General features: G+C 55.2%; 3 protein-coding genes across 5 annotated transcripts; 2 read left to right on the forward strand and 1 right to left on the reverse strand.

Moving 5' to 3' along the window:
- The first annotated feature begins 1,800 nt into the window (after positions 1–1,800).
- L3MBTL1 (L3MBTL histone methyl-lysine binding protein 1) lies at positions 1,801–30,165 on the forward strand. Of its 3 annotated transcripts, XM_036395957.2 has the most exons (23): positions 1,801–1,880; positions 9,144–9,325; positions 9,542–9,704; positions 11,732–11,955; positions 12,636–12,780; positions 12,917–13,046; positions 13,670–13,793; positions 14,373–14,460; positions 16,505–16,596; positions 17,188–17,292; positions 18,049–18,184; positions 18,651–18,751; positions 19,837–19,988; positions 20,064–20,140; positions 20,523–20,608; positions 21,149–21,259; positions 21,500–21,614; positions 21,874–21,973; positions 22,868–23,065; positions 23,305–23,351; positions 24,032–24,189; positions 24,816–24,878; positions 25,761–30,165. In XM_036395957.2, exons 3-23 carry the CDS (start codon positions 9,569–9,571, stop codon positions 25,893–25,895), a joined length of 2,523 nt encoding a protein of 840 aa, XP_036251850.1. In that variant the 5' UTR covers positions 1,801–1,880; positions 9,144–9,325; positions 9,542–9,568; the 3' UTR covers positions 25,896–30,165. The 3 variants fall into 3 exon arrangements, with proteins under 3 accessions (XP_036251850.1, XP_054372615.1, XP_036251849.1); XM_054516640.1 differs by lacking the exon at positions 9,144–9,325 and having other exon boundaries at positions 1,860–1,880; XM_036395956.1 differs by lacking the exon at positions 1,801–1,880 and having other exon boundaries at positions 9,246–9,325; positions 18,660–18,751.
- A 116-nt stretch (positions 30,166–30,281) lies between these two features.
- Positions 30,282–32,716, reverse strand: LOC118694674 (leukocyte immunoglobulin-like receptor subfamily A member 1). The gene is made up of 6 exons (XM_036395857.1): positions 32,684–32,716; positions 32,555–32,590; positions 32,090–32,359; positions 31,578–31,859; positions 30,838–30,939; positions 30,282–30,352 (listed from the first exon to the last, which is right to left on the reverse strand). Exons 1-6 carry the CDS (start codon positions 32,712–32,714, stop codon positions 30,282–30,284), a joined length of 792 nt encoding a protein of 263 aa, XP_036251750.1. The 5' UTR covers positions 32,715–32,716.
- Positions 32,717–37,858: 5,142 nt separating this feature from the next.
- On the forward strand, positions 37,859–54,704 carry LOC118694722 (sacsin-like). The gene is given in 8 exon segments (XM_036395907.1): positions 37,859–37,881; positions 41,138–41,225; positions 41,408–41,510; positions 41,768–41,914; positions 42,276–43,602; positions 43,852–43,940; positions 44,427–51,440; positions 51,443–54,704. Coding segments are annotated over 8 exon segments (11,826 nt in total). The 3' UTR covers positions 54,478–54,704.
- Positions 54,705–68,335: the final 13,631 nt, after the last annotated feature.

The following is a 68,335-nucleotide window of genomic DNA, read 5'->3' on the forward strand; positions in this document are numbered from 1 at the left end:
CCCCTGAGCCCCTTCCCCAGGAGAGCTCCCTGAGGCGTCAGTTCAGATCCCTTCCAACACAGGTCACAGAAATGGATGTTGAGGCACAGAGAGGGAAATGGCCTGATGTTTCATCAGCCAGAGGGTTCACTGGGAAGCCAAAGTTGTTTCCTTTTTTTTACCTAATGTAGCTGTTCCCTAGGAATTCATCATTCTCAATTCCTGATTGTTTTTTTGCAGCAAGCTTAGCCAGGAACAGGGAACTGATGGGCTGCTTTTCAACTGAGTTTCACTCTGCTCCTGATTCAAATCTGTTTGACCTTCCCTCTGCAGCATAAAAGGGTTGATATGGGAAAATCTTTTTCTACACTGTGCCACTGGAGTTTTATTTGAAAATGGGAAAGAAGGCAGTAGCAGCAGAGGAAATATATTGTTACTTCCCTCCTGATTTGCAGGATCTGTTGCTTCATCAGTCTGACTTAATATTTTTAATGTGGTAAAAATTTTGGAGTACAAAACTCAAGGTGGCAAGGAACTAAAGCTGTGAGGCTGTTCCTACAGTCTCCAAAGTGAGCAGGAACACTCAGTGCCCTGGGTTTGGAGCAGCCAGAGCTGGCTGTCAGGGTGAGCAGGCAGACACCCCTCCCCAGCCCATCCAAAACACAGCAATGGCTCTTCTCAGAAGCTTTTAGTACATTTGGTCCTTGTGCTTCCAGCCTTGGTTCCTTCCACTCCTGCTTTCTGCAGGTAAGTGGGATAGACCTTGTGTAAGTGTCTGAAGACACTTCTTGTGTGGCCACAGAATACTGAAGGGTGGCAGGTGAGCAGCCCTGGGTTTGAGCAGAGCTGTTTGTTTGGAAGTGCTACTGCAGTGTGTCCATCCTGCGCTTCCACCTCAGGACCAGTCAGAGTGATCCTTTCACTTCCCAGGGATCTTGGGGATGTCACCTTAACATCCCCCTGGTCCCTCTCTGGGGCTGTGGTTGGAGTGCTGGGGAGGGGATTCTGCCCTGGCACCAGAGCCAGACAAAGCCTGGGGAGTTGCTGTGGAGGACATGTCCCCACTGGTCTTGTGTGATTCCTCTCAGAGGGGTGCTTGGTTAATCACACAGTCTTAGAACGGCTTGGATTGGGAGGGACCTTAAAGCTCATCTCATTCCACCCCCTGCCATGGCAGGGACACCTTCCACTGTCCCAGGTGCTCCAGCCCCAATGTCCAGCCTGGCCTTGGGCATTGCCAGGGATCCAGGGGCAGCCCCAGCTGCTCTGGGCACTCTGTGCCAGGGCCTGCCCACCCTCATTCCTTCCCAAAATCCCATCTAACCCTGCCTGCGGTAGTGGGAAGCCACTCTCTGTGTCCTGTCCCTCCATCCCATGTCCCCAGTCCCTCTGCAGCTCTCCTGGAGCCCCTTAGGCCTTGGCACGGGCTCTGAGCTCTCCCTGGAGCCCTCTCCTCTCCGGGTGAGCACCCGCAGCTCCCAGCCTGTCCCGGAGCAGAGGGCTCCGTCCCACCCACAGCACCGGTGCCTCAGCGGAGCATCACCCGTGCCTCTGCGCCCCCGTCCCGTCCAACCGCGGCCCGGGGCTGCCCGGCCGGGCGGGAAGGGGATGGGGGGGGGGGGGGGGGGGGGGGGGGGGGCTCCGCTGTTGCCATGACGACGCCCCCCTTTCCCGCATCCCCCCGAAAGCTGCGGCGGGGCTGAGCGCGGCCCTGCGGATGCGGCCCCGCGCGTTTCCACGGCGACGCCGCGGCTGAGCCGCCCCCTCCCCGCGCTCCCCGCGCACACTCGGACCGGCCCCGCGCCCCTCCCGCTCCGCGCCCCCCGCACCCCGGGCCGGGCCGGGCCGGGCCGGGCCGGGCAGCGCCGCCGGGGCTCGCAGCAGCGCCCGCCCGGGTGCAGGTAAGGAGCGCGGCCGGGCAGCGCCGCGTCCCCGCCCGGCCCCGCCGCAGCCCGGTGCCCGCACGGGCGAGGCCCCGGCCGGGCCAGCGGGGCCGGGCCCGGCGCTGGGGGGGAAAGCGCCGACATCCCCCGAGCTGGAGCCGCGCCGAGGGGCCGGGGGGCCGGGGCTGCCCCGGAGGGGAGCGGCGGGGCCGGGAGGGCGGGAGCGGCTCCCTGGCTCCGGCCGGGCCCCCGCCGTCCCCCGGACACCGCCGCGCTGAGGGCCCGGGCCGGGCTCGCGTCCCGCCGGCGCTGCGAGGTGCGAGGCGCTGCCCAGCCCTGCCCAGCCCAGCCCTGCCCAGCCCAGCCCTGCCCTGCCCTGCCCTGCCCTGCCCTGCCCGCGGGGACCGCGCTGCCCCGGGGGAGCCTCGCCGGGCCGGGCCGGGCTGGGAGCGCCTCGCACGGGGGACGCCCGGCCGCGCTTCTTCGGGTGTTTGTGAAACAGCGGGTGAGCAGCGCTGTCCCGGAGCCTGCAGTGACAGCGCTGCAGCCCTGGACAGGGCCCTGCGGCGTGCACAGCTTTGGTCCAGCCTAGCAGCGCACAAACAGCCCAGGCTGTGCACAGGTCCAGGACAGGTCCTGGATTGATTTTATTAGTTTTTACGTGGATTTCTTTACTAGTTATAAAAGAAAATAAAACACTGGACTGTTAGAAATATTTTGAGGTCAGGTATCCATCCTGTTTAGATGTTTCCATCTGTGTGTGGAAAAACATCCAAAGTGTGCAGGTGTGCGTGGTGAGCGGGGCTGGTGCACTCAGGGGCAGTGGGAGGTGGGTGTGACAGTTCCCATTTTGCCTCTCAGAAGTGCCCGGACTTCAGGCTGCCTGCTGGCCTTGGACAGTGTCACCTCGACCCCTTTGGGCTGGCACGTGGGATTGCTGGTGACTTCTCATCCTCCCCACCTGTGGGTCTGAGCATATCCACAAGGCTGAAAGCTGGTCCTGGTGACAGCGAAACTCCTGGCGACAGCAGGTGACAGCCAGCCTGAGTGTCTCTGCTTTGTCCTCGGTGTCTGAACCTAAAGCTGAAGGCGGCTTGCTACTTTATTGCCCTTCTCCCTCTGATCTCCATTTCCACAGAATCTATTTGCTCTTTTGAAATGTGTAACATGAACAGCCTCTTACTGCACAGAGGGACATTTCATCTGGTTTTGAGATGTTGATAAATACTGTGGCCTGCTCCAAACCTCCCCATGCTGCTCAAGAACCCAGGAGCAGAACTTTCTGGCCCATGGTTTGTTCCAGAGCAGGCATTTGCTCCTGGCTTTGGAGCAGCAGTCATATTTGGAAGGGAAGAAGTGTGTGATTGTCTTTCTCCACTGGGCCACCTGCCTGTGCCAAGTGTGTTCCTGAGTGCTCCTGTGTGTATACAAAGCAAATATTTTCTGCAGTGCCATTAGTCTCCTAAACACCTGCCCTGGGCAATGCCAGAAGTCAGGGGAAGGTCCAAGGGAGCAGCTCTCAGCCCCACAGGTCTCTGTAGTGCTTTGGTGTGCCACTTGCAGTTTTAGCATGATCCCAGCTGCTGGTCTTTCTTAAAGGCTCAATTTTGCCACTGGAGATAATTAAAAATCCATATCTCAGCTCATGGCAAGGATGGGGAAGTTCTCTGTTATGGCTGAGGAAATTCCTGAAAAAAGTAATTTACAGAATCTCAGGCAGGGGGAGGCTGGAGGCACCTCTGGAGGTCACCTGGCCCAGCCCCTGCTCCATCAGGGCCACCCAGAGCCGGCTGCCCAGGATGTGTCCAGGGGGCTTTTGAGTCTCTGCAGGGTTGGAGACTCCCCCAGCTCCCCGGGCACCTGCGGCAGTGCTCGGCCACCCTCCCAGTGCAGAAGTGTCTCCTGAGCTCGCAGGGCCCCTCCTGTGGGTCACTTTGTGCCCGAGGCCCCCGGGGCTGTCCCTGGCCCTGTCCCCTCTGCAGCCTCCCCCTGGCTTTTCATCCACAGGGATGAGATGCCCTGAGCCTGCTCTGCTCCAGGCTGGGCAGGGCCAGCTCTCTCAGCCTCTGCTCATGGCAGAGACACTCCAGTCCCTCCATCAGCTTCATGGCCCTGTGCTGGACTCTGTCCAGTCTGTCCCTGTGTCCCGTCCTGGGCAGCCCAGCTCTGGGCCCAGCACTCCAGGGCTGGCCTCACTGGTGTGGAGCAGAGGGAAAGGATCCCCTCCCTCTGCCAGCTGTGACACAGCTCCCAGTGCAGCCCAGGACGCTGTTCTGCATTGCTGCAGGAGCACATTGCTGGCCCATGGGCATCCTGGTGTCCAGCAGGACCTTTCCTCCCAGCTGGGCAGCCCCCAGCATGTACCAGTGCAGGATTTAGGAATATTTAAAATTCTGAAAAGCCACTAAGTGAATACCTGTCAATATTGTTTGAACCAGAGTACTTCAAGCCAATTTTGTGATGAACAGGAGCACCTCTCTGGAGCAGATCATGCTTTCTAAGCACTGTCAGGGCTGTGCAGCAGCTCCGTGCCGGGAGCTGCTCTCTCCATGTCCTCTGTGCCCTGTTGCACACAGCATGTCCCTCCTCTTCCCAAGGAATGGATTGCTCCCTGGTTCTGCCGTGGTATGAGAGGGTGAGTGTGAGGGTGAGTGTGAGGCTGTGCCAGGGCTGGAGGCTCGTGTGTACAGCAGCCCTGGAGATGCTCTGCCAGCCCCAGGGTCGCTGCTCTGCAACGTGGCTGTGCCAACACCCAGCGATCCCTGCTGGATGAGCTAAAGCTCTGTGAGCAACAGGGCCAGTGATCCTGGTAGCCTTTAAGTGTGTGTTTTGTGACCTGTGTCCCTGGTTTGTGTGACTGTGTGCACAGGCTGATGTCCCCAGCTCTCAGGTGCTCAGGGTGCTCAGACTCAGGGGCCTTGTGCTGATGCCCTTCCCTGCTGGGCCATGCAGGGACCCCTTTTCTCTGCTGGTGCTTTGTCTCCTGAACCTGAGAGTTTGTGTCTGACAGAGACAAACTGTTCAGAAGCACTGATCCTGCTGTCAGAACTGGTAGGAATAGGCTGGTGGGGTCTGGCTGCAGACAGGCTCCATGTGCACAGCCCTACCCTTACATGGAGCACGGAATTCCAGGAGCAAAGCAGGAAGGAGCAAAGCACTCCCAGATGAGAAGTGTCTTGAAAAATTCCACCCTCCAACAGCACATTGTGGTGTTCTCTGGAGGGACCATGTGTCTGTGTGTGGGGGTTTCTTGGGGTGGCTTTCCTCCTCCCTGGCTTTTCCAGCCAGGGATCCTTGGCTGTCCCTCAGCAGAAGGCAGAAGTGAGGAGTGGATGTGAGGAGTCCTTGAGGATTGGATGGGCAGCTGGCTGAGGAGTGGGGCTCACCTGCACCCTCTGTAAGATGTGGAGTTACACCCAATACCAGGAAAAATGGAGAGCTCAGGGCCTCACTGTTTGGGCCAAAACAGCTGCAGCTCCACTGTTGCTCTTTTAAAAGCTGGTTTGGGGAGTGGGGAATTTCAAGGCTGCTGAGCAGCCTGATTCTGGTTTGTCTGGGTGGGCAGAGCTTTATCAGATGCCACTGGGACATGTGTAGGCCAAAAGCTTTTTAAGACAACAGCTAAAAAAAAGATAAATAAAGCTTTTGTTGAATAGCTAGGGCAATCAGCAGAAAAAATCATAGAATATCCTGAGCACAAGGATCCTGGTCCAACTCCTGGCCCTGCACAGACACCCCAGCAATCCCACCCCATGCCTGAGAGCTTTGTCCAAATGCTCCTGGAGCTCTCCTGGGGAGCCTGTTCAATGCCTGACCACCCTCTGGGGTTAAAACCCTTTCCTAACACCCAAGGAAAAGTGTGAGTTTGGCTTGCTAATTGTTGTGCTAATTTGCAGATTTGCATTCTGGTAGACTGGATAAAGACCAGGCTGGATAAAGACCAGGCTGGGTAAAGACCAGGCTGGGTAAAGCCCTGAGCAGCCTGGTGTGATCCCACCCTGCTGGGAGCAGAAGGTTGAATTACAAACCCTCCGGGTTCCTGAATTACCCTGTGATGATCTGGGTCGCTCCAGGGCTTGCAGGATCCCCTGAAGGGATCTCTGGGGCAGTGGTTCCTGCCTGGGCTCTGGCTCCAGGGGCTGAGCCCACCAGAGCTGTCTGAGCTCTGGGCACCCCCTCCATGACCTCTTCTCTGCTCCCAGAAGGAGCAGGGTTATCAAAGTGCCTTTCTCCTGCTGTGGCAGTGGTGCTTGGGCAAGTCACAGCTTTTCCTTGTGTAGCACTCCTGACCTGGGATACTTCACAGCAGGTTGTTTTTATGACAAAAATTAGTGAATTTACATTATATAAGTAATATATTAGTAGTAAGTGTTTGAAGGGGTTAATATTTTTTAAACATTTATGTAATATTAACAATAGCTATGATTTATTGGTATTACTTATAGAAAGCAGAAACAACAGTTATGAGTTTATTACTAACAATTTCTAAAACTTTGAATCATTGGGGAATCAGCTGATGACTTTGTAGATAGAATTTGATTGACATTTTTAAATGTTTTGTTTTTAGAGAGATTTTTGGTAGTTGAATTATTACTAATACTTGTATCTTTATATGGTGGTTTCACTCATTGGGAAACACTTTTTACAGTAAAATATTTGTGTTTATATTTGGGATAGTACTTATTAGTATAGTGTCCTTCCAAGGGGTTTTATACCAGAATTTAAAAAACTGTGAGCTGCAAACAACATCTCCAATCCTGATTCTCAGTCCTCCAGGTGGGGATGGAGCTCTGCAGCCCAGGTATTGTGCCATGCCCACACATGTGAGGGTTACCCCAGGAATGCTGAGTTAAAACTTTACCAGTGTGTGCTATGGCTGATGGGAGCAGTGTTGGTGGGAAATTCCTGTCTGACACCATGGAAGCCCCTGGCAAGAGGTGGGAGAGCCCTGGGAGCTGCTGAGTTTCAGCTGTGGCAAGAGTGTGCTTACAAGTTCACACCAACATTGTTCTTGCTGCTTATGTGTGGCCTTGGAACAGTTTTGGGCTTGGAATAGAATTTGTGCTCCACGTGTGCTCAGAGGGCAGGAGTTGGGACAAGGAGTTAGGGAGAGGTTTCCACCAGCACCACAGAAGTTGCTCCAGCCAGGGGTGCTGGGGAATGCACTCACACTTCTGCTGAGGGAGCAGGAGGCACAGTTGGTGGGAGAATGGTGGCATTGTTCAGGTTGTAGAGGACCTGTAAGATCACTGAGTCCAACAGCAGGGCAGGGCCGTGGGCTGGATGGGCTCCTCTGCCTCTTGGAGGGCACCCAACCCTCTGAGCTGGGCTGCCCCAGTGCTGGGACATGCCCTTGGCTGCAGAGAGGCCTTTCCCAGGAGGCTGCTGGAGGAGGGCTTGTCTGGAGGTTAAGGTCTAAATCTCAGTTGTTTAGCTTTTCCAGTTTAAAGAGCAGCACCACAATCTCTAATCCAAATTCATTCTGTTCACCCTGAGCTCACAGTGTCCACAGCATCAGCCTAGTCCTGTAAGGATTTGGAGAGTGAATCACAACCACAGAATATCTCAAGCTGGAAAGGACACCTAAGGACCATCAAGTCCAACTCTCTGCTCCTGGCACCCAAAATGAAACCATAATGTTGACTACTGCTTCACATTTCCTGTGCAAGTATTTGCTTTTGTGTTCACATCAGAGACTGTGAGAAACTCAGGTGGAGCATCATGAACCTGAACACTGGATCTAGTTCTCTTCCTTTCTAGGCATTTCCAGTCCCAAGTTCTGTTTGAATTTAAAAAAAAGGCAAAAGTTCCCACAAAATGAAGAGTTGTCCTTGAAATATTTGACCCAATGATGAATCAAGGATTGACTGGATTTAAGTGCCAAAAAAAGCAGATAGATTCCTACTGGGTATTAGGAAGCACTGAAACAGGCTGGGTGCTAAATCCATTTTGACTTTCACTTGGAGTCTGTGGTCCAGATTAGTTTTTCAGTTCCTTCAGCTGTTTTGACACTTAACAGTGCTTTTCTGCACCTGGAGAGCCTGAAAGGTCTGTGCTGTTTGCCAGTTGAGCATCGGGTGTTTCTGGTCACAAACCTGACAAAACTGGGAGAAGTAGATCCCCCCCTCAATGTGATCACACTTTCCCACTCTGTGCCCTCTGATTGTAACACCTTTATGTGAATGCCTCAAGTTTTAAAATTCCAGACTTTGTCCTTTGTAGCCCAATTCTTAGCTAACCCTGCTTCACTGAAATGAGTATCCTGTTTTCCACATGGATGTCTTTCCTTTCAAATGCAAATTGCATCAGGAGGGGCCAGGACATGGCTGTGGTCCTCTCTGTGGCCCTGCCTCCATCCTGGCAGCCCGTGCTTTGGAGAGGGGGCTGCTGACACGTGGAGCCCCTGGGCCCATGGCTGGGGGCTGCTCACAGCCAGCCAGGGCCAGTGGTGCCCTCGAGGCCCTGACACTTTGTTTCCTCCTTGAGATTCATGGCTAGACAGTGTCTTGGTTTGGAAAGGCAGGTGCCTGCTAAGGAAGGCAAAAGCCTCCCCTGAAATGGAGAATGTGAATCCCCCCACCACCAGCTCCGAATTGTTGTCATTTTTAAATTAAGGGGCTCTCGGGCAAAACATATGGGAGCAGAAAATAACAGTTCTTTAATAGGGAAGAAAATAAAAGCATAAAATAAACAATGCACTAAACTAAAACAATACTGACAGGGTCAGAACACCCTGTGGGTCAGGGTGTTGGTGGCAGTCCAATTGGAAATGTGGCTGCAGCCCTCCTGCAGTGTCAGGTGTGGTTCTGTTGGAGCAAGGGGGTCCTGTAGAGAAGGATGTATTCTGCCTCTGAAGATCCAGTGGAAGAAGAGGCAGCTGCTGTTCCTCTGGGAAATCCAGTGGAGAAGCTGTGCTGGTGTTCCAGAATCTCCAGATTGTATCTGTGTAGCAATGCTTGGCTCCTCCCTCTGGGCGGAGCATCTCCCACTGGGGTGCTGTAGTTCTTCTCAGCCGTGCAGTGACTTTCAGTAGCTGTTATCAGCAGATGTTCCTCCCCCCCTCCCAGAGGGAGGAGTGGGTGTGGAAGAGAAGGAAAACTACAAGGAAAACTATAAGGAAAACTACAACTGCCCAGTTAACAGAAGACAACTGCCATCCAGATGGCAAATAGAATACATCACCAGTCCCATGAGAAACTCAGGTGGGGTACAGGGACATCAAGTTCCCCCCAGTAAGTCACACCCCCAGTAACTGCTGTCACTTGTGAAATTCTCTTGCAGCCAGTTGCAAGATCAAGGGTGACACTCGGACGGGAGAACGGGAAGGGGATCTGCAGGGAGCTCTGCCTGCTCCAGGGTGGGATTTGGCAGCCCTCAGTCACAGTCTGTCATTGTGGGCCCCTGTGGGAGCCAGGAGCAGCTTGTGGTGGACCTGTGCTCGTGCCATCTTATGGTGGTGCCAGGTGAGAAAAAACCCTCAGCGTTTGCAGGCTCTGAGCTGGGACCTCACAACAGGGGCTTGCATGGGGCATGCTGTGACCTTCATGTGGGTTCAGTGGACCTTGAATGCATCTTCCAGGGGTTTCTGCTGGGAGAGACCATCCTGTGCAGTCACTTTCTCGCTCCTTTGTTGTGTTTATACTGGTACCCAACTTGATTTCTTCCCTGCTGCCCTGCAGGGCCTCGCTGTGTGCCCAGGCAAGGTGATGGACAGCAGGGGGGAGATGGAGGTGGTGAGGAGCTCCAAGGGCAGTGCTGCTGGGGAGGTCAGTGTCCACGTGGTCACCACCGAGAGCACGGTGCAGAGCACCCACCTGCCCACCACTGCCTTCATCATACCAGGTATGTGGAGCTGTGCTCCTCCCAAACCTTGGGAGGCAAAGACAAGCTGCTGTTGCCATCTTGGATGTTCTCTGTGGCTATCCCACATCACTTGGACTGTTTGTGGTCAATCAAATCTTCCTGAGCTTTAAACTGAGGCCCTGATGGGAGGGGTCCTGAGCCAGGGCAGTACAGTGTGCTGGTGCCTGCTCTGCAGGGCTGTGGGCTCCTGGGCTGCTGCATTAGCAGGGAATCCCAGAATAGCTCAAGCTGGAGGGAATCCTTAAGGATCATTGAGTCCAAAACCCTGCTCCTGGCAGGAGCACCTACAATGAAACCATAGGGACTGAGTGTTGTCCACACACTCCCTGAACTTGGTGCTTCCCTGGGGAGCCTCTTCCAGGCACTGGGCAGCCTCTGGGTGAGGAACCTTTCCCTAATGTCCCACCTGAAGCTGCCCTGAGGCAGCTTTGTTCCATCTCCTCGGGTCCATTGCTGGTCCCAGGAGGGGGAGATCAGCACTGCCCCCGGGAGGAAGGTGCAGACAGCAATGGGGTCACCCGTCAGCTTCTCTCCTCCCGGCTGAACGGGCCAGGTGGCCTCAGCTGCTCCTCCCAAGTCCTGCCCTTGGACCTTTCACCATCCTGGTCCCCTCCTCTAGACACAGCTCCAGCTCTCAGCTGTCCTTGGTGTGTTGAGGGGCCCAAACTGTCCCCAGGACTGGAGGTGAGGCTGCCCCAGAGCAGATCAGAGCAGGACAGTCACCACCCCCTGATGTCCCCTTGGAGCTGCCAGGGCACTGCTGGCTCCTGTTCCACTTGCCCTCAGCCCAAAGCCCCTGAGCCCCTTCCCCACAATAGCTCCCCAGTCTTGCTCCCCAACCATACAATTTTTCAGGATTATCCCATCCTAGGTACAGAATAAAGGTGTTACTCTGGTTTCATGCACATGGTGGTTGGATTGCCCAGCTGTCTGGTCTATCCAGATCTCTGTGTAAGGCCTCTCTACCCTCAAGGGTGTCCACAGCTCCTCCTAATTTAGTGTCATCTATAAAATTACTTTATGGAGATTCTGCATCCAGATTATTTATAAAAAATCCATAAAAAATTTCGGAGCACTGGCCCTAAACCCTGAGGAGCCCCACTGGTGATGGCCACCAGCCTGATGTGCACCCAGTTCCTGTAAGGCTTTGAGCCCAGCTGCAGGAGAGCCATCATCCAGTTGTTCACCCAATGGACAGTGGACTGGATGAGCTCTGTACTGGACACTTTGTCCAGAAGGCCACTGTGAGAGGCAGCATCAAGGTTTTGCTAAAATCCTAAAACTCACATCTATTGCCTTTCTTGGTCAGCTTAGTGGGGTGACCTTTCCATAAAGGGAAATTCAGCTGGTTAACCAGGTCTTCCCCTTGTGAACCTGTATTGGCTGTGACCAAGGACTGCCTTGTCTCTCCAGTGTTTTTCAGTAACTCCCAGAATAACCTTCTCCCTAATTTTACCAAGCACTGTAGTGAGACTGACAGGCCTGTAATTATCAGGGTCATCCTTCTTACCCTTCTTGAAAATTTGGACAATTTTGAGCAGCTGACCAATGTCTTTGAGGAGGTGTTTGAGCAAAGCATGGTTGTGTGTTGGGTGAGATCAGGGCTGTTCTCTAGAAGCAGATCTCCCAATTTTTCCTGGTGCCTCAGTTCTCATTGCAGAGAGGCCCTGGGTTGCACAGTGTGTTCCTTTGAAATGTAACTAAACTGGAAGCTGCAGTGCAGGAGCAAACTGCTGTCACATCAGGCACAGAAACAGTCTGAGATCAGGCTGAAGTGGAAACCCTTGAATGGGGATTGTGTTGGGTGCCTCCCCCCCAGCATGAGCCATCACTGGCTACAGATTTTTTTGCGTCTCTCTGCTTCCTTTGTGCTTTGGCCCACAGCAGAGCCCTCACCTGGGAGGCCATGTCCTCTGGGATCCTGGGCTGCTTTTGAGCCTTGTTTGCATCAGTGAAGTGTTCTGTGTATGCCTCTGGTTGTTTGTCTCCTTTCTTCCCTTCTCAAGCAAACGCCACTGCCATCAACCTTCCCACGAGCACCTTAGAAATCCAGCGATTCCCCCGGGAGCCCCAGAGGAGCACAGGGGCCGAGAGGCCAGACAGGGGAGCAGGGAATGAGCCCATCACTGCTGCTGTCATTCCCCAGATCAGCGGGGTGCAGACCTGCAGCACAGTCCGTGTGCTGGAGTGGAAAGATGGGGTGGCAACTTTGCCTGGGAGTAACCTGCGGGTAAGTGTAGCCCTGGGCCGCTGGGTTTGAGCCCTCTGCCTCTCCCCACAGCTGCTTGTGCTCATAAATCCTTCAGCCTGTGCCAGGCAGGGAGCACCAGGATGTGCCCTGGCCCCCCTGCACCCCAGCTGGAGGATCCCTCAGCTGCCCCAGCTCTTCTCCTGCCCCATCCCTGTGGCCCTGCCATCCTGGCAGCTTAGCACAGAGCTCACAGAGGTGCCTGGGGGCTGCAGCAGCTCTGTCCTGCACAAGGAGGCACAGGGGTGCTACGTGCTGTGCAGGACATCTTCTCTTCCAATCTATACTGTGGGCTTGGCTCTGCCCCAGCTCCTGCCCTCACCCTGGGAGCAGCAGCCTTGTGCTCATCTGGCAGCAGGTGCCTCAGGGGTACCCTCAGTGCATGACAGCTTGCGGAAAATGCACCCATTTCTCAGCTGTGGCTCAGCCTCAGGACACCTCATCCTCCAGTCCCCCACCTGCCAGCTCCAGCTGAGTGCCCAGCACAGGCTGCAGGCAGGGCACCTTCACAGGGCCTGGGGTGCTGTGCTCACGTCTGTGCTCAGAAGAGTTGTCCTCTAGTCAGACACACTGATGACCATCCCTGTCCCTCATTTGCAGAACAACCACCAGTTGCATGTCTGTCCTGCTGAACTCTTTCCTTGCTTTTTGTTCGTTGCCAGTTCCGGATAAATGAGTACGGCACGCTGAAGGTGGTGAGTGCTGATAAGCTGCCTCCTGTGGAAGCTGTGAAGGAGGCTCACACAGACAAAGATGGGGACTCCGAGGTGGCACCGCCCAGCAGAGACAATCCTACTGTGGCTCAGGGTAAGGGCACCGTGGTGGCACTTGTGGGGTGGGTACCAGCATCCAGCAGATGCTGCCTGGTGTCTCCGTGGGCGAGGCAGATGTCTGTCTGTCTGCTGTCCCTCGGGGTGGCTCACTGCTGCTCCTGCTGTTGCAGACGTGCCCGAGCAGCCCGCGGCAGAAGGGCTGTGCCACTGCGATACCTGCGGCCGCAGACACGTGTGGGACGGCGCCCGCGAGGGCAGGGGCTTCTGCAGCGAGCACTGCCACCAGCAGTTCAAAGAGAGGTAAAGGAAGGGGGCGCTGTGCCCTGTCCATCCCTCTGCCCTGCCCCACATGCTCCAGCGAGGGATGGGAGCGCCTCTGGCAGGTGCTGGGGGTCCTGCGTGTTCCACTTAATCCTGGAGGCAGGCTGGGGGAGGAAAACTTCCCGAGGGAGCCAGATTTTCTCCTGCCCAATGTGTGGCCTTGTAAACATATATCTGCTGGAGCTGGAGGTTGCTGCAGTGGCTTCCAGGCTGAGCAGCAGTGGAAGGTCACAAGTCACAGGGGCATTTCCAGCCCTACTCCTGACCAGCGTGTGACTCTCAGGACTTGTTTTCCAGGATCTCTGGTGCAGCTTAGAGCCCTGCTACTAAACTAGATCCTTGCTACTAAACTAGATCCCTTTTGATTCATCCCTGGGTTCAGGTTTCTAACAGCCAAGTGTGTGAGGGTGACTCTGGCCTGTCCCTGGCTCTAACTCTTGGCAACTTGTGTGCGTACATCCCCCCACAGCAGGGGTGGGGGCATGTATGAGTAAGAAATGGGGGGACAGTGATTGTCCAGCAGCCCCTCCCTTGCTGACACCCCAGGCAGTGTCACCGTGCTGCACTGCCTGCAGTGCTTGGCCCTCCCTCCCTCTGTGCAGGTCTGTCATTGTGGAAAACTCTGCCAGCAGCACCAATGCCACTGAAATCCTCAAGCCTGTGAAGAAACGAAAGAGGAAGGACTATCAGAGCCCCTCAGAGGAAGAATATGAGTCTGAGCAAATGGTAGGACAAAGACAGGGAGGGGGTGGGTGCAGCCAGTGTTCAGGGGGCTGGAGGCCAGCCCTGTGTGCACAGATCTCATCATGCTGCTCAGGGCTCTGGCAGCTGCAGGTCAAAAGGGAAACAGGTTGGCCAAAATGCCAAAAAGACTTGAATGTGTGGAGATGAGGGCTGGTTGTTTGGCATGTGGAGCACTGAGGCCTGGGCAGTGCCAGACTCTCCAGGCTGGGCTGTAGGCACTGACCCCTCTCAGCTGCTCTCTTGACTCCAGGCCACCACAGTAAGGGTTGCAGTAGGAGAGTGTCTGTCTGTGTGCTGGGTGTCCTGAGGAGGGGAGAGACTTTGACAAGGTAAGGAAGCTCTGCTTGCCAGCCCTGACTGTAGCAGGTCCAGTCCAGGTGTGATTGCTGCCAGTGAGCCCTGCAAGCTCCCATCACCAGATTCTCTGGCAGTCCATCTCTGGGCCAGGCATTGGTCACACTGTGGACCTCATGGGGGTGCACTATGGCCCTGGGCACCAGTGTGAGGATACAGCACACAGCCAAAAACCTCTGGGTTCTGTTCTGTCTGTTCTCATGTCAGGAGGAAAAGCAGGAAGAGAGGAAAAGCTCGGTGGAAGACTCTGCCATGAGCAATGTGGAGGCTGAGGCGTGGAACGGGAGCCAGCACGGTACGGAGGGCGGGGTGGCTGTGGGGTGAGCACTGCTGCTGGGGCTGGGGGTCCCCCTGCAGGGTTGGACCCCTTTGGTGCTCCTGCAGGGTCAAACACCCACTGCAATGCGCTGGCACGTGGTCCTGAAGGCTTGTGAGCTCCTCTGCTTGCTTGATCCTGCTCTCTCTGTCTCTTTCCGTTTCTCTCCTTTCCTCTCTCTCTCTCTCCATGGGAAGGGGGCACCCCTACAGACACGGCACTGGCCCCTGCTGGACAGAGCTTCCTGTCCCTCCCCTCGGGAGCTCAGTTTGTTACTGGCTCCTGGGCACTGTGTTTGCTCCCAGGGACACTGTCCTGAGCACAAACAGGACTGCACCACGAGTGGCTTTGCCCTCCTTTGGGATTGGCTCACAGGGAACTTCCCTCCTGGCATCAGGAGCTCACAAGTTTGCTCATGTAGGTGCAGTGCCACTGAGGCCATGTTATTTGGGGTTGTCTCATCCTGTGGGATTTATTCTGTATCAGAGATCTCAAAAGCAGAGCTGTCAGCATGGAAGGAAAGGAGACAAGCTGAGGGATGCAGTGTTTGCTTGGCTGTTTTTTTTCCCTGCAGTGTGAAGGAAAACTTTGGGAAACATGAAAATAAACATTTATGGAAAATAGACATTTATTTGTCTTTGAATACTGAAAGTCATACTCAAAGTAATATTAAAATTAAACCGTTCCAACTTCATAGTCCTTGCCATAACCAAGTGCAGGGACAGTGGCAGGGGCCAGGTATCATTAACCCCTGATGTTACAGTGAGTTAACCACCATTACAAAGGAATCTCAGATATCATACCTGCTTCTCACTGATCCCTGAGTATATAACCTTCCCTGCTGCATACAAGTAAGCAGTGATGAGCTTTGTTACTTCAGCATTTTATTTTCTCTTATTTTAGAAGTACTTCAGCAAACAAAATACACACCTGGATGCCTCAGTGCAGCAGTCAGTGTATGCTCTTACTCTTGGCGTATTTGTCATTCCCCAGAAGTGCAGAACTTGTACTCACAGATTCCCCAGCCATGCCTGGCATTTTTTCTGTGTCCTAAGGAATAGTAAAAGTGTTTTTCACTCTGAACATGTCAGCAAAGCAAGGTCAGTCACCTTGCTTACTTAAGTCCACCTTTAATTTCTTCCTTAAGTTTCTATTTTTTTTTTCCATTTCCTCTTCCCCTAAGCCCAAGGGAGGAAGGAGTTGGTCTGTTTTTCCCCTGCATTTCTAGCCTGCCCTACCTGAGGCTGTCTGCCATGGCTTATCTGTATCTGGGAATTCCTCAGCACTGGAATAGACACAGCACCCCTGGAGTCCCTTCAACTGCTGCAAATTAGGGAGACAAAGAAGCTGGAGAGCAAGAGACTTGGGTTGTGTTTCACAGGTCTTGGGCAAAGCCTTTGTGGCCTTCTCAAAGGCATGAAGGGTCACCTCCCTGCCTATGAAGAGACAATGCTGTCTTCTTTGTCACATGGGCAAGCTCACCTCTAGGGCATCAGGGTGGCCTTGCTGTGCCACGAGGCTCAGGTGGCTGTCTCAGAGCAGAGGATGGCAGAGCTAGGATGTGAACCTGCTGCTGCTTTGACTGTCTAGGAGCCCCTTGCAGCTGGGAACGATTCCCAGACCTGTATATGGATCCTGCTGGCTGCCACAAATCCATCCTGTGTGGACATAGCAGATGTTCTGGCTGGAAGAGGGTCTGGTCAGGTTCTGATGGCTCGTCCTCATGCTGCCTGGAGTCCCAGGCTCATTGGAAGGGACCTTAAAGCCCATCTGGTCCCACCCCCTGTCATGGGCAGGGACACCTTCCAGTAGCCCAGGTGCCTTACTAGGACACGGTTCAGGACATTTGGGTCACGGGGGGCTCCTGGCTCTGCCCCTCGTGGTGAGGCCAGCCAGGTTCGCTGGAGAAGGGGCTCTGGCAGGATGGTGCTCAGCTGTGCAGGGATGCAGGACCCTGTGTGAGAGTGGGGCAGGGCTGGAGCAGCCCCTCAGCAGCGTTTGTGTGCGTTTGTGCTGCGCTCAGGTGCCAGTGAGGAGAAGAAAGAAGGCTGGTCTTGGGCGTCCTACTTGGAGGAGCAGAAAGCTGTCGCTGCCCCTTTAGATCTCTTCCAGGATGTGAGTTGGGATTTTCCTGTCTTTTTCCCTCTTTCATCTTCTCTTTTCTTTCCCTTTTTTTTCCCACCCCTCCTCCTTCTCCTCTCTTCCTTGCTTCCCTGTTTTGCGGGACTCTGAGCAATAGCCAAGCTCCCGTTGTCAGCTGGAAGTGCCAGGGCAGCCTCCAGTTTTGATTTGCCCAGAGTCCCACTCCCCAGCAGGTGCTGGCCCCATCCCAAACACCCCACCTTTGCCTAGGACACTGCTGTGACTCTGGCAGGGTGGTGGAGCCTTTCCAGCCCTTCCTGGAGCAAGGTGGGCTCTCCTGAGGCTGTGCTGCAAACAAGTCAGGCCTGTGTCCTGCTCCCCCTCCTGCAGCTTTTACCCCAGGGACACCTTGCCCTGCCAAAAGCAAGAGATGTAAATCCATAAGGAGGTGTAACACTGTTTTTTTTTGCTATGGGAAAAAATAAAATTTGGATAACAACATAATCTGTGGCCCACAGTCTCTTGGTCCCAGCAGCTCCCATTGCCTGGTAGATGCTCCCCTGGTGGGTTCTAGACCCAACTCCCTGTATTGGTTTTACATTGTAGTTTAATTTTTGTTTCCAGTACCAAGTAGCTTCCCAGCACAAGAATGGCTTTAAAGTGGGGATGAAGCTGGAGGGGATCGACCCACAGCACCCATCCATGTACTTCATCCTGACAGTGGCTGAGGTAAGGAGCCTCCAGTGCCCCTGTTCCTTGGTTCCTCCTGGCTCAGCCACAGGCTCTGGGGCAGGGGAGGTGCTGCCAGCTGGCCCGTGGAGGAGACAGGGCCTGTCACTGCAGGAGATGAGCTGCTGCTCCAGCAGCTCAGGCAAAAAAGCAGGGAGTTCCCTGCCAGCTTGGAGGGACAGGACACAGCACTGTGGAGCTGTGTTGGTCTCTGTCACCCTGACACAGCACAGGAGGAGGGATTATGATGGCAGCAGTTGATGTCCCTAAGACAGGTCTGAGCACTTGAGATGGAGGGTGTGGAGGAATCCCACTGCTCTTCTTGTGTCCATGCAGATCCACTTTCCACTCAGCCACCTGGCAGCTGGACCAGCCTTGCCTTGCAGAGCTCCCTGGGCAGCCAGTGTGGCATTTAGCCAAAATCCCTGCATCAGCAGTTTGCCAGGCTGCAGAAAAGGGAGTTTTTGTGCTTGCTGCGTCCAGCAAGGTTCTCCACCATGGCATTTAAAGCACCAGCCTGAACATCCCTCCTCTGGGCTGGCTTGTGGTGCCTTTGCACTGACCTTGTTCCATGCTGGTCACCCTTTTAGTCTGGTTTGTGCCTCCCAGTTTGGGCACCAGTCTGTGATTGACTTTTGGCTTCCCAAAGTGACCCGTGCTGAGCTGGTGTGTTGGAGGGGGTGTGATGCTCAGCCAGGGACAGCAGCAGGTCTCCATGGCCCTTTCCTTCTCCTCCCTCCCCCTTCCTGCTGGCAGGTGTGTGGCTACCGCATGCGTCTCCACTTCGATGGCTACTCCGAGTGCCACGACTTCTGGCTGAATGCTGACTCCCCTGACATCCACCCTGCTGGCTGGTTTGAGGAGACAGGGCACAAACTCCAGCCCCCCAAAGGTAAGAGTTCATTCAGCTCAGGTGGTGGGTCCTGCTGAAGGAGGGGGATGAAGAGTGGGCCAAATGTAGAGCTTGAGGTGGGGACAGGGTGGCTCCATGGGGCCATCCCACGGAGGGATGCTGCTGTATTGGTGGAGTTCCACAGGACAACATTTCAGGCACCCATCTCTGCTTGCTCCCATTTTGTGGCAAAGCCCTGTTGCTCTGGACCAGCTGTGCCCCAGGGCAGGCAGGACTGGAGGAGGAGCTGTGCTCTGGATTTCCACTCCACTGCTCTTGTTTCCTAACACCCCTTCAAAAGCACCCATCAGCCCTTAGCCATGGGCTTTGGGCATCCCAGGGCTGCTGCAGATCCTGTCTGCCCACAGCAGGATATGCTGGCAGGGTGACAGTGGCTCAGGGATGGCCAGGTTCACCCTCACATCCTCCTGGCTGTGAGCTCACTACTCTCATTTCTCTTCCTGAGGGGTTGTAGGTTATAAGGAAGAGGAATTCAGCTGGACAAACTACCTGAAGTTAACAAAAGCTCAGGCAGCTCCTAAGCACCTCTTCATGGTCCGAAACACTGTGAGTAGCAGCATCTCCTTCCTGCCAGAGCCTACAGGTTCAGGTGTGATTCTTCCCCTCCAGCTGAGCAAAATGCTTCCACCAGCACTGGGCTTTGCTTGGTCCATCCCACACCCCTCAAGCCCACAGTGCTCAAGAGCCAGGAGTATGTGGCACACTTTGTTGCTCAGGATCTGTAGCTTGGGCACTCATTTGATATGCCCAGAATTGGTGCTGATCTGATTCTATTTCCTCCAGGTTGATCTCATGGACAATTAAATGTGAAGTATTGATGAGAAGTAACTACTATTCTCAACAATTATTTAGCTAAAATATATCACCTAATGTTTCATAAGTATAGTTCCTTTGTCTCTTTGTCCCTTTGTTGGTTCTGTGTCTGCCCATTTTTTTTCACATGGAAGCTTGGGTAAGGAAAGTGGGAATATAGGAGAATGAAAATGCTGATTATTCCTTTGTCAGCTGCAGAGGAAACTCACCCTACTGGCAAATCAGCCTCTCCAAGTTATTTATTGTGTCTGAACCCTGCTGTTCATTGCTGCAGCAACCCCACCAGTGTGTGTGATTGTCCTAGGGTGACGTGTGGGTTTACTTTCTGGAGGGGCCCCTTTTTGGAGGTTTTCTCTCAAATTTGCCCTAAACCAGGACAGTGATGCAGTGTTTTGTACAGAATCTGGATCTAAGAAATAAAGGCAAGGAAGGGAGAAGTGCCCCATCCCATCTCCTCCTGCCGTGCCTGAGGCATTGGTCACTGCTGACTGTGACCACAAACAATTGTTTTGGGACAAAGCAGAACTAGTGTCAGTTTTCTTGGAATTTTCTGGTTATAGAACATCCTGAGGGTCTGAAGATCACTTTTCCTCTTTCTTTGTGTGGCCCAGCTGAGTTACTCACCCACTTCCTCTTTCCTTGCAGGGCAGCACATTGCCCATCCGGGAGCCTGAGTGGCCCCAGGCCTGTGTGGAGGCCAGACAGGGTCTGGTTTTGGGAGGGTTTGGGCAGGTGCCTCCTTGCAGCAGGCGTGGGCAGTGGTGAGGAAGGAGCTGGGGCTGCAGCTCTGAGAAAGCCCTGCCCCTCTCTCCTGCCAGCACGAGGCTTCTCCAGGCTTCAAGGTGGGCATGAAGCTCGAGGCCGTGGACCGCATGAACCCCTCCCTGATCTGTGTGGCCACAGTGACTGACGTGGTGGACAATCGCTTCCTGGTGCACTTTGACAACTGGGATGATACTTACGACTACTGGTAAGGCCTTGGGGGGCCAGTGCTGGAGAGACACCCACAGAGGGCCCTGTGTAAGAGCTTGGGTATGTTTTCTAGGTGTGATCCCAGCAGTCCATACATCCACCCAGTTGGATGGTGTCATGAGCATGGCAAACCCCTCACACCTCCTCAAGGTGAGTCAATGATCAGTCAGGTGCAGCCTGGGAGTGCATCCCCTTGGGAACAGGCTTCCCACCGTGACATGGGGGTCCTGGGGACACAAACTTCCTGCCAAGGCTCCTGTACACATGTTCAGGTGCAGCATGGTGCTTGTGTTAGGCCAAGTCTCCACTCAGAGATATGAGGGGACCCCAGCTGTCTGTGCACACCCAGCTGTTTCTGCTTCCTTGCACTTTGGGTTTCATGGGCCATGAGAAAATAGCAGCACTTCTTGGTGTCTCTCAGGTTCCTGTGTGCCCAGCAGACTTGGGTGGCCCTCAAAGGCAGTGGGGCATTCTGGGGTACTTTCTGACTTCCTGCAGGCCTGTCTCACCTCCTGCATCTTCCCCCTCCCAGACTATCCTGATCCTGACAACTTCACCTGGGAAAAGTACTTGAAAGAAACTGGAGCATCTGCTGTCCCAGCTTGGGCCTTTAAAGTGGTGAGTGTCACATCATCTGCTCCACCCCACCTGGGCAGGAATTTGGGTTTTCTTCATTGTCAGATCTTTGCTTTTGTGACAAGTCCCGTGATGTTGTGTATTCTCCTGCCACAGGCCTAGGCCAGGGTTCAGAAGTCAGGCCTATCCTGGGCAAAGAGTTCAAAATTGGGAAGAATGAGGAGTATGACTGTGCTCTCAGCTAAACAGGAGCTGAGTGATGGAAAATAATTTAGGTTTGCTTGATTAGTTTTTGTCTCAAACTGCACCACCAGCAGCCGTGTCCAGCCAAGCGTGGTTGCAATACAGATCCCCAAAATGTGTCTCTTAGAGACCTTCTTCCCTAGGGCACATGTTGTTAAAGACAGCTCAAATGCAGAGGGGGCTGTTTCTGGTTTCTCCTGTTGCCACTGTGAGCTGGGATGGCTCTTCCCTGGCCAGGCCAGGTCTGGGAGCTGGGCTTGAGGAGGACACAGTGCTGGGAAAGCTGCCGAGGGGGCAGGAGCCTGAAGCTCCCTGCTCCCCCTGACTGGGCTCTTCCAGCGCCCGCCCCACGGTTTCCTGGTCAACATGAAGCTGGAGGCAGTGGACAGGAGGACTCCTTCCTTCATCCGAGTGGCCAGTGTGGAGGACGTGGAAGATCACAGGATAAAGGTGGGTGCTGGAGCACAGTGAGCCTGTGTCCAGGCACTGTGCTGGCTCACTCCTGCCCTTCCCCTCACTGGGAGTGTGCAAATGGGGGCAGGTCCCAGTGCCTGGCTCCAGGAGTGCCTTGTGAGCCTTGTGCTGCACTCCAGCTCTACCCTGCTGCTTGCACTCAACTAGGAGGGCTCCAGAGCTCCTCAAAGATGTGTGCTGGCCTTTGAAGGGTGACCTCTCTAGTTGCTTCCCCAGGTCCATTTTGATGGCTGGAGCCACGTGTATGATTTCTGGATTGATGCGGATCATCCGGACATCCATCCCATGGGCTGGTGCTCAAAAACAGGACACCCATTGCAGCCTCCTCTCAGTAAGTGCTGCTCCTGTGTCAGCTCCTCCCCACAGGGCACAAGCACGCCAGACACTGTGTCACTGCCACCTGCCCATGCACAGAAACGGGAGGGCAGGTTCTGGCTGAGAATGGGCAGGGAGGAGAGGCCACTCCATGGATTTGTCAGTAGGAAAAGCCCTCCCTGTTTGCTGCAGGCAGGGAGCCCAGAGCCCTAGCTCTGCCTGCCTCTGCTTGCAGCCTTAACAGCCTTTCTCCTGTTCCTCTCCTCTGCCTGCAGGGCCAAAGGAACCAGCCTCCTCTGCCCACGGGGGCTGCCCAAGCCTGGGCTGCAAGAGCATCCCTCACTCCAAGAGCTCCAAGTACAGCTTTCACCACAGGTGAGCTCCCTGGCAAAGCCTGCAGGGGCACAGCTTCTTCCCTGCCAGGCTTGGCCAGCTCTTCCTCTGCTCCTCCTCACCTGCCCCCCCACCAGCACCCAGCCTTTCCATGCACTCACCCACACCTGGCTCTGCCCCCTGCTCCCCTGGACCCCAGCTGGAGTAACCCCTGTGAGCCCCTCCTGTGCCTGTCCTGCAGCCCCAGAGCCCCTGAACGTGTCCTGTGTGCCCATCTACCACAGGCACCTCTGGGCTGTGCAGAGGACAGTGCAGATGCTGTTCACTGACACCAGCTATGAGAATGCTGCTCCCTCCACCCCTCCTGGATGCCTTTCCCTGTCAGGCTTTGAGCAGGCAAGTCCCAAGAAGGAGCAGTGCATGGTTCCAACTCAGGCAGTCACTTGAGGGACCCTTTCCAAGGGAAGCCAGGCTGGGTCTAGTGCCAACCCCAGCACTAGGCTGGTGTCAGGAAGAGCCAGTGTGGTGGAGTATCTGTGAGGATGGGGAGGGCAGGTGTGCTTCCTGGGGGTTTCTCTGCTGGCCACACTCCTGGCACACACTTACTGCTTGCTCTGAGGCTGGTCTGGATGCCTGTGGGGGCCAGGGAAGATGGAGACTCTGGGAGCCCCAGTGAGCTGCTCAATCAGCACACAGGGTCCTTGCGCAGGGTTGCAGGGATGGCAGAGGGCCAAGGTTTGTAGCTGGAGGGACTGGCTGTGCCCTGCTCCTGCCCCCAGCAGCCTGGCCACGGGAATTGGCTCAGCACATCTTTCTCTGCCTTCCATGGCCAGGGCAGTGGCTGCCCGTGCTCAGGGGCAGAGGGGTGGCCCCGCTGGCTCGTCCCCAGCGCTGCTCCAAGCTGGGCCCAACGCTTGTGTCCCCTCTGTTCTCCAGGAAGTGCCCCACGCCGGGCTGCGATGGCTCAGGCCATGTGACGGGGAGGTTCACAGCCCATTACTGCCTCTCAGGGTGCCCGCTGGCAGAGAAGAACCAGGGCAGGCTGAAGGCCGACTTGTCTGACACCGAGGCCTCGACGCGCAAGAGGAGCCCCATGGGTTTCCCTCAGAGAAAGAAATCTCGGCACCACGGGAGGTAGGGGCACAGCCAGCGTGCAGGGAGGGCCCCTGTGCCACCACTGCCTGCCCTGCAGGGGCCACCAGCCCCCAGAGGCTCCTTGGCCTCGCTCCTGCCAGCTCTGCCGGGCACCTCTGTCGCTTTGGCTGTCAGCCCTTTGGGTCAGGGCCCTTTGGGTCTCAGGTGTGCTCTGGGCACTGGGGAGGAGGGCCCTGGGCCAGTCCCAGCCCAGGACATCAGTGTTCCTGTCTCTTTAGAGGGAGACCTCCAAAGTACCGGAAGATCCAGCAGGAAGACTTCCAGAGTAAGTGCCATCCTCTGCCATGGTGTCACTGCAGGGCAGGGCTACAGGAGCTGGGGTAGGTGGGGGTACTGGGCGTGGGTCTCCCTTGGCTCCCACAGGTCTGCCCCAGTGAGGGGCTTGTGGTCAGCTGCCATGGATAAGGGACGTCCCTGCCTGTGCCATGGCTCACAAAGCTCCCTTGATTTGGCTCTGGGGTTATGCCTGGGAGTCTTTGAGTGCTTTAGGGCATGGAATTAGGATCCTCTCTATGGCATGTATTTTCTGTGGTGCTTTGTCCTGTTCAGACAGGGATAGTGGGAAGTTGTGCCCCAAAATTTCAGTGTGGTTGAGAACTGCCAAATTATTGCTGCCACACAGAAACTGATGCTGGACAGTTGGCTTGGCTCTGATTTGGTTCTGATGCAGACAAGCAGATGCCTGATGTATATTCCATCCAGGATCCCTTTCACCATGGGCTGTCCTGCCACCTACCCCACCACTGGGGGTGAGATTAAAAGTCATAAGAACAAGGCAAAGCCAAGCTTGTCTCAGCTGCTTTTTCCAGGCTCCCTAATCCCATCTAAGCGAGCACTTGGATACACTGACACCCTGTTAACTCAAGGGACAGCGACTAGCTCTTGATACCCTCATGGGATGTTCTCATCTCTTGCCCCGTGTCACACGTTGTGCTTTATCCCCAGCTATTTCCTCAGACAACGTGCACCAGTCGCTCTTCATGTCCGCCCTGTCCGCCCACCCCGACCGCTCCCTGTCCCTGTGCTGGGAGCAGCACTGCAAGCTGCTGCCCGGGGTGGCTGGCATCACAGCAGCCACGGTGGCCAAGTGGACCATTGATGAGGTGAGGTGCTTTGGACGGCTCTGTGCTGGCCCCTGATGTGCCAGCGTGGCTGAGAGTGCCCTGCCTGGCTGCAGCACCGTGGCACAGGCACCAGGCACTTCAGTGGCCATGTCCCCTGAGTTAGCAAGGAGGGGTCTGCTGGAGACATTGTTACCTTTGTTCACTTTGTTAGACAGCCATGGTGACCCCTGTTAAGGCCTGAGTAGGTGGAGGAGCTCAGGCACCAGCCCCAGCAGCCCCTGCCTGCTCTCAGGCACTGGCACAGCTGCCCAGGGCAGTGATGGAGTCACCATCCCTGGAGGTGTTCAAAAGCTGTATGGATGTGACACGTGGGGACATGGTTTAGTGGTGGCCTTGGCAGTGCTGGTCAGTGGTGGCCTCGATGATCACAGAGGGCTCAGCCAATCTTAATGATCCCCTGATGTCCCCATGACCCCTCTGGGTGCCCCTCTCAGGCCAGTGCCTGTGCCTGGGGCCAGGGGTGGGCTCTGGAATGAGAGGGCAGAACAACTGCAGCCTCTGCCCCTGTGGCACCCTGCAGGGCTCAGAATGTGAGGATGTGGGCTCAGGGGGGTCTCCAGCCAGAATCATTGCTCTGTCTTGACATTTCTCTCATTTATTCCAAGGTTTTTAGCTTTGTGCAGACTCTGACGGGTTGTGAGGACCAAGCCAAGCTCTTCAAGGATGAGGTGAGAAGGGCTGGCACATGAGAGCAGGTGGTCAAGGACAGCTGGTTGCCACCAGGGCTGGGAGGAATTGGCCACTGGCCTTCCTGCTGTGGCTTGCTGCTGGATGCTGATGGTACATCCAGCACCTGGCAGTGGTCCTGCCCTGCAGCCCCACTGCGTGGGAGGGTGCAGCTGTCTGGCTGTGTCCCTACAGGGCAGGAGGGAGCTGTGCTGCCCCGTTCTCCCAGCATGCGGGGCATCCCCTCTGAGGGGATGTGGATGGGGGACAGGAGGAGGATGGTGCTGCAGCCTGAAGAGCACCATCACCTCCTGCAGGGAGCTGCTCCTCCTCACCCTTTCATCCTTCCCCCTCTGCCCCTCTCACCAGCACTGCTGCCTGTCAGGGTCGACGTTTTTGGGCCCTCTGTGGGCAGATGTGGTGAGGGTGGCTCTGACACCCAGGGCTGATCCTGGGCACCCTGGCTACAGCCACTGTCACAGCCTGTCTGGGAATGGCCCCTGTGCTTTAAGGGTGCTCAGGCAGGCAAAGCTGAACCGGGACAGTGTCCACAAGTGCTGGTCCCTGGAGCAGGGAATGGATGGCTGCTTGCCCAGAGCAGGTTGTGGTGGCTCTGTGCTGTGCCCATGGGGCTCCAGCACAGAATCCCAACCTGGCTACAGTGTGGGCTCCTGGGATGGCCCCTGATGAGCTTCTCCCCCTCTGCCCTGTCCCTGGGCACATCAGCTGCCAGCTGGGGTTTCCCTGAGGAGTGCTGTGGATGGGCTCTGCCCTGGGCTCTGGGGTCACCTGTGGCTTCTGCCCAGGTCATGCTGGTTCTGGCTGTCCCCAGGAGTGCCAGCCCGGGTTTGCAGTAGTGCCTTTGTCCCTGCTCTCCTTCCCAGATGATCGATGGCGAGGCGTTCCTCCTGCTGACGCAGGCTGACATCGTCAAGATTATGAGTGTCAAGCTGGGCCCGGCACTCAAGATCTACAATGCCATCCTCATGTTCAAGAATGCTGATGACACCTTAAAGTGACTTCTCTTGGCCCAGCCGGGACCCTCCCTCATCACTGGTGCTACCAAACTGTCCGCTCAGGACAGAGATTTCCCAGCCGACCGCAGCTTGTCCCGTCCTGCTCGTGTCCTCCCAGTGCCACACGTCCCCTCCCCAGCCTCCCTCTCCCATCCTGTTCCCTGCCCGCTGCCCTTCTGCAGCACTGGGCCCAGCCCTCGGGGGCGGTGGCAGGGAAGGAGGGTGGAGGTGGCACTGGCCCATCTTGGTGCCACAGCTGCCCCCACTGTGTCCTGCTGTGCCTGGGTCCCTGTGCCCCTGTGCCCGGGTCAGGGGTGCTGAGGGCTGGGGGAGCCCTGTGGAGGTGTCACAGCAGGGGCTGGCACCCACTGGAGTCACCCAGGCAGGGAAGGGACTGCCTGCCTGCAGCCATGCTCACACCCACTTAAAGGCTGCTCTCGCCTTTGCTCAGCAGCTGAGAGAGATTTGGGGTTTTTCCCTCTGTGTGATCCTCTGGGGCTACTTGTGCTAACACCGTTTCCAAGGAACATTATTGAAGAGCTTCTGCTCATTTTGCCTTTTTCTCTGAATTCTTTTGACTTTTCCTTTTTGAGGCCAGTTGATGACTGCTTTGCCCCTACACTGCACTGCAAACCAGTGGCCACCTCTTGCCCCTTCAGGGAGCAGCTGTCCTGGCAGCTGCTCTGCCCATGACCAGCACCTGTGCTTTCTTCCTCTTTCCTGGAATTCAGCAGCCTCAGGGCCCTGCCAGGCCAGGGCTGGCTGGGTGCAGAAAAGGCTCCACTTCTTCTTGCACTTCAGACTGTTTTGTCCAGCTCTTCTCTGGGAGAAAGGATGCTTGGATAACTTGTTCCCCCTGCACCTATTAATGAGTCCTCTACAAAGGAAGTTGGGCCCTCTTTGGTCCTTGTAATAGGAGCAAGGTCCTCTCTAGGGTGGGGACAGCTGCCAAGGACAAAAAGCATCCATTGCTCCAATAGGCAGATCCAGAGTCACTTCTGAAGGCATTCCTGAGTTGGCTGAGTCAATTCTGCCAAGCTGCCTTCTCCCCACTCTTTACCCCCACAAGGCACCCAGGTTTTGCTGCCCGAAGAGCGGGATCTTCTGCTGTCCCTGGATCCCTTACCTGCAGAGCTGAAAGAAGTCCAGCACTTAGCTGGTTTGTTTCTGTCCTTTTCAGAACATAGCACCTTTCCAACAGGGCCACAGGCAGTTTGGGAATGCTATGTAACACCATCCTTTGTGATGGAGGAGGGACTAAAGGGCTGCAGAGCCAGAAAAGCCAACATTCCTGGGGTTCCTGGCAGAGTCCCAGCAGCTTTTGAGAAGCCCCTGTGCCTCCTGGCAGGCCCCACACTGCTCTCCATGGTCCATCACCCTGGCACACCTGTGGGAGCTGTGGGAGCAGGGGCTGGCCATGCAGTGCTGGAGGATGGCCACCTGCCCAGATGGCCACATGCCCAGGGGCCCAGCCCAGGTCCGCTTCATTTTCCTTTCCCAACAATGACATTCCAGTAATAAAACAACTTCCCCCCCTTTCCCAGTGCCCAAAGACAGGGATGCAGAGGTGTGAGCAAGTGCACCAGCAATGTGTCCTGGAGCTGTGCTGCCTTGGGAGCTGCTGTCACATCTGGGTCAACCTGTTTGAGGCTTCCCATGGAAATGTAGCATTTTGTCTCTGTTATTGAATATTTGGGGTCATGTTTGACCTGCTCTTGAAACGTCTGCTGCTTGCTCTTCCACAGGACTTGCAACTTGTCCATGCCTTTGTTTTGTCATTGCTTGGGTTTGATTTAGGCAGCTTTCCTTCTCCTTTCTTTTTTTATGTCCTTGCATCTTTTCAAGCACTGCAGTGTGGCCAGCTGTGGAGAGAGGGAGTGGGAAGGAAGAGCTGTGTCCCTAGTCCCAGAGTCACTCCCCCAGCCACCCTTCCTCTGCAGGAAGTGGTGTGGAGGTTGGTCTCTTCAGCTGATGGAGAGTCTCTTTCTGGGCAACTGTGTGCTGGGGCAGAAGAGGAGGAGGCCTGGGACCTTCAGCCCAGGCTCTGAATGGTGCTGAGACTTTTCCAGGTGTGATCTGGAATGAAAAAGCTCCCTCACACTGGACACAGCCCTTGAGCTTGCAAGGACCCATCTTAGGAAAGCATCCTGTTCTCATCTGCTGTATTCCCATGTGTGAAGTCATTCCTCCTGCTGGGGAAGGGACTGAGCACCATCCCAGGGTGCTGGGGGAGGAGCTGCTACCCAGGCATCAGATCTGAAACTGCTGTGAAGGAGGGAGAGCCCTGTGTCTCACAGGGCTGCCTGGGAGAGCAGAGGTGGTGAGGAGCTCAGAATATCCTGCTGAAGGGAAGAGGAGCCTTGAGCCAAGCCCTGGCTGCCCTCCAGGGCTGGCTACAACCAGCACCACTGGCTCTTGCTCTGCTGCTGGGTGCAGCCAAGCCCTGCTCTGCCTGGGCACCAGCCATGCTGGCAGAGGTGCATCCCCACACTGTGCCAGCACAGCACTGCCTGCCCTGGGCTCTGCTCACCTCCCTCTTAAAAACAGACATGACCTGGACCGGACTGCAGGGTGCTGCCCCTCATCTGGCTGCAGAGCTGGAGCCCAGGTGTGAGCTCTGTGCTGGGAGCAGCTGTCAGGAGCACCAGTCCCATTGGAAGGGTGGGGGGAGCTGTGTCACACTCCTGCTGGATTGAGCATCCTCAGCCTCTCAGGCTGATGTACCTGTTGGGGTACAGAGCTGCTGGATTTGTCTGGGTGAGGGAGTTACAGGGTTTGTAGGTGGTCAAGGGCTATTTACTGTTAAAACTTAAAACCTTCTGTGTCCTTTAAACCAAACCCAAAGCATTGTGTACATGTGGATGGGTGATTGTGGGAGTACCATGACGCCATTCCCCTGCTGTTGGTGTGTTGCTGTTTTAGGGTGGGGGTCTCTGGGGATGTGGAGGCAGCAGACACCCATCCCAGGGTCTCATGTGATGTGTCCTCTGTGAGCAGTTGTCCCTGGTCCCAGCAAGGAGGAAGGTTTGCTGCACCCCTGGCCTTGGTAGGTCCTTCAACCCCACAGAGCATTGAGTGGGAGTCCCCCCTCAGGGACTGTTAAGGACAGCTGTGACCAAGGCAGAAGCACCAAAGTTTTCTGTCCTTCCCCTGCTGCCTGACCAGATTCCTCATAGGGACATTTACTGCCATGTCACTAAGAAGCCAGAGAGGACAGTGGGCTGTCCTGACCCACAGGTTTTCCTCTGGGGCCTTTCTGAGAGTTGTGACTGCAGCCAGCATTTCTAAGTCAATGAAGAATTCTTTAAGTCGAATGTTTTTCTGAGTGGAGGTCCCCAAGTCTCTGTTTCTGCCATTCCTGCCCCTGCAGCTGGTGTTGGCAGGGCTCAGCTGGAGCCATGGGAGAAGTCCCACTGCGTGCTCCAGCCTCAGCTGCGGGTGTCTCCTGGGGGCCTGGTCTGACTCTGGGTGCAGGGGGAGCAGTTGGAACCTCTTGGGAAACTTTTCCTCCTCCCAGTGGAAATGGGCAGCACTGGGGCAGTGCGAGCCAAGGTCTCCATTTCCATGAGAGCAGCCAGCCTGGAGCTCAGCAGGGAGGGCGGCCATGCCTGCCCCACCAGAGCACAGCTGCCTGCCCTTGCCTTCCTCTGCTGCTCTCCATGGCGATCACAAGCACTTTCAGAAGAGAAAAGCACCCTGTAATGGTCTGGGAGGGCTGGGGGCTTCGGGCAGCTGCTGCCTGCAGGGGCACATCTGGGCCGGTGGGAGTGATGAGGTTGTTGGAAGAGGGAGCCAGGAGAGGGGTGTGATTTTGCCACTCGGGTTCCTCACTCCTCATCCTCCAGGAGAGCTCCTCGATGCAGAGAGGGAAAGACAGATGGGCTGCAGCCAGGCTCCCTTCTTGCAGCCTAGCCCTTCCCTCTGGGGCCTGAGGCTCGCTTGTACTTGGAGGGGGGAATGGGGACCATATTGTGGAGGGAGTGTGATTATGACAACAAAAGCTTTTTTGCACTTTCATTCATTTTGCACTCTTTCTTAATTTCTTTTTTTCTGTGTTTTTGATATTGGCGCCTCCTCTCTGTGTTTTCATAATGAAAATCCTTCTGTTGTAGCCAGTGCAGCTATTCTGGAACTGTGTGTCCTGAATGTACAGAGATTTAAAGGCTCTATATATATAAATTTATAGTGGTACAAAGGTAAATTTATATATATAGATGATGGTGTGATGTGTTTTGTCAGTGTTTTAAAATAATAAACGAATGTGAGCAACAGAGGCCTGTGAAGCAGGAGTGGTCACTGTGCTGCGGGAGCGGTCACTGCAGGGCTGGAGCAGCCACTGTGCTGCAGGGCAGTGGGAACAGTCACTGTGCAGTGGGGTAGCAGGAGCAGTCACTGCGTGGTGGGAGAGGTCAGGGCGCTGGTCACTGCGTGGGTGCCACTCTGCATGGCCAGCAGGGCCACTGTGCAGCACGGGAGGTCAGTGCAGTGATCACTGTGTGCCCGGGGGATCAGAGCAGGGGGCACTGCAGTGGTCAATGCAGGGGTCGGTGCAGGGGCAGTGCAGGGGTCAGAGCAGGGGGCAGTGCAGGGGTCAGAGCAGGGGTCACTGCAGTGGTCGGTACAGGGGCAGTGCAGGGACAGTGCAGGGGTCATACAGGGGCAGTGCAGTGGTCGGTACAGGGGCAGTGTAGGGGTCAGTGCTGCGGTCCCCGCTCCGCCCGGGGGCGAGACCCCCGCCCCTCTCCGTGTTCCCGGGTGTTCCAGCGCCCGCCCGCCCCGCGGGACCCCCGAGGCACCCGAGACAGGGACCGGGACAGGGACCGCGGGTGGGACAGGAAGCAGGACGAGGACGGCGGCAGGGACGGCCCGGTTTATTCATCCCAGCGCGGTTTCTGCAGGGCAATGAGCGCGGCGGGGCCCGGCGGGGGCGGGCGGCTCCCCCAGCCCCGGCAGCAGCGGCTCCGCGCCGCCTCGGCCGCGATCAGCCCCAGCAGGAGCAGCAGCCCGGCCCCCAGCGCCAGGCGCACGGCGTTGCACAGCGTGTAATCTGCAGGGACAGAAGGGACCGTCACTGCGGAGGAACCCACTGGGACATCCCAGTCCTCCCACGGGGGCAGCAGGGGATCCAAGGGGACTCACAGGGCAAGGGGACACCTCGGGGAGGTCCTCGGCTAAAGAGACACAAAGGGAAGTTCCTAAGGAGCAAAGAGAGCCCCAAGGGGGCCCCCTATGCACCTCCCACATCCCTGTCCCCTGGGACACCCTCTACTCACAGCCTCTCACCTGTGACCCCACCAAGTGGCACCAAAGATGGAAAGAAGGGAAGAAGCCTGGAGCTGGCCCTCAGATGCCACTGCCAGTGAGATGGTGACACTGAGCTGTGACAAGATGTATGACTGTCCCTTGGACTGGGAAGTGCAGGGAGAGCTGTCCTTTGAATCTTATCCCCACCTATCAGCCCATCAACCCTGGTCTCTAGGTCATATATAGGGTCCCTGAGGAGCTGGCCAGGCTCAAACACAGGTGAAACACCCTCTGCTTGGTGCAGAGGCTCAAACATCCCCTGCTTGGTGCCCTCATACAGCTGCTTTCCTGCCCTAAATCCTCTTTTCTAGTTCCCCCAGGATGTGACAGATTGCACAGGGCGGAAGAGTGGAGCAGGATGTGGCTGGGGGGATGTCTCACCTCTCACCACCAGGTCCAGGGTGTTGCTGACAGCAGACCATTCTCTCAAAGCATTCCAGGTGTAGCACTGGCAGCTGTAGCGGCCGCTCTCACCTTTCTGCACGAGCGAGAAGTTGTGGTCCCCTTGTTCCCTGAGGAACACCTGGGCTCGGATCTGGCCCTCCAGGTACAGGTAACAGCCGGTGCTGGGCTGTGTGGTGGTGCAGAGGAACATCACCTCAGCTCCCGCAGCCACCTCGTGCCCAGGCAGGACAGAGAGGTTGGGTCGGGGCAGACGGAGCTCTGGGGGGACAGGAGAGGGAATGAGAAGGTGCAGAGGGCTTTGACGTGGTGCCAGGAGCACCAGGATCTCTGTGGAGCCACCAATGGCTCAGGCAGAGGTGAAGATGGTCCCCACCTCTCCAAGCCAGGGAAGAGGAGAAAAACCTTGTCCATCATGGAAATGGTCACAGGCATCTTGGTGTGCCCTGGGGCGTGTGACCCCACAAGAGGGGAAACAGCACATCCCTCACCTTCCACAAAAACTTCCAGTTCAGTGCTTCGAGCCAGTACAGCGTCTCCCTCCAGGTAATGGCAGATGTAGCTACCTCTGTCCTCGTAGGTGGCATTAGAGATGGAGAACTCGGCCCTGCCACCACTCTGCTCCAGGGTGGGGACCCGGTGGCTGCCCTTGTACATCATAAACTTCCCATTGCTGCACTGGCAAATGCAGCAGATGGTGGTGGAGCCTCCAGGTGGGATCACCCCTGGTGGCTTCTGGAAGATGGAGATTGTGGGGGCACCTGCACAGGGAGAGAGATGCTGCCAGCCAGACAGGGAGCCCCAAGTAGCTGCCCTGCTGTGAGCCCGGGGCTGCCACCAGGCCCCATCTCTACACAAGGGTGAGTTTTGTTCCAGGGGGCTGTGGAAGAGCCCTGGGAAATGGGTAGGCCCAGAAATGTGTCCAAACTCCCCATCTACCTGCTCAAGATACTCACTCGGTGTAGCCTCGCCCTGTGACACCAGCCAAGCCCCTGCAAGAGAAGCAGCTGTGTAACACCTCCATGGAGTGTCTGGGCAACACCTCCTGTCACCCTCTGGGAATCCCCACAGCCTCTGGCACTCACCCAAGGCCAGCACACGGGTCACAGGCAGCATCATGTCCCTCTTGGCTCCCTCAGTATTCGGCTCAAGCAGGACTTCTTCAGAGGAAAGCGTTGGCCAGAGGCACCGAGCAGCTGCGTGGCTCCTTGTGGCTCCTGATACAAGTTCGTTGTCACAAGCCACCTCCTGTCCCACGGCTTGGCTTTCTGCAGCACGACTGCAGGGCTGGGGCGCTTGAACTGGAACCACAATGTCCAGTCACATGCCAGGGCTGGGCCCCTGTGACAACTTAGGTCTTAGGATCCGTCAGACCTTGGGGGAAAGGCTATCGGGACTTTTTGTTTCTCTTTCTTAGATCCGGTCACTTGATGGTGAAATGGTTTCTTCCCTGCCTTATGAAATAGGGGGTTGTTTTGCAACCACAAACCCACAAGTTTGGTGGCTCAGCAGATTGAAATAGGAGGGAAGGAACTTGACTTCCTTTTTGGTCCTTTCCTGGGCTACAGGGTCCGTCTTTGCAGGAGGGACAGCAACACCTCCCACCCGTAGGTCTGGGTGCATCCCACAGCATTGGTCCCACTCTTCATCCATCCAAACCCCCTCAGTCCCACACTGGAGCAACCCATGGTCCTTACTGCAGACAGCTGTTCCCTTCCACCCACACCTGGAGCCAGGTGCACCTCAGCTGCATCTTCTCTGGGTTGCCAGTGATGAATACAGAGCTCCCTTTGACAATAACGAAGGGCTAATGAAGCAGGGACAGTGGCTTGCACCCCTGGATGTGGGAGAAGGGAAGGGATGAGTTCTGGCACTGGGGCTGTGTGGGACACGTGCAGCTTGGCCAGGAGTCCTGCTCTGAAGGTGGCAGTGTCTGCAGCTCCCTGTCCTCCTGTGAGCTGCAGGCAGCACATCCTGTCCCCTCTGCATCTGCAGCCTCTGCCACAAATGGCCCCTGCAGGAAAAACAGGGAAGGCTCAGGGCTGGGTGGGTGGGGGTTATATGGGTGTAAACCAGGGGGAAAAGGCAAAGCTGTACTTCTTCCAGACCCTTTTCTACCCTTTTCCTTCTTCCTCCTTCAGCCCTTTTGGTCTCCCTTGGAGATTCCATGGCCAAGGAGAAGTTTTGGCAGCAGGGTGCCCTATGGCCTCTTCCTGTTCTGGGCACCTCCTCTGGCCCTCTCTTCTGTCTAACCACCCTTTGCCTTCCCCAGCCTCAGCTGATTCTTGGCATTGATGACTTAGTATTTGAGCTTTTATATTTTTCATATATTTGCAATCCTGCCATTCTTTAGTGTATAACTCTAAACTCCATATTCAGTGTGAGCTGCTGCTTTCCCATTTTGGTCAGACACAACAATTCCTCTCCAGGCCTGGGAATCAAGGACTCCTCACTGTCTCAGGCCCCAAGAAATGCAAACAAGTGAGTTGGGGGGAGCAAAGTGGGGGTAAATGATTTCATTACCTGAAGCTGTAATTGGAAGATTAACCCTCAACAGGCAAATGGACCAATCTTATAAAAGTCATAAAACTATGAAAACCTGTGAACCATTGTCCATTTAGGGTGTAGCCCCTGAGGGGCTTCGTCTATCTGAAATAGACAAAGCCTGAAGGCCCTTCAATAAATAGAACTGCTTATTATTTCCTTAATTTTATCTGGCCTCTGTTTTTAGGTAGCCCCAAAAAGGCATCAGTATCTCCTTGGAGAGCCTCCTTTCAGCCCCACAGCCCCCAGTGGAAAAGAGATTTCCCCCTCCATCCCCACTGCTGGGAATTGCCTGATCCAGCAGCCTGAGACAGAGGAGGCTGGCACAGCTCCAAGGCCCCGGGTCCAAGCAGTTGTGAGTCCCTAGAGGACAGGTGGGGTCACACAGGTCTGGACAGGCACACAGGGCCTCCCACAAACAGCACCAACAGGATGTGCCCCTCATTGTATCCCTGCAAGCACATTTGAGCTTAAATTTCAAAAGCTTTAATGAACAATGTACTGTCAGGGTCCCACCACCATAAACGGTTCTACAGGCAGTATTGAAAGATGTGGCTGGAGGCAATTCCTCATATCCACTTCAGCAACTCCAAAGAACTGCCCTGTGATCTGGGCTTCACCCTCAGCTACAGCTACACCTCCCTCTACTGCCCAAAGGTTGCTCCTCAGCAACTGCATTGCCTACAAGACGAGGATGTCACCCTCTGACAGGAGTCAATGTCCCCAGCATTCCTGATCCCAGCCAGTTTAGCCCTTTCTACATTCTCACCTCAGAATCACAGAATATGCTGGCTTGGAAGGGAGCCATCAGGATCATAGAGGCAAACTCCTGGCTACAGTGCAAAAATGTGAATCAGTAGATTCTTCTTTTTTTGGCCCTGAAGGAAACCATTATCACTTGACATTTTCCTTTCAGTCATCTACCTTCCCCAGTTTAATTCTGCAGCCTCAAGTCACTGGCGAGAGCAGATGTCCATAATAAAAAAAAACAAAAACAAACAGGGAAGGATAAAGAAATACAAGCTGTTTCCAAACCATGCAAATATCACAAGAAACCACCCCTGCTGCCAAAATCCAGCAACTGCAGCAGTGCTCCGGCTCAGCAAAGCAGACTCCAGCAATGATTTGGTGGGACCATCATGTTTGTAACCCCTGAGCCATGTCTCCCCATAGCCCCGCTGGCCTTGGCTGTCTCTTCCCACCTGGATTCTCCCTGGCTCTTGGTGGAGGCCTTAATCACACAAACTCTCCACAATGCAGAAGCATCTTCAGACAAACTAATCATGAAACAAACTCTGTCTGCCTGTTCACACAGCACCAGGTGAGCGTGCAGCCGCACTCCCAGCGTGCAGCCAGAACCAGCCTGCAGCAGACTTCCCAGGAAAGGGCTTCACAAATGTCAGGGCAGACTGCACAGCCTTCTAACCTGCCTCTGCTGAAGAGAGGCAGCACACTCGGGCTCTCAAGGCAAGCAGCAGCAACCCACAGTTCACTGAAGTACACCCTAAATTCTACATGGTGCAATATTGACTACAATTTGTGCCACAGACATTTTTAGATTTTAACCATTAAGCTAAGCCACAAATGGTTTTTTACCTGTCACAGAAATTTTAGAACTGTGATTAAAAAAAGCCAAAAAACTTGTTCAAGATAATGCTGCTCAAGAAGACAAATGAAAAGACATTCCTAAGATTAAATTACAAAAATATTTTATGTAAATGATATTTTTATATTTTTTTTTTGTTAATTTTTCACACTTTACACTATGCATTAATTCAAATACTGCGATAAAAGCGTCATCTTGAATTATAAAATATTCTTCTTGAAAATATCAACAGGAAAATGTTTTTTCCACCTGAGTTGTTTCAGATTAGTTCAGAATAATAAAAACTGATTCTTACAAGCAGGTTGTATTGGTTTTTCAGTGAACCTGCATTTTCCAAAAGAGAAAAAAAAATATTATGTCAGACTTGTTTTGGGTTCTACTTTCTTTTCTTATTATCTACCTATTTTTGCCTTTAACTTTCAGTTTCAATTCTGAGAGCCAAGATGCTGGAGAATAAATGTCTCATTAGATCACTCCCTGTCCCTCCTCTCTGAATGTCAGTGTTTGTCCTGGCTGTGCTATATCCAGAGAGAACTACAAAGAAGACTTTGCTCCAGACATGCAAAACTGCTCCAAACAGCCCAGGAGGTACCTCAGCTTGCTCTGTCCACCTCTCAGCCCAGCAAATGAGAAAAAGCAGGGAAGAGAAGGGTTAGTTTTATTGCACCTATCAAGGGAAGGACTCATTTTACTTACCTTCTGTCATGGTATAATCCCAGACTACAACTGAGCTTCACACATGATCCTTGGTGGGGCAGTGGAGAGAATCAAGTGGTCAAAGTGAAAAAAACCCCAGTGGTTTGAGGTAAAGGTGTTTAATAAGGGAAGGAAAAGCTGCACATGGAAGAAAAGCAAACCAAGGGATTCATTCCCCACTTCCCACTGGCATCCCCTGAAATTTGTCCTACATTTGCCCCAAGTCACTGTGTCCTGCAGGTTCCTTCTTCACACATTCCAAGTGGTCTCATGTCTCCGTGGTCTTTCTGCCTGCACTCTGCAGTCCAAGTAGCCTCAATGTGGTGTCGTGTGGTCCCCACATGGTCTGTAACAGTCCATGGGGCTGAAATTTGTCTTATGTGATCTCTGCAGTACAAATTATCTCCATATGGCCCCATGATCCATTAGACAGAGCCCCTTCACCCAGGACAGTTTGGGTGTTTCTGCAGGCCAGTCTGAGGCAGGAGACCAGGCCCTGATGGCCCTGGGCCCACAGCAGTGTCCCCACATAGTCACACACCACATCTCTGCAGCCATATCCCCATGTACGCCCACATCACATCCCTGTAGGTGCATCCCTACATTTTCCATATCCCTGTAGCCATATCCACACGTGTGGGAAATGGATTTGTAGAGAGTTCTCAGGGCCTGACAGAAGGCTCACACAGTATACATCCATATGCAAACTTTGAGATAAGAAATGCTGACTTAGAAAAGCCATGGAATAGGACAGATATTGGTGAGAGACAAATGGAGCTAGAAACAAGTTTCAAAAGATGGCCTTGCAAATAAGACTAAATACTTTAGAGAAATAGAACCATGAAAGATGCATTGTAGTGAGACCCACAAGAAATCGTTTTAGATGATTGGCTTTAAGGCATCTACAACATGGTGTGGCTAAACCTGATAGGCCAAGAAACAGTTAATAGTGTATTGTAATTAGGAAATAGTTAACTCCTGATTATGATGATGTGAATTATAACAGCTGTATTGTCTCACCCTTCTCATGAGACTGAAAATAGAATAAAAGTTTTTAAAACACCTCTCAGTTACCCCATCTCTAAATCAGAAGCACATATCATCCAACACCCACGTATTCCCATACCCCATCCAGGTATCCACATTCCCATATCCCTGCCCCATAGGCAAGTTCCCGCCCTGGTCCCGCGCACCGCCTTTCATGTCTCCTTGCTCCCCGCCGCTATTTTAGAAAAAAACCTAGCAAAAGCACATTTCCCCGAATGCGCATCTGCAACGGAGAAACGAAACTTTCGGTCTGGGAGGCGGGACCAGGGAGGCGGAGCAGGGGGCGGACCGGAGCTCCGAGCGGCGGCGCCGGGCAGGCAGCGGCAGCAGCTCCGGGAGTGGGCAGGGGTCCCCTGCAGTGCCCACCATGGCCCTCAAGCAGCCAAAGGCGTGAGTGGGTCTGGGGGCATCACTGGGGGTTTGTGGGGGGACACAGGGCATGGCTGGAGCGTTCTGGGGGTCACAGGGGGCTGTTGGTGGGGCAGGGGGCTCAAGGGGTGCTGGGGAGAACTGAAGGGTGACTGAGGGAGGTGGGGACTGCAGCGGTCAGGGCTCACAGGGAGGGGTTTTCAGGCGCTGCTGGATGTCTTGGTTTTGACTGGGAGAGAGAGAATTTTCTCCCCAGAAGCTGCTCCAGCGCTGTTTTTGGTATTCAAAGTGAGAACAGCGCTGGTAACACGTTGAGTGGGAGCCCTGTCGCGCTCACTCCAAGGCAAGGACTTTTCAATGTCCCATGCTCTGCCAGCAAGGGGGAGCATGGCCAGGAGACCCAACCCCAGCTGGCCAGGGGGATATTCCAGACCACAGAACCTCCTGCCCAGTGCAGAAACTGGGAGGGGGTTGGGAGCCACCGATTGCTACTGGGGAAGAGGCTGGGCATTGGTCAGTGGGTGATGAGCAACTACTGGGCACTGCTGGTTTCTATTGCGTTTTACTCTGTTCTCTCTCCTTCCCATTACTATTCTTAATAGTAGTAGCAGCAGTAATATCAATTTATTTAGTCTTGTTTCAGTTATTTAACTATACTTATCTCCACTAATGGGTTTTACCTTTTCTGGATTCTCTCCTCCATCTCACCAGAGCAGCGAGTGCCTGTGTGGGACTGAGTTGCTGGCTGGGGTTAAACCACAACAGTCCTCTCTTTAGGGCACAAAGAGCTGAGATCTGAGCAGAGTGTGGTAAAACACAGTTGTAAGCATCTCTCATATTTATTTAATAGCTGTGAGTCACAGTTTGCTCGTGTGGTTCCTGCCCGTGCGCTCACAGGTGCATTTTATAAAATCCTTCCTGGTATGTGTGATCCCGTGGGAATGTTCATCCTCCCTGGCTCTGGGCTAAGGTTATCACTCTGTTGTGGTTGGTAACACGGGGCTGTGGTACGAGAGGACGGCTGGAGCTGAATGGAAGCTGCCGGCTTGCTCAGCATTGCCGTCCCCGCTGGGCTTCGGGAGCCATCCAGTGGGAACTGCCAATAATTACACCCTTAGGCTTCTCTCCTGCGACAGCCAAGCCATGAGAGAAATCTTCCAGCTCAGCCTTTCCTTTCCCCTTCCCTTCTGTCATGGCTTGACACTGGCACAATGCCAGTGCCCCCATGAGTATACTCTCTCCCTGGTTTCTGCTGTGAGATGTGACCAGGAATAAGCAAAGCAGGCTCCCACTTAGGAAAAAAAAAAAAATATTAACTAAACTACAAGGGAAAGGAAAAAAAAAAGAAACACACAAGGAAAATGAAAACTTCACAAATACATCTCCTCCTCCTCCTCCCCAAATTCCCAATACAATACATCCCCCAAATCATCGACTCTCGGTCCAGCACCACCCTTCAGAATACTCAATCCTCAGTTCATCAAGAGGAGAAGGAGTCCTTCTTGTGCCAATGGTGACCTCTTCCTTTCATGTCCAGCCCTCTCACCACTGAACACGGACCAGGGCTGCTTCTAGGGTCAACTTTTAAGGATGCTTCGTCCCACTCCAAAAAGGCACAGTCTCAACTTTGGGACATCTGTCCCCTCCATATTTCACCTCTTGGGTCCGAGGGGCACCAATACTGAACCCTCTTGGTTCTGAGGCATTGCCTCCCCCTAGATGCAGTCTCTGTATCACAAGGAACATGGTTCTGTCCATGGCTGTACAAAAAGAGTCCAGCAAAAGCCACTCCATCATCTCTTCCCACCAAGATTCTTCTCTATTCTTCCACCATCTCTCACTTGCCCAGACCTCTCTCACACTTGCCCATTTCCTTCTTCATCTTCCACTCTATCTCTCTTCTAGGAAAGGTTAATGTTCTGTAAAGTCTTCATTGTCTGAAAAGAGGTTAAAAGCTCTTACAAGCGGCCGGCTGCACCCCCCCTTCTTCTCCTTCCCAGCCATGCTGCCGGCACAGGCACGCGTTTATCAAGTCTCAAGGTTACAGTCCCAGGCACCGGCTCTCTCTCTCTTTCTCTCTCTCTCTGTCTCCCGGGGGTGGGGAGGGGGGCTGCCCGATGGCTCCCGGTGTCTCTCTCTCTCTCTTCCACCCTTCCACCCCCGGGCTCAGGCCTACCTCTCCCGGCCACATGGCTTTCCCCTCTGCCCGCCCAGCCAGCAGCTGGGCCAGGGGAGAGACCCAAACTCTTTCCTGCCGGAAACCCAAGAGAGGCTCCCAGGGGAGAGCCCTGCTTTTAACCCTGTGTTCTCAGAGGCGGATCCAATGTCCCAATGGCCACATTAGGTGCCAATATTAAAATCTGAGCACCAATTGGCCTGACCACAGCATCCCAGAAAACATATTTCCTGTCAAACCACCTTCCCTTCCCTTCCCTTCCCTTCCCTTCCCTTCCCTTCCCTTCCCTTCCCTTCCCTTCCCTTCCCTTCCCTTCCCTTCCCTTCCCTTCCCTTCCCTTCCCTTCCCTTCCCTTCCCTTCCCTTCCCATACTCTCTGGTTACCCAAACCCTCAGGACAGTTTAACCCTTGCCCAGCTGTTCCCAGTGGGGGAGAATCAAAAAGAAAAGGTAAAACCTCTGAACTGACACAAGAACAGTTCAATAATTGAAACAAAGCTAAATGTATTGATGTTACTGCTGCTACTAATAGTAATGAAAAGGAGAGAGAATGGAATAAAACCCAAGAGAAACCAGCAATGCCCAATAGTTGCTCATGCCCCACTGCCCAATGCCCCACCCATCCCACAGCAGTGATTGGTGACTCCTGGCCAGCCCCCTCCCAGTTTCTGCACTGGGCAGGAGGTTCTGGGGTCCGGAATATCTCCCTGGCCAGTTGGGGTCGGGTCTCCTGGCTGTGCCTCCCCTTTCTGGCAGAGCGTGGGAGACTGAAAAGTCCTTTACTGAGCTCCAACTCAAACATCTGTGTGCAACTGACACTGTTCTCATGCTAAATCCTGAACTTAGCCCTGGACACACTTCTGGGAAGAAAATTAACTCTATCCCAGTCAAAACCAGTGCTCTGGAGCATCCCAGGAAGAGATGGGGGTTTGGGGAAGTGTAGTTGTTGTCCTTGCAGGTGGTTGTTTCAGTGGATCCTGGAAGGAGATGGGGTCCTTGACCCTTTTCAAGCAGAGGCACATCCTGTGGGATCCAAGGAGGATGTGGGTGTCATGGTTACAGAGCCTCCCCCACACCTTCTCTCCCTCTCTCTGCTTTACAGGGAGACCTTCTGCCAGCGGGCACCCACCTTCCTTGACTACCTGCACAGCATCCTGCAGAAGTACCCGGATGGAGGGCAGATCCTCAAGGTCAGACCCCCAGGGAACCCCATCTGGGATCTCCTGCCCAGTGGGGCAGGCACTGCAGGCAGTGAGGCCGGTCCCTGTCCAGCACCAGCCCCAGGACCTTGGTGCCCAGCTGGGAGAGGGGGTCGGTGCTCTTCTCAGGGCCTGGAGGGCCCAGGTCACCGGGCACTGATCTGTAATTCCAGGAGCTGGTGCAGAACGCGGATGATGCCGGCGCTAATGAGGTCGTGTTTGTGTCTGACGAGCGGGAGTTCGACATCACCAGAGGGGGACTGGAGGGCACCCAGGGTGAGAGGCACTGTGGGCACTGGGAGAAAAATCAGATGAAGCCCTGGGGTGGCACTGGCTGGTGCTGGGAGGGACTGGGGGAACTGGAACTGGTGAGGGGTTCTGGGATGTGCTGGGAGCACTGAGGGTACTGGGAGGACTCAGTGCTGCTGAGGGGGGTTTTGTGGGACTGGAGCTTGTGGGGACACTGAGTGTGAATGACAATTCCCACTCCATGTCCCAATTGCCCCCAACCCATGGATGGTGCTGACCGCCAGGCCCAGCTCTCTTGGCCTACAACGATGCCGTGATGTCACCCCGGGACTGGACAGGGATTCAGCACCCAGGGGTGTCACACAAGCGGGAGGATCCCCGCAGTGTGGGGCGCTTCGGCTTGGGCTTCACTTCTGTCTACCACCTCACCGGTAAGTGGCACTGGGAGCCTCAGCTGGGACTGAACTGGGCATGTGGGTTTTACTGGAGGCACTGAAATACAGGTGCTGGGGAGAACTGGGGGCACTGGGGGTGTGCAAAATGGAGGGCTGTGTCCAAAGTGAGGAAACTTGAAGCATCGGGAGGCTTGGAGGGAGGCTGGCTGGCAACGGAGAGCAGGGCTAGGGAGACAAACTGAGGAAGGACTGGTGAATTGGGATTAAGCTTTGGATCATGGGAGGCACCATGGGGTTAAACTTGAGGCCATTGTGTGGGCATTGATGGGTTGGGATGATCTGGGAAGGCAGTGGTGTCCATGTCATCTCTGTGGCCTCATGGTTCCCATGTCTCCAGACCTGCCAGGTGTGCTGAGCCCCCCGTACTTGGGGGTGCTGGACCCCGAATGCCAGGTGCTGCCTGGTGGTGGCAAGCGCTGGGACATCTCTGAGGCCCAGGACCTTCCTGGCCTTTTCGAGCCCTTCTGGGCTGGGCTAGAAGCTGTAGGACAACACCGTGCCTCAGCCCAGGGCACCCTCTTCCGCTTTCCCCTTCGACGGCAACCCTCAGAAATCGCCCCAGGGGTCTCCGATCCTGAGCGCATCTGCAACCTCATCCAGACCTTCCTCACAGAGGCCCCTCTTGCCCTCCTCTTCCTCCGCCATGTCCGCCGTGTGGCCCTGCACCGTGTGGCCCCTGACGGGGTCCAGACACTCATGGGAACACTTGTGGCATCCCCTCAGCCTCTCCCTGTCCCGGTGCCATCAGGGGCTGAGGGGCTGAGTCTAGAGTGGTGCCTGGTGGCCCTGCACGGGGATGAGGTGGGTGCAGGGAGCGAGTGGCTGGTGGCCACAGGCAGAGCCACTGAGGGGCCAGCCGTGGCTCTGGGCACACAGCTGAGGTGCTGCCCTGAGCTGAGCCTGGCACACCCCCTCCACGGGGCCTGCCAAGGGCGGCTCTGCTGCTTCCTGCCACTGCCAGCCACTGACGAGACGGCCACAGGGCTGCCTGTCCATGCCAGTGCTCCCTTTGCCCTCTCTGATGATCGCCGCCACCTGCGCTGGCCCCAGGAGGGTGAGGAGGGTGAGGAGGACGCCCACTGGAATGCTCTTCTACTGCTCGACCTCCTGCCCCGGGTCTACAGCCACTTGGCCGCCGTGGCCGTGGCTCTGCCCGGTGCAGATGCCTACAGCCTGTGGCCAGACCCCGAGCGCACGCCGAGCTCCGGCCGGATCCACAGCCTGGTGAGCCGCGTGTGCCGGGAGCTGGTGGCCGCCCCCGTCCTGCTGCCAGCCGGGGGGCAGGGGAGGCTGCGGGCCCTTGAGGCTGTGCTGCTGCCGGTGGCTGCAGGCGATGAGGCCACACGGCGGGCGGTACAGGCCTTGCTGGTGGCAGCTGGGGAGCCAGTGGCCGAGGTCCCACCCCATGTGTGGAGGGCGCTGAACTTGGGGATGCCGAAGGGTCTGCGGGAGGCCACGATGGGACACGTGCGGGAGGTGCTGCAGCGCCACAGGGCCGCAGAGCTCCCGGCTGCCAGCCGCCTCTCCCTGCTGCGCTTCGTGGCCGGGGATGGGTGCCATGCTGAGCTCCGCGGCCTCCCCCTCCTGCCCCGCGCCGATGGAACCTTTGTGGCCTTTGGAACTGCATCGGCCGTGGTCTACGTGGACACATCCGACTGCCCCAGGTGAGCCCGCGACCCCTGGCAGCTCCGCTCCTTGCAGAGTGGGCAGGACAGCCAGCTGGCCACAGTCACAGCTCTCGGTCTTGAATTGGGAAGGGGAGGCATGGCCAAACCTGGATATTTGGCCCTGGGTATTTGGGCTCCTCACTTCCCTCCTTCTCTAGTGTCACCAAGTGGGAGCTAAGGCAGGTGTCCAGAAAGCTGCTCCCCATTACCCCTCTGGTCCCCCAGCACCTCTGTCTGTTCCCACAGGGAGCTTCTGCCTGGCTTGGCCGGGTCCTTCCTGCCCTCAGACCTGGAGCCAGGCTTGGACAGCCTCCTGCGAGGCATTGCCAAGAAGGGTAAGAGATGGGGGTCCCTGGATCACCTTTAGGTCCCTGGTTGCCCCCCCTAAACCCCAACATGCCCAGGCAGCCTTGTACACCTTGGGGTTCCTCTGCAGCCCAGTATCTCCCTGTACATCCCTGTCTCTCTGGGGGATCCATGTCCTTGCTGTTCTTCCCACATTCCCCTGTCCCCTCTGTGCTCCCTCAGGTACTGAGTCTCACTCTGTTCCTCCTCTGAAGAACTCTGTGCTCCCCAGTGCTGGTCCCCCTAACACCTTTTTACCTCCCATATCTCTTTCTTATATCCCCACCCACCCTGAGGTTTCTGGGTTCTCTGTGCTCCTATTAAGGGTATCCACCATCCCTCCAGAGCCCAGCTCCTCCCATATCCCATATGGGGGCCACTCATCCCCTGCAGGTTCTTTCTCCCCCATCCTGTGTCCCCCTCCCAGGGCCCAGGTCCCACGTGTTTCTAATGCAGCCTCTGCTTCTTGTACACAGGTCTCTTCCCCAACCTGGTTCTGCTGGACCCAGCCATGACTGTACAGACCCTGCGCTTGGCTCTGCCCCCCACCTGGACATCCCAGTCTTCAACCCCAGTGATGTGGTGCCCAGCCCAAGGCCTCCCCCAGCCCCCAGCCTCCTGGTTCCCAGCCCTGTGGCAATTCCTGGCCCACCACATGGAAGACCTGGGCCCTCTGGAGGGGCTTCCTCTCATAGCCCTGTCCTCACTGGATGCCCCCACTGTCCGTCTGGCTCCACTGATACCTGAGTCCAGTCTTATCTTCCAGGCATGGGAGGACCAGCTCCTGCCACTTGATGTGGCCCCTGTGCTGGAGGTCCTGGGTTGCCCTGTGGTGCCACCAAGCACATGGCACCGCTCGCTGCCCCGCTATGTCCTGCCTCCATCCCCCCTCAATGCCCTTCGGGCCCTGGGCAGGCAGGGGGCTGCAGCAGTGGCCTCCCGCATGGCCTCGCTGCCTGATGCGGATGTGGTCACCCTCCGGAACTACCTGGCAGACCTCCCATCCCTGACAAAGCAGGACATGGCCACTCTGGCTGCTTTGCCCCTCTTTCTGCCACTGCCCTGCTTGGCCACCCCACAGCCCACAGAGCTGGTGCCAGCCGCTGCCACCCCGGTGCTGGAGCCAGAGCTGGAGCTGCCCCAAGATGTGGTGCTGCCGGAGGCCGTGTTGCGGTGCCAGGATGAAGTTGACCGGCAGCTACTCAGGAGGCTCCAGAGGCCCCTCATCAGTGCAGCCTGTGTGATGCTGAAGGCCGTCAGAGCCGTGGCCCAAGGGGCGTATGCGGGACGAGTGGCTGAGATGCAGGCTCTGCTACTCTGGGTGCTGCAGCACGGAGACACTGTCTTTGCACAGAGCCCCTCGCTCCGGCAGGCCTGCAGCACGCTGGCCTTCCTGGAGACCCCTGCTGGCCCCGCATGCCCGCAAGACCTCTATGACCCCTGTGACAGCACCTTGCAGGCGCTGCTGGGACCCGAGCGCTTTCCTCCTGCTGCCTTCCACAATCCGTCTGTCCTCCGTGCCTTGAGGGCCGTGGGCTTGCGGCACGGTGAGGGGTGCATGCTGCCCTCAGACATCCTGGCAGCTGCAGCAAAAGTCAGTCAGGGTGGCACGGCAGCTCTGGACAGAGCTGAGGCACTGATCACAGTCTGCAACCACCCCAAGGCACTGGATGGCTTCAGTGCTGCAGAGCTCGGGCAGCTCCAGGCCCTGCCCTGGGTGCCTCGGTCCAAGTGCACAGGAGAGCCTGGGCAGCCCTTCCTGCCCCCTAAGGAGCTGAGATCCATGCAGTACCAATCCCTGGTGGGGCTTGCCATGCCCCTGACTGACGCCTTTGTGTCAGAGGCAGAGAAGAAGCTGGGGCTGAGCCAGATCCCACCGCCGGAGAGAGTGTGGGAGCAGCTGAGAAAGCTGGCGGGGCGCAGGAACATGGATGAGGTGGGTCCTGCTCTCCAGCCCATCTACTGGCACATGCAGGAAAACCTGAAGGCCTTTGGGACTGCCCCGGATAGCGCTGTTGTGTGGACTGGGTCTGGGCTTGTCCTGCCACGTGATGCTGTGCTGGGCTATCCTGAGAAGCTGGAGCTGGGGATGCTGGTGCCCCGGGTGCCCCCTGACTTCCTGTCCTACGGCTGCCTCTTCAGGGCTTGGGGGGTGGCGGACGGGGTGAGTGAGGAGAGGGCGGTGTCAGCCCTGCGCTCCCTGGGGCAGGACATAGACAGGCGCAGCTCCCGAGCGGGCACTGCTGCAGAGTTGGCGGTGGTTGTAGCTGTCCTGGAGTGGCTGAAGAGGCAGGGCCACCAGGGCGAGGGCACTGTGCCGGTTCCTGTGAGGATCCCGCAGGGCTCAGGCTTTGCCCTCCGTCCAGCTGCCTCTGCCGTGTACCTGGACATGGAGCTGGAGGAAGAGGAGGATGTTCAAGAGGTGGTGCACGAGGCAGTGCCTTCCAGCACAGCCATGTTCCTGGGCACGGAGCGTCTCAGTACGTGGGTGCTGGGCCCGGAGCCGTTCACAGCCTGTGGCCCCTCGGAGCCCATCACCCGACGCCTCCGCAACATCCTCCAGGAGTACGGCGAGGAGGGCGACCTCTTCACAGAGATGGTCCAGAACGCAGAGGATGCCAGCGCTACCGTGTGCCGCTTCCTCCTGGACCTGCGGTGCCACAGAAAGGCCACCTCTGGGCTGCTGGACCCAGGCATGGCTGCCTGCCATGGCCCAGCCCTCTGGGCCTACAACAATGCCCTGTTCACAGAGGATGACCTCCAGAACATCACCCAGATTGGGGCTGCCACAAAGGAGGGCCAGGCAGGCCGGATCGGGCGCTTTGGGCTGGGCTTCAGCTCTGTGTACCGTGTCACGGATGTGCCGGCAGTGCTGAGTGGGGAGACACTGCTCATCTTTGATCCCAATGGCACCCATCTGGGCAAGCACATCACCAGGGCCGGCTCCCCTGGCATCCGCCTGGACTTCTCCAGCCGACCACGCATCCTCCGTGTCTTTGCTGAGCAGTTCCAGCCCTACCACGGTATCTTTGGGTGCTGCCTGCCTGAGCCAGGACCCTTTCCAGGAAGCCTTTTCCGCTTGCCTTTTCGCACTGAAGAGGAAGCTGTGACATCGCAGATTTGCTCTGAGGCCTTTGGTATAGAGCGCATCCAGTCCCTTGGAACTGCTTTCCTTGGCTCTAACCGGCTCCTGCTGCTCTTCCTGAAGAAGGTGAGGGAGCTTTCCCTGGAGATGCTGCCAGACACGGCCACTTCTGCAGAGGATACCATGTCTCTGGCCACGCTGCAGAGAAAGAAGATCCGAGACTTGGGGGCCCCTGGGGATCCCCCAAGTTGGGCAGCCATCGAGCAGCTCTCAGCCTGTGAGGAGGAATCCAGGACCACATGGCACTACCTGGTTTTGGTGTGTCAGGGTGATGGGGAGTTGTTGGAACTGTTTCACCAGAACACACAGGCAGGACTCCATCCTCCACTTCCCATGGCTGGTGTGGCCCTTCCCCTTGCCCCTACTGAAGATGGCAAGTGGATGCCACGTCTGGACGCTGAGAAAGGGCAAGTTTTCTGCCACCTTCCCATGCCGATCATGTCAGGGCTGCCAATCCACCTGCATGGGGCCTTCAGCATCCTCTCAAATCGCAAGGGGCTGTGGAGCACGGCGGAGCGGGGCAAGTGGAACCAGGTGCTGCTCCACAATGCTGTGCCAATGGCCTGGCTCCGGGCACTGGACCATCTCCGTGCCATGCATGAGGCAGGCGAGTTAAAGAACTATGAGTATCATCTCTTCTGGCCAGACATTAGCACTACCCGTTACCCCTTTACAGAGGCTGTGACTGGTTTCTACCAGGCTGTGGCAGCCAGGAGTGGCCCAAGGCTCTTTTCCGATGGCCACTCCTGGTGCTCGCTGCAGGATGCCCGCTTCCTGCACCAGGCTGTGGAGAGACACCCTAAGCTGGGTACTGTGGCACAGCGAGTCTTTGCCATCACCGTGCCCCGTCCCCTGTTGGCTGTGGCCTTGCCTGGGAAGGTGCAGGAGGGCCTTGGGAAGGCGCTGGATGCTGGAACCTATGACTGGAGCCGCTTTCTCTGTGAGCTTGTGCTTCCCAACTTGGAAGATCTCCCTGATGCTGACCGGAACCTGCTGGTGCTCCATGCACTGGATATGTCTCATGAGGGTGTGGACAAAGTGCTGCAGACAGTGCCCTGCATCCCTGTCACCCCTCATGGCCACCTGCAGCTCATCAATTACCTGGTGCATCCCAGAGGCCGTGCTGCCCCTTTATACAACCCTGAGGATGGGCGCTTCCCCACTGGGAATGCCTTCCTTTCCCTGGAGAGACTAAACCAACTGGAGAGGCTGGGCATGGTGAAGAACACTGTGTCTCTGCCAGAGCTGCTGGAGAGGGCAAAGACTGTTCAGCTTGTCTGGACCAAGAATCATGCCCAGGGCTACCAGAGGGCTGCCTGCATCCTTGAGTTACTTCGGAATGCAGTGAAGAAGGGAACAAACGACACCCTGCAGGCCGCTTTCCAGACTGTGCCCTTCCTCCCTGCTGCACAGCACAGCAGTGACCCTGTGCTGCTGCCAGCTGCCCAGCTCTACCATCACCTCCATGAGCCACTAGTGGGACTCATCCAGCCTATCTTGGCTCCTAAAATGCTGGGGAAAAACTTCAGCCTCTCCGAGGAGGTAGCGTCCTTCTTGGGGCTGGACCGGCAGGTACCATCAGCTCAGGTCCTTGAGCAGCTGCGAGCACTCCATCGTTTCTCCAACACTCTCCCTTTGGAGACCCTGCAGTACAACACCAACTGCTGCTACAAGCACCTGAACATGCTGCTCCGGGAACATCCTTCCAGCCGGAATGAGGTGGCTTCGGCAGTGGCCCCAGGGGAGCCCTTCATCTTGGTGGGCTCCCGTTTTGTGCCAGTCACAGCTGTGGCTGAGACGCTGTCATTTGAGGCTGCCCCATACCTTCATCAGCTCCAAGACCAGTACAAGCCCTACAGAGAGCTCTGGGAGTGTGTGGGGCTGCGCCACACATTTGCCTGGGATGATTATGCCCGAGTGCTCTGCACCCTGGCAGAGACACATGCTGGAAAGGCACTGCCTGCTGCGGAGCTGAATCTGGCCCTGCGGCTGGTGTCTTGTGGCTTGATGGAAGATGGCAACCAGCCAGATGCCTGCCAGACCCAGCAACTCTTTCTGCCTGATGAGGAGGGCATTTTGCACCCAAGCAACAAGCTCTACTTCAATGATGCACCATGGATTCCGTTGGACAGAGATGTCCTGCTGTGCCATAAACAGCTGTCCCGAGAGGCAGCCCTGCACTGTGGGGTGGCCACCACACGCCACCGAGCACTGGAGAGATGTGTAGTCAACACTGATCACCTGAGCCTCTGGGCGCAGCCGTTTGGTCCCCATGAAGATTTGCCAGTGCGACTGAAGAACATCTTGAAGGAGTACTCTGAGTCTGCTCCTGATCTGGTGAAGGAGGTGCTTCAGAACGCGGATGATGCTGGTGCAGGGCTTTTGCACTTTGTGTGGGACCGCCGGCAGCACCCAGCAAAGGCCACTTTTAGTGAAGAATGGAAGATCCTGCAGGGCCCTGCCCTCTGCATCTACAATGACCGCCCCTTCCAGGAGCAGGACATTAAAGGCATTCAGCATCTGGGGGTCGGTAGCAAGCAAGACCGTCAGGATGTTACAGGCAAACATGGCCTTGGCTTCAACACTGTCTACCACTTTACTGACTGCCCAGCCTTCCTGACTGGAGACAGTACCTTGTGTGTCTCTGATCCCCATCTCTACTACGTGCCCACAGCCACAACTGAGAAGCCTGGTAGCATGTTTACTGTCAACACTGACTTCAAGAAGAATTTTCCAGACATTTATGACACCTTCCTACCATCCTTCTTCAACCTGAAACAGGGCGTCCTTTTCCGGCTGCCGCTTCGCACTGCAGCTGAGGCTGCCAAGTCCAGGGTGTCTGACATGGTCATGAGAGACCAAGACTTCAAGAACATGGAAGAAACACTGGCTAAGGAAGGTGAGGACTTGATGCTCTTCCTCCGGCATGTCCACACCATCATCTTCTCTGAGATCCCCCCAGATGGGAAAGAGTTGGTGGAGAAGCTGCGGGTAACCACGGAGCTCACAGAGGATGATGCAAAGTTGAGACGGGATTTTCAAGCAAGATTAAGCCAAGCCATGGATGGGAACAGCCCCACCCCTCTCTCCTATACCATAAAAGTCAAAAATAGCAGGGCCAAGACCACAAGTTTGTGGAGGGTGATCTCCCAAATTGGGGTGCAGGACAGGGCTGAGGAGTCTCCAGAGCTTAAATGGCTGCCCTATGGGGCTGTGGCTGCCCGCCTGGAGCCTCTGAACCAAGTCACGGGCAGAGCCTTCTGCACCCTCCCACTGCCCTTAGTCACTGGGCTGCCTTTGCACATCAATGCCAACTTCTCTGTGGATGCAGCCAGGTGCAGTCTCCACTGGGACAAAGGTGGCACAGGGGCAACCTGGAATGGCTTCTTGCTCCAGCGCTTGGTGGTTCCACTGTACTGTTACTTTCTCACCAGGCAGTGGCAAGCCCTGGAGAAGCTCCAGTATTGGTCCCTGGAATCCTGCCAGCAGCACCTGAACTCCCACTTCCTCCAGTTTTTCCCTGTTATGAAAAGGGTGTTACCTATGTTCCAGGACATGGTGAGAGAGGTCTACAAGCACCTCAGTCATGCACGCCTACCCCTTGTGCCTGTGTACAGGGAAAAAACGTCACCTGGCAGGGTGACAATAACCTGGGCATCTCCAGGTGGAGGGGACATGCTAACAGAGCCGTACTTCCTCGAGGAGATGCCTCAGCCAGAAGTCCAGAAAGTGCTGGAGCAACTTAACATGAAACTGGTTCCAGCATTCCCCCACCTGCAGCAGATCCGCGAGGAGTTCATTGAAGCCCAAGTGAACACTGTTGTCTTAGGGCCAGACTCTCTCCGATGCTTCCTCAAGGCCCTGGCTCTGCCTGTGCCCTGCAAGCTGGCTGAGACACCCCTGAGGACCCCAGAGAGCTGCACCTACCTGCTGCGATACTTAACAGGATGGAACAGGCACTCTCAAGGTACTCAAAAGGATAGGGACGAGGCAATCCTGGAAGGCCTGCCCTTGCTGGCCACAGAAGATGGTCTTCTGAATGCTTTCAGCATCCACCACCCTGTCTTCAAGAACTCCTTTGCCCACCTCTTCCCCAAGCACAGCCACCGTTTTGCCCAAAAGTGTGTTTCTGCATGGATCCCACCTTGCTTTGTGAAGGAGCTTGACCTCCCACAGGCCACACCACTCATCCAGGAGGCTTTGGGTCAGTGGGAGTGGACTCAGGGGGAAGAGTGGCTTAAGGGGCTGTGGACCTTCTTTGAGAGTGTGGTCCTCTCCGAGACCTCAGATGTGACCATGGACTCATTCATGAATCATCTCCAGAATATGGCAGTGCTGCCTATTCGGGGAATAAGACAGACTCAAAGCACCTACTGCCACTATCCTCCCTCTCCAGGGTTCTTTATGAGTGTTACTCTGAAGTGGGAAAGGTGCTGCACAAACTGGGCATCCCTGTGCTCCAGAAGTCCCTGCTGCCCCGGGATTTTGCCTACCATTTCCTGAAGCCAAGGGCACTGCAGGTCACAGATCCCAGGGCTATAGTGGCCCATCTGGCAGACACAAGAGCTGATCTCTGCTGGGGGGATTTAGAGGAGCAGGATTTGTCAGCCCTGCTAAGGTTTGTCCAGCAGGAAAAGCTGGATTCACATGCACTGGAGCAGCTCCAGCATCTGCCTCTCTTCCAGAAGTCTGGGGGTGGCTATGTAGCTGTGGCTCCTTACCGCAAGGTGCTGTTACTCCACGGACAAGTGCCCTCAAATGCCCAAGCCCTGTATGACTTGGATGAAGACATGCTGCTTCTCACACCAAGCCCGTTCCACAAATGGCTGGCCGAGTGTTTGAAGTGGGAGGTCACAGATGACCAAAAGCTCTTCATGACTGTGGTACTTCCCCGGCTGTCCCAGCTCACACGGCAAAACCTCATGGAAGCTGTACGATTGTTCTTTGTCATGAAACCTTTCTTGGATGATGAGAGCGTGGAGACCATTGTGGCAGCTTTTCAGAAGGTGGCCTTTATACCAGATGCCCACGGAACACTGCGCCTGGCCTCCTACTTCTACCTTGACATGCCCTCCTTCCACACTCTGCGGCTCCAAAACCGCTTTGTGCCTAAATCTTTCTTTAAGGAGCTACGTTTGAACCAGCAAGAAATTGTGCATTTCTTCCGCAAGGCAGGTGTCCGCACCAGCCTCTCTGTAAAGGATTTTTTGGCACTGGCTGAGGAGATAGAGCATGAAGCCACTCAGGCTACATGCCATGCTGCAGAACTGCTGGAACAACAGCAGGAGATGCTCAAGCAACTTGCAATCCTGTTGAAAAATCCTGACTCAAAGGGTTTCCTGAGCAAAATTGCCTCAATCCAATTCCTGCCTCCACTGGATATCCCCCCAAACTTGATGAACCTTCACCCTCCTTTTGCAGACTGCACTAAGGCTGTGGCTCTGAAAGGCAGCATTTCCTACTGCAAAAATGTGGCTGAACTCCTGTGGACATCAGCCATCATCCTGCCAAAATCCCTTGAACTTGAGGAGACATTCCTGAAAGCCATGGGAGTCCTTGTAGAGATACCCACTGCCTTGGTGGTGGCCAACCTGGAACATGTGTGCAGGGCAGCTTGCTTGACACAAGGGCAGGTAAGCACACGGGCCGAGGTGCTCTGTAGCATGTACAGCTTCCTGCAGACCCATCTGGAGGAGGTGGATGCAGAGCACCTCGCTGAGCTGCCCGTGGTGCTGGCCAAGTCACACGACATGGCCAGGCCATGGCAGGTGGTGGCATCACTCCCGGACGAGGATGACTTTTACCCCTACCTCCTCACGACTCACCCCCACATGGCTGTCTTTAGAGATCTCCTGCAACACCTTGGCGTTGTCCAGGTCCCCACACTTACTCACTACAGCCGTGTCCTGGCCCAAATCTACCAGGAGAGCCATGGCAGTGGGACCCTTTCCAGTAGCCAGAAGAAGACGGTCCTGCTGGCCACACAGCATTTCTTCCAGCTGCTGTGGAAGGAACTGGAGCCCCCTGATTGCTCTGCTGTGGCTGAGCTGTACCTGCTGAGCACTGCTGACTGCCTGGAGCTGTCCCACAAACTCTGCTTCAACGACTGTGTGCCCTCAGAGACTGCTCAGGCCCTGGAGAAGACCTTTGTGTTCATGGCTGCACTGCCAGTGTCTGGGTGTAATGCTAGGTGGCTGCTGCAAAGGCTGCCACCACGGCTGCAGCCACAGATGCTTTCAGAGGTGACAGAGAAGCAGCTGGAGGAGGGTGGTCCACAGCCATGTCAGTATGGCTCTCAGTGTCCTGCACAGAGGCGTCTGCAGACCCTGCTGGTATCCCCGTGGTTTAGGCTGGGGCTGGAGTCCCTGCTGCAGTGGCAGACCCCCAAGGCTATGATGGGAATGGAGGGGGATGGTGGCTTTGCAGTGGAGCAGGTGAAAGTGCAGTGCTGCAAGGACATCTGCACTGTGCTGGTGCACAGTGGGGCAAAGGTGGAGGGCAGCTCCCAATCACAGGTTATCCACGTGTGCCTGGCTGGTGGTGCCCAGCGTCTCTTCTACATCCAGCATGCAGAGATGGTGCTGAACCGGCAGCAGCTGAGGGTGGTGGAGACACTGGCGCAGGAGATCAACAACATCCTGGGTGGGCAGCTGGAGGCACGTGCTTTGTCCGTGCTGCGTGAAATGCTGGTCTGCCAGGAGCCACAGGACATTGCCTTTGTTCTGGAGGAGAACAACGTGGCACTGGTGGGGGCTGCACCAGAGCCAGAGAAGAGGCTGCAGGAGGAGGCTGAAGCTGTGGCAGAAGAGGGGCCATGGAAGGATCCCAGCCTGGCAACTTGGAGGCCTCTGCATGGTGTCAGGGGGCCAAAGGTGCGGGGCCAATACAAACCTGTGAGCACCGCCCGGCACCACGGGCAGGGAGGCAGTGGCTCCTTGCTTAGCAGTGAGGAGCTCATGGTCCTGACTCCATCTGTCCCCGAGGCCCTGCGTTGGCTGTGTCAGGCCACGAGTGACCTGCAGGCAGCCAGCAATGACATCTTGCACAGCTGCCCCAACTGGGTGCTCTTCAAAGTGCACCAGGCCCTGGAGAAGGCGCTGGTGGCAGCCGTGCTTTGCCGCGGGGAAGCCTTTGCGGGCCATAGGGGGCTGATGGGCATGGCCCAAAGGCTGGAGGCAGAGGAGCCGGAGCTGAGGGGCCTCGTCCTGGATGTGCAGTGGTTGTGTGACTGTGGTGTAGACGGCAAGGCCACACAGTACCCGAGTTACCATCCCTTTCCTATGACCCCCAGTGAGGCCTTCCCCAGCGTGGATGAGGAGGAGGTCCTGAAGCGGGCACAGAAAGTGCTGGTGACACTGAAGGACCATGTGGGCAGAAAGTGAGAGGTCCCTACCAAGGGGCATGGCACCTGGGGCACGGTACCACGAGGCGCCCATCATGAACCTGTTGTGGACTCACCGTGGACTTGCCACAGGCAATTCCAGACTGTCCAGCCCTGGTATGGGAATTTTGGTGGCAGATGAAGGCCTAGACCACTGGACATCATAGAGTAGCCTGAGCCATTGGCATGTCTTGAGTGTGCAGTAAATAAAGTGCAAAATAAATGCTGCAGTGCTGGTAGATCCTTCACTGACAGTGGAGTCAGGGACATGAAGAAGTCATGGGCAATGGGTGTTGAAGGTGGAGCTGGTGATGAAGGCATTTGGAGAACTGTGGTGGGTCAGTTTTGTCTAGCCAGGTGCCCATTGAGCCACTCCATTACTTCCCCTCTTTGACTGAAAAGGAGAAGAAAATGTGATAAAAATCCCATGGGTCAGGGAGATCACTGACCAATTACCGTCACAGTTAAGACAGACTCACCTTGGGGAAATTAATTTATTTTATAACAAATTAAACAGAGTAGGAAAATGAGAAATAAGGATAAACCTTAAAACACCTCCCCCTACCCTCCCTTCTTCCCAGACTCAGCTTCACTCCCAACTCTTTTACCTCCTCCCCTTGAGCAGTGCGCAAGATGGGGATTGTGGATTGCTGTCAGCTCATAACACTTGTCTCTGCTGCTCCTCACAGATTCCCCTCTCCATGGGAGACAGTCCTGCACCAACTTTTCCAATGTGGGACCTTCCCATGGGCTGCAGTTCTCTAAGAACTGCTCCAGCAAGGTCCCTTTCCATGGGGTACAGTCTTTCAGGAACAGACTGCTCCCGTGTTCTGCCAGTTCCTGCATGGACTCCTCTCCACAGAGCACAGCCCCTGCCAGGAGCCTGCTCGAGCGTGGGCTCCTCCCAGGCTGCTGCTCCCTTCAGGGCATCCCCACCTGCTGTGCTGTGGGGTCCTTACATGGGGTGCAGTGGGGATCTGTTCCTCTACTCACCTACATGGGCTATGGGTCAAAATCCTCCTCCCTATGGGCTGCACCACGGGCTGCAGGGGAATCTGCTCCAGCACCTCCTCCTTCCTCAGCCTTGGTGCCTGCAGGGCTGTTGCTCTCACATCTTCTCCTTCCTCCCTGCCAGCTGCTGTTGCACAGCAGTGTTAACCCCTTTTTTAGTATCTAATCACAGAGGCCCTCCTGGCATCACTGGTTGGCTCAGCCTTAGCCAGTGGCAGGTCCATCCTGGAGCCCTCTGGAGCTGGCTCTGCCCAACATGGGGGCAGCTTCTGGTGTCTCCTCATAGAGGGTCACCCTGCAGGCCCCTGCTACACAGACCTGGCCATGCAAACCTGCAACAAGGATGATGAGGTACTAGCAAGGGGAGCACAAGGGTCTCAAGAAAAGCATGAGGTAGGGGAAGCAACAAGAGGAGCTCAAATGTCAATGCGCTGTTGTCATTGCCATAGGCCCAGAGACCACCACCAAAGTCCCAGTGTGACTCTGCTGGTATGAGGCCAGGTACACGGCCTGCCCCTGGGTCAGGGCAATCCCAAGCACAGACTTGGGCTGGGCAGAGCTGGGGTTAAGAGCAGCCCTGAGGAGAAGGACTTGGGCACGTTGGTGGACAAAAATCTCAGTGTGCCCCAGCCTCTTGTGCTGTCACCCAGAAAACCCCATGTCTTGGGCTGGCACCACAGAGTGGGCAGCAGGGGACAAAGGGGATTCTGCACCTCTGCCCTGCTCAGGTGAGACCCCACCTGCAGAGCTGCCTCCAGCCCTCAGATCCAGCATCAGAAGGATGTGGAGTGAGTCCAGAGAGGCCAAAGAGATGCTCCAAGGGCTGGAGCCCCTCTGCTCTGAGCCGGGCTGGGAGAGCTGGGGCTGTTCAGCCTGGAGAAGAGAAGGCTTCAGGGAGACCTTAGAGACATTTCCAGTGCCTAAAGGGGCTCTAAGAGAGCTGAGGGGTGACCTTGGACAAGGGCCTGGAATGCCAGGACAAGGGGAATGGCTTTCCACTGGCAGAGGGCAGGGTTTAGAAGAAACTCTTCCCTGTGGGGATGATAAGACCCTGGCACAGGCTGGCCAGAGCAGCTGTGGCTGCCCCATCCTGGCAAGTGTCTGAGGCCAGGTTGGAGGGGGCTTGGAGCAGCCTGGTCTGGTGGCAGGTGTCCCTGCCCATGGCAGGGGGTGGAATAGGATGACCTTTGAGGTCCCTCCAGCCCAAACCAGTCTGGGATTCTGTGCTGAGGTGAAACATCACCATAGTGATGACAAATCCAGGGGTTGCCAAGCTACCATGGCATCACGTCCCTTGGGTGGTCCCTGACAAGGCCAAAGGGCAGCTCCTGAGGAGACCTGGTCATCTGATTGGGCCAAGGCTGCAGAAGTGGGATGCCCTCACTCAGTGCTGAAGGCTCAATGCCAAGTGCCCTGACCCTTGACCAGTAGAAGGTGGAGGCTTTTGTGCCTTCAAGGCAGGGCAGCCCAGGCACATGGCTTCTGCCTCTCCTGCCTGTGTTTCTCCCATCTGGGCAAGGGATGTGAGCTGAGCTGAGGATGGACATGACATCAGTGTGTGGCATGTCTGCCAGCCTCAGGGACCATAGAAATGGGGATGGCTTCAGCCACCAGAAAGATGCATTGCTGCCACTCACTGTGACAGAAAACATGGAAAAGAGAAAGTTTTGGTTGCAAAATACAGCTTAAAGACTAACTAGAAAATTAGATAAAAGAATGTAAAAGTAGACACATGGGACGTTGGACAGAGCTGGAAGCAGTGGATAAACAGATTATAAGGCACCTAAGTGAGGTTTTTGGCAAAGATTTGTAATAAGAAACAACAGTGCATGCCCTAAGAGAAGTTCAAGGCAAGGGCACTTCCAAATTTGGGGGCTCATAGTGAATATGACCACCAGAGAACCCTTTAGATGACCCTCCAAGACCATAAAAGGACTTCCAGCAAGGGACAGAGGTGGGTAAAGTAGTTCTAGGAAAAGTAGTGTTTGTGTATGAGCTAGGATCTACCTTGTGATACATATGATCATGGTGGAATAAATCCCTGTTGTAAAGTTTCTTCACTTAGAGGAGACATCCTCTGCATATAAATATTAGTCATTAATCAACAGTAATACTAGATCCAGGGGTGATCTGAAATGAGTGGTGTCACCACACCCTGGCCACTTCATACACCTGGATCCAGCAGCACTGAGCCTGCTGGTTTGGGAGATTTTCCCTCAGCCATTCACTCGGTCCACATCTCACCAGTCGGGCTGTACGGAGACTGTGTGGCTGTTGAATGTTTTGTAATGTCCAGCAACACCATCCCTGGTCTGCCATTATTTGCAGAGTAAATCAGGTTGGCCAGGCACCATGTCCCCCTGGTAAATCTCTGCTGGCTGTTCCCAATGCCCTTCTCTCTCAGTTGCTTGAAAGGGTGTCCAGGAGGATTTGCTCCATCACTTTCCCAGGGATTCCAAAGCAGCTGATTAGCCTGTAGTTCTTCAGACCCTCCTTTATGGCCATCTTTAAAACTGGTGTAATGCTCTCTGAAGTTCTCAGGAACCACCTTCACTGGCCAGCCTCCTCTGAAGACAATGGACAGCTGCTGTAGTTTCCTCCAGTCCTTAGACCTGTTGTATGCCTGGCTCAAGAGCTCCCTAACTGTTCTCCCCCTTCTCTACTGCTGTGGCATATGAATGTGAGAGACACAAGCTAGAAGCAAGTGAATCTGGCTTATTGCAAAGTTAAGACATTATTTATATATTTTAGTGTGAGTAACTGTGTTCAGCAGTTTTTTCAAAAGCAGTTGCAGGCCTGTAATAAATCCACTGTTTTGACAGCTTGTAATTCTTCTCTCAAGGTTTACAGGCCTGACAAACAGGACCTTTCCAGTTTTCAGATTGTGTGTAATCAGCTTTCTTCCCCATTTCTCACCATTGTTGTTTGCATGATGCAGGGCAGGCTTCCAGTATAACTCCATAAATGCTTCCACAGGAATGTCTGTACACTCCTCCTGGACAGCTTGATTCTTCTTCCACAATTTTTTCTTCCACATTCCTCAACTTCTGAGGTTGATCAGAAGTTTCCGGTTCACTTGATCTCTTGTCACCCAGGGTTGTGATTCTGCTTTTCACCTTGCTAAGTTACTTTAAATTATGCCCTCAACCCTTGACATTTTCATCATCAGCCAGTTCTTGAGTATTTTCAGGATCAAGAATTGCTCCCTCCTATCAAAGGTCATAGAAAGATGAGTGAAACTGGGCAAGTTTCAACTTGGATCTGTCATCATTAATGGAAAAATTGACCTAGGAGGTAAAACAACTCAAAGATATGCAGCTTCAGCCCTTGCTTAGGAATTGTTCCTGATCTTCACAAAACAGGGGCTTCTATGGCTTGAAGAATGGTCTTTGAATGATCTCTACAGCCCAGCTTTTACCTCCCTCAGAGTGCTCCTTCCTACAGTATGTTACACCAGTCTGGCACAGTTCCTGTGCAGGTGACATCCACTGCCACCAACAAAAGGACCACTTTACCCACCACCAGTGAGAGGGAGCATGGATCATTCCATTTTTTCCCACATAAGATATGGAGCAGAAATCTCTGTTGTAAATCCTGCCAAATCTTTCTGAATAAGTCCATACAAGCAAAGATGCCTTGCACAGGATCTACTTTCTTGGATCCCTGATGATCAGTGGCACAGAGTCTAGTGGTGGACCCTGGAAGGACAATGCTGAGCCCAGTCCTTCCTGAGTGCTTTGTCAGTAAACTGGGGGAGGGGGCCAGGCTGTGCCCTCCCACAAACCAGGAGCAGTGGCTGATCTGCCAGAGACAAGTGCTGCCATGCAGAGGGACAGTTCAGCAAGGGGGACAGTCCAATGACAAGTGCTGAGTCCTGTCCTTGGCAGGGAACAACCACAGGCAGCGGTGACTGCTGGGGGCCACCCAGTTGGAAAACTGAAGTTTGTCTGGGTTCTGCTGGACACCAGGATGCCCATGGGCCAGCAATGTGCTCCTGCAGCAATGCAGAACAGCGTCCTGGGCTGCACTGGGAGCTGTGTCACAGCTGGCAGAGGGAGGGGATGCTTTCCCTCTGCTCCACACCAGTGAGGCCAGCCCTGGAGTGCTGGGCCCAGAGCTGGGCTGCCCAGGACGGGACACAGGGACAGACTGGACAGAGTCCAGCACAGGGCCATGAAGCTGATGGAGGGACTGGAGCGTCTCTGCCATGAGCAGAGGCTGACAGAGCTGGCACTGCCCAGCCTGGAGCAGAGCAGGCTCAGGGCATCTCATCCCTGTGGATGAAAAGCCAGGGGGAGGCTGCAGAGGGGACAGGGCCAGGGACAGCCACGGGGGCCTCGGGCACAAAGTGACCCACAGGAGGGGCCCTGCGAGCTCAGGAGACACTTCTGCACTGGGAGGGTGGCCGAGCACTGCCGCAGGTGCCCGGGGAGCTGGGGGAGTCTCCATCCCTGCAGAGACTCAAAAGCCACCTGGACACATCCTGGGCAGCCGGCTCTGGGTGGCCCTGATGGAGCAGGGGCTGGGCCAGGTGACCTCCAGAGGTGCCTCCAGCCTCCCCCTGCCTGAGATTCTGTGACTCTGAGAACAAACAGGCTGCAGTTTCCTGAGGACAAATGAAAAAGCTCCACACATGGCAGGTTTCTCCTGCCCTCACCAAAGTGGTTCATGGCACATGTCTCCCTTCTGCAGATTCCTCCCTGGAGTCAGGATGCTCCTCAAGGTCACGCCTTGAGGCTGAGAGAAATGTTTGCCCATTATCATTGGTTTGGGTGAGTAGCATCAATCTTTAATTAAGACTTGGTTTTTGCTGGCTGGACTGGGATTGCTTCAATGCTACTTCAGATATAATGCACTATACTGGAAGATACACGTCTCTGCAGTGGGGAGTAAATAACCCTGATAAAGATCTTTTAGTTTAATCATGATCATAATAAACTCTTTATTTTCCTATAAATATATCCTTTACCCTACGAACACTATTGTATAAAGGTTCAATTACACCTATACTATCCTTTAAACATAAACTACTGCCTAAGTCTAAGAGTGCGTCCAGCTGCAGCCTGGCTCCTCTCTGAGACGTTCAGGAAGCAAGGAGGTCCCTTCTGCACCTTGTGTCTCCTGCCTGCTCCCTGCACAGCTCTCCAGGTGGTGCTGTCGCTCTTGGGCCAGCTGTGACTGCAGCAGGGACACCTGAAAGAGGCACAAGGCCCGGCTCAGACAAGCCCACGCTGGCAGGAGCACCTGCAGCCCCACGGTACCGGCTCTCGGGGCAGACACAGCCTCCAACTCCAGCCCTCACCAACACTCTGCCCTTGGGCAAGGGCAAAGGAACAGGCTCCCAGACACAACAGAGCTCAGAGCACCAACAAGTCCACTTCAAGGCTGCCAAACCCTTCCCACGTACATCCCTCAGCCACCACAGGTCTATTACAGACACTTGCAACGGGATTTAGGAACCCAGCTCTGATTTCCAAAGCACATATTTGGGCCACTGACCCCTTTTTCCACAGGCTGTGCCTCAGTACGAGGGCTGCTGCTCCCCTGAGCTTCTGGAGGACTCTTCTATTTCAAAAGTTGACAGATACTGATGGGCAGATATGGGGACAGGCAAGGTAAAGTAGTCTGGGGGGAACACTCTCCTAAAAGTTCTGATTCTTCTCCTTTCAGAGTTTATCTGCACATTGGATGGGAGAGAAGGTCACAGAAACCTGCCAGCAAACATGGAGCAAAAGGACCTCTGGACATCAAGGCAAGGAGATCCCTGCTCTGAGACCCTGAAGTGCACCAGACAACACTGGGGGCAAAAAGCTCTCGCTGGAGGCTGTGCAAGAGAGGCCAGTGTGTGTGTGCAGGGACACGGGGCCAGGGAGGGAGGCAGCGCAGTGAAGGTGCCCTTGTGAAAGCCATGGGCTGCCACAAGAGAGAGAACAAACAAAGGGGTGTGCCACGGCAGGGACAGGGAGAGGCAAGGCAACAAGCAGAGGTCTCCAAAGCACTGCCTGGCCTAAGGTGCCAAGTTCCAGAGGAGCCTGAGGCTCTGCAGAGGCAGCCAAAGCCCAATTTACCTGCTTACAACTTCTCCTGGCTACCATGGGTGATTGATGTTTCTCCGTCTTGTCTTCTGCTGATGCTGCAACCAGATCCTGCACACATTCCATGCCCTTCCTGGAGTCCTCTGACACCTGCTTCCCTTCTGCTCCAACAGCCTGATGGGTGTTGAGAGAGGAGATGTTTCCATATTTCACACACCACAGAAGCTGTCCCTCAGAAATCTCCATCTTGGGAATCATCCTCAAAGCACCAGCAGTGCAGCTGCTGTTCAGCGCTCAGAACAAAACTCTGCTCACTTTAGTCCATTCCTCAGCTCAGCTGCTCCAGCCCTTGGCATGCCCAAACCCATGTTGCCTCCCCTTGCATGGGCACAGGAGAAGCAGCTCCCCATGCCCAGCTTTTGGCCTGGAGCTGGTTTGAACAGCAAGCTCCAGAGCTGGATCAGTCATTCCACGTGTGCAGGAAACAATCTGGCAGTCAGTGGCCTCTGGCTGGAGCCAGGCAGACACACAAGGCTGCCTGCTGCAGCCCAGGCTGTTTTACCCAATGGGAGTGACAGGGATAGAGACCCACCTCTTCATGGGAAACCTCATTGGAATAATTCAAGACACTGGAGTAGACATGAAGGTCAAGGCAAGTGCCTGCCTGGATAGAAGACGTTCCCTTCAGGATGTCCATGTCTTTCTTCAGAGACCCTTTGGAAAGTTCACTCTTGCTCCTTGCAGCACCCCGTACTTGAGTGTTTTCTCTACATTTCTTCAGTGCAGCACTCAGAATTTGAGCATTCTCTCTCCATTTCTTCAAAGCAGCAGCCCCATGCTCCAAATCTTCCTGCACGCCTGCCCTCTCCACTTCCAATTCTTGAGTATTTTCCTTATGATTTCTCATCTCAGGTGCATGCATTTCATTCTCCTTTTCCAGATTTCTCATCTGCTGCTGGTACAATTCCCGTTCATGCTGCCAAAACAGGGAGAAAAAGGCTCCCTGATTCCCTCTCTCACTTTGCTTTTCATACCAGATCTGCACTCCTGCTGCAGGGGCTTTCCAGCTTCCCTTCTGCCCTTGCCTGACCTCCTGCTGCTCCACTCCAGGCCTCCTTTGGGGAGGAGCTGCCAGAACTGCAGCCAGGATTTCAAGTGCCCGCTAAGCAGGATTCAGGCAGTGCCACGAGGATGTGCTCTCCATCAGGGAGGAAGGGAAGAGCAAACAGCCGCAGCCTTTCATTCCCTGGGGCTGGGCTGACAGCAGTGCTTTTCCACCTCTCCTGTGTAGAGTTCCCATGGCTCCATGCCCCAGAGCCCCACTGCCCTCTCTGGCAGCAGCAATGGCCAGATCAGTCTGTCATTCTCTGCTGCCACTCAGGACCAGTTCTCCCCTTGCAGGCACACGTCCTGCTGGGGATCAGACCTTGGCTTTCCTCTCCTCTCTCCCCACTGGCTGCTCTCCCATGGCCAAGGCCAAACACCTTTCTATTAACAGCAAACTTGGGACTCTCCCCTTCATTCCAGATCCAGATAGTTAGAAATCTGAACATGGGTTTGGACACCAGGAATTCCCCAAACCATGCAATGTCAGTAGGGACACTGAGGACATTGAGAACTAAAGGTTCAAGGGCACAGAAGCCCAGCATGGAGGAAAATCAGCAGCCTCAGCATTAACTGGCTTTGCCATGACTACAACATCTTCTCCTCCTTATTCAGATGAATGCAATTACAAAAGTTAAACTGGGAAAAGGTGCTCTTTAGAACTATGAACACAAGGTCCAAACATAGCTAGGAAATGGCACTTTGTGGCATCAGCCAATCTCACCAGCACATCCTTCCTTTCCTTCTCCAGCTTTTCCAATTTCCTCTTCAGAGATGCCACCTCCTGTCGAAGAGCCACAGCCTCTTCCTGCCTTTCAGTGGCCTCTTTCTCCAGGGCGATTTGGTGAGAGATGTGCTTGGCTTCTGCCTGCAACCACTCTGCAGCAGGGAAGGGGAAAGGAAAGGGAAAATGGGAAGGGGAAAAGCAAAGCAAAGGCAAACTGATGTGCATCCTGCAGAGACAACAGCACTGTCTTCTCTACCTGCCTGTGGTTGCCAGGCCCTAAGCCCACAAAGGCTCCAAAGCTGACAGAAATGAAGGAAACTTCCAGGCAGAGAAAAAGGCAGGAATGAAAGGGGCAAGGGTTCAGAGGGATAGGAAAGTGTGTTTGTTCTTGGCCTTGTGCAGAGTGAGCAAGCCAAGAGAGACAAAGCACAGGGGATGCCTGTACAGCCCTGCTCCAGAGAGGCCAATAGCCTGGAGGCTCTGGCAGGGCCTGGAGTTTGGGGGGAATGGAGCTGAGGCATCCAGCTACAGCTCCTTAGCACAGACACGGCACCTGAGAGGCACCAGCTGTGCACGGGATCAGCCCTAGCACAGCCAGATGGCACTGCCAGCCACAGCATCTTTCTCAAGAGAAAGCTTTCACTGGCACTCGGAGGGAGAAATCTCCTGCTGGCTGTTTTTCCCTCTCTGCCATTTCAGGCCAGTGCCCTTTTCCTCTGCATGGCATCAGAGATCCCCGCTGGTGAGACAAGATGGGGCAGTGGCTGGGAGAGGAGAAGCTGTACCTTGCTCATATTCCTCCATCTGTTTCTGCAGCTCCTCATTGTGGGCTCTGAAATTGTCCCTCTGAGCCTGTGTCTTCCTCAGCTCCAGCACCACGGCCTTACACTGTGTGGCCATGGCCTCTGCTCTTTCCTCAGAGCTCTGGAGCCTCACACGCAGCTCAGACACCTCCGTTTCCAGCAGCTGCTTCTCTTGACTTGCCTGGTGATCTCTCTTCTCTATCTCTGCCAGCAGCGTGGCCTGCACCTGGAAGATGGATGCACACAGCCTCAGGGACAGGGCTGCTCCTGAGGCAGCAGAGGGGGCAGGAGGGAGAGAAAAAAAGGAGAAATTATTTCAGGCAAAATCATGCCCAAAACCAGAAGGCACAGAAGCAAGGATTGCAATGGAGGCAAATGGAGAGAAAACAGGGAAAGGGAGGCAATGGGCATCCTTGGGCTGCAGCTCTGAACAGCGGCTGAACTGGCTGTGCTGGAAGTGCCCTGCCCAGCCTGCCACAGCCACCTCTGTGTCCCCACATTGCTCCGTGCCTGGCACAGGCACCGACTCTGTCTGGGACAACACTGCCAACAGAGGGACAGAGAAGCTCCAGAGGAGTCTGCTGCTGCTTCTCCTCCCACATTTCCTGCTGGGACCCGGGAGTGGATGGGGGAAAACTTCTGCAGCAGACACCAGATCCAGGCTCAGCCTCAGGGTGCAGCAGCAGCCCTGGGCAGAACACGGCAGCTGTGGATGCTGCTGGCAGGGGAAAGAGGCTGGGGCCTCCAAGGCAAAGGTGCTGTTGTGTGTCCCTGGAGAAGAGGATGCCACTGCACAGCTTACCTGTGTGTTGACCGCCTGCAATTCTCTTCTCTGCTGAGAACGGAGCAGCTCTGCCTGCTTAAGTGCAGAAAATAACCCAGACACACGATTTTTCAGTGCCAGGTTCTGTTCTTGCAGCGTCCTGAGGCACTGGTTCTTCTCCTCCAGAGATAGGATCAGCCTAGAAGGGAAGCAATCAACTCATTACTAAAGGATAGCACATTTTAGCAACTCTCAGGATATGCACCACCTCAGGGAAAAACTGCCCTGCCTGATGAGGTTTGTCTCAACAACTTGGCTGTTTGTTCCCTCTGCAGTCCCAGCCCAGCATGTGCCTGCTCTGCTTTTGTCCCTGAAAGAACAGTGAGCTCCTGCCTCCATGCCCTACCTTCTTTCTGAGATGGGAATGTGAATACAAACCTAACAAAGTCTTGCAATGAAGACATTAGGGGAGAGGAACAATTTTCTTCTGACTAACCAGGCTCCAAAGCAGGGAGGCTTGGTCAGCATGGAAGAGACATTTCCTTCCCCCATCTTACACATCCAGGTAGGAGGAGCAGCACCCTAGAGCCAGGGCATCTCTGGCAAGTTCCCTAAGATTTACCAGCACCCATCCTACTTTCAGCTGGAGAAACAAAGGCCAAAGGGGCAACTGAGACTTGGAGCACAATCTGATGGAAGATGCAGAAGGCTCCAGGCAAGCAGGAGTGCCCTGCCTGTCCTTTGTCTTCCTCTTGGAGGAAGAATCCTGTGGCACTGAAGCCTGGCAGAACTTGATCGGCTGCAGGAGCCCCGATAGCTTTGTCCTGTTTCTTGCATTCTTTGCACAGTCAGAAATGCCTGTGACTGTGCAGGGTGGCAGGGACCCTGCTTGACCCCCTGCAGGCAGCGGGGGACATTTGATGAGGAACCATGCAACAGAGACATTCTGGTTTCTGGGCTGCCTCCAAGGCCAAGCTGGCCTAGAGCAGCAATCAGGGCCTTAAGATGGTTCTGCCCAGAAAAAGCATCAGATGCCAGGCTGATCCAGACCCCAAAGGCTTCAAGTTACAGGCCCCAAGGTGGAGCTGATGGATGTATGCAGCTCCTTACAGTGCATCTTGGGCAGTGTCAACACACCCACCTAACAACACAATAACCCCTAGAGGGAAAGGGCTGCCCCCAAAGCCTTTGTCTTCAGAAAACTCTATCTGAAGGCTTAAAAGAAAAGAAAATGAAAGAGAACCTCCAGAAAATGAGACGTGTCTGCACGGACAGTTCAGAATCTGCCACTTAGGGAATGCTGCCAGAGCCCCTGGCAGGTGCAAAGATGGCAAAGAGGGAATCCATTCACCACATTGCAGAGTCCCACAGGCTTTCATTTACCTGGCTTTTTCCCTCTCTAGGGCATTGACGGAAGCCAGCAATTCTGAATTTTGCTCTGCCATTTCTTCACATTGAATCCATTCCCTGTCCAAGTACTCCAGATGAACTTGCAGCTCCTTTTTCTGATGTTTTGCCTCCTCCAGCATCTTCTGGATCTGCTCAATCTCCAACAGCTTCTGCCTGGACTCTTCCTGGGCCTCCCTCCCCTCTTGCTGGGCTCTCTGTGCAGTCCTTTCCTGGCACTCTCGGGAGGCTGCCAGCTGAGATGTCAACTCTGCCACCTCCAGTCAAACAGAACAAAGCAGTCAGAGGCTACAGCCACAGCTTCTCACACTCAGCCACAGCACAGGCTTTGAGCAAAGGTAAAGGACAACTTTCCACTCCTCCCTGTCCTGAGAGCACCAGATGCACAAAGGACATGGGCAACTTGTTTCAGTCTCTAAGTGGCCCACCAGCAAGGGCACCTGAGAAAGCACCTGCCAAAGCAAGGCTAGCAAGAAGAGGCCAGCAGGAATCCATGCTGCTGCTTGCTGGCCAGCAGCACAGAGGACTAGCCCAGCTGTCCAGAGCAGCAGCTGACATTCAGCAGAGCACTGAGTGGCCTTCAGAGCAGCTTCCATGGAGCCCCCAGAGCATGAGACAGCCCCAGGGCTCACCCCAGCAGCTGCTGCTCTGCCATGGAAAAGCAAGAAGGCCACAGACCCCTCGCTGCATGACTGCAGTGCCACTGCTCTTTCAGTCACCTGCTTTTGTAGAGCCTCCCTCTGCTCAAGGAGGAGATTCATTTCCTCTTTGAAGTCTTGTAGATCTTCCTCGTGCCTCCTCTGCGCTGCCTGGGCTTCTCTGCGAGCTCCCTGCAGCTCCCCTTGCAGCTCTGCCTCCACACGCTTCCAGGTCATCTCCAGCTGAGCCATCTGCTGCTGAGCAGCAAACAGCCTGGATTGCAGGCTCTCCTTTGCTGACCTACAAGTTGCAAATATGGACAGACATGAGTTGCTTGCTCCAGACACCCACAGCCGGTTATTCCAGGACAACGTGGCTCAAGATCCCCACGCCTGAGGATGGAAAATGGCTCAGCTGGAAACTCATCCTGAGAAGGCACATCTGGGCCATTTCCAGAGCAGAGCAGGGCCTCTGAGGGACTGCCCAGGCCTTCCTTATGGCCTGCCATAGCACAGACAGCCCAGCCCAACTTGGCCTCAACAGCCAAACCTTCACTTGCTGCTCCTGACCTATGACTCTGGGTACCTGTGCCCAAACAGGCTGGAGCAACAAGCAAAAGCCCAGCCCCTGCTCACAGCCCTTCTCTCATCAGCACTTCCAAGCTGCTCCTCAGGGAGACAGAACAGACTCTTGTCCTGGCTGACTCCTGACTTTTTAATGCTCTTGATAATGGACATCAAGGTACATCATCTTCCCGACACCCGCTATTTAACGAGGCTTCAGAACTACTTTGCAGATACAGTAAAATCTCATGGTCATGGCAGCACTTGTAAATAATCAGAACAGCCTTTTGTCCAAATTGCAACTACCTGAATGCAGAGACTGCAGTTTCAACTCTTGCAAGGTCAAGGAGTAGACTTGCTGCCTTTATTTGAGTGTTGCTGAACAAGCAGGCAGTAGCCCAAGGGACTTGTCCTTCCTTGCACAGTGAGAGGGACCATGCAAAGGCACCTTGGCAGGTTTGGCAGCTGGGTGCCCATCAACAATCAGCATGAATGCCCAGAGGCTGTTGAGAATTCCAGAGAGCTTTCCCTGCTGCTCTCTAACCAGCTCTAGGTCCTGTCCCACACTTCTCAAGGGTGTGCTTGGAAGCAGAAATGCCTCAAGATGGTCAGCAGGAGCCTCTGGCTTCACCCTGAATGGCAGCGTGCTACTCCCAACATGCCAAGGTAAGAGCCTGGAATGCTGAAGATGAAGCCTCCTGGTCTGAAGATCAGAATCATGTCAAGTGACTCGGAAAGGAACGAGGGATGTTCAATGCCCAGAACGAGGAACCAAACCCAAGAGAAACTTGAGGTTTCACTCAGCAT

Source organism: Molothrus ater, chromosome 17 (assembly GCF_012460135.2).
Source record: "Molothrus ater isolate BHLD 08-10-18 breed brown headed cowbird chromosome 17, BPBGC_Mater_1.1, whole genome shotgun sequence".
Lineage (NCBI taxonomy): Eukaryota > Metazoa > Chordata > Aves > Passeriformes > Icteridae > Molothrus > Molothrus ater.

Excerpts from the sequence above, each read along its gene's own strand:
- LOC118694674 (XM_036395857.1), bottom strand. The coding sequence starts at position 32,714 with ATGCTGCCTGTGACCCGTGTGCTGGCCTTGG. Across the intron at positions 32,591-32,683 it reads GACCCGTGTGCTGGCCTTGG|GGGCTTGGCTGGTGTCACAG; the intron begins GTGAGTGCCAGA and ends CTTCTCTTGCAG. Across the intron at positions 32,360-32,554 it reads ACAGGGCGAGGCTACACCGA|GTGCCCCCACAATCTCCATC; the intron begins GTGAGTATCTTG and ends CTCCCTGTGCAG.
- L3MBTL1 (XM_036395957.2), top strand. The coding sequence starts at position 9,569 with ATGGACAGCAGGGGGGAGATGGAGGTGGTGAGGAGCTCCAAGGGCAGT. Across the intron at positions 23,352-24,031 it reads CCAGCAGGAAGACTTCCAGA|CTATTTCCTCAGACAACGTG; the intron begins GTAAGTGCCATC and ends CTTTATCCCCAG. Across the intron at positions 24,879-25,760 it reads CCAAGCTCTTCAAGGATGAG|ATGATCGATGGCGAGGCGTT; the intron begins GTGAGAAGGGCT and ends TCTCCTTCCCAG.